Source organism: Balaenoptera borealis (genome assembly GCF_965194805.1).
Source record: "Balaenoptera borealis genome assembly, chromosome: 6".
NCBI classification, from domain to species: Eukaryota; Metazoa; Chordata; class Mammalia; order Artiodactyla; family Balaenopteridae; genus Balaenoptera; species Balaenoptera borealis.
Window position 1 is genome coordinate 50,893,450 of NC_138863.1, and position 72,089 is coordinate 50,965,538.

At 38.2% G+C, this 72,089-nt stretch overlaps 1 protein-coding gene across 2 annotated transcripts; it reads left to right on the plus strand.

Moving 5' to 3' along the window:
* The first annotated feature begins 22,518 nt into the window (after positions 1-22,518).
* On the plus strand, positions 22,519-56,381 carry FRZB (frizzled related protein). 2 transcript variants are annotated; one of them, XM_082397610.1, is made up of 7 exons: positions 22,519-22,909; positions 23,661-24,433; positions 31,406-31,453; positions 47,242-47,307; positions 51,408-51,612; positions 51,961-52,024; positions 55,096-56,381. In XM_082397610.1, exons 2-7 carry the CDS (start codon positions 23,956-23,958, stop codon positions 55,210-55,212), a joined length of 978 nt encoding a protein of 325 aa, XP_082253736.1. In that variant the 5' UTR covers positions 22,519-22,909; positions 23,661-23,955; the 3' UTR covers positions 55,213-56,381. The 2 variants fall into 2 exon arrangements, with proteins under 2 accessions (XP_082253736.1, XP_082253735.1); XM_082397609.1 differs by lacking the exon at positions 22,519-22,909 and having other exon boundaries at positions 22,952-24,433.
* The last annotated feature ends 15,708 nt before the right edge of the window (positions 56,382-72,089 follow it).

Genomic DNA, 72,089 nt, shown 5'->3' on the forward strand with positions numbered 1-72,089 from the left:
AGTGTCCAAATAGTCTGTCACCCCACCACCACCACGCCCTGCACCATCATCACTTCCATGACCACGTAACTGTTATATGATGTCGATTATGTGAACTGGATCTGCCATAGCAGTGCTATGCAGAGCAAGTCTACATCTCACCTCTTTGCATATCCAGGAGAGTGGTAAATTTGCTGGGTAGAGAAATTCCTTAACTGTCATTCACATAACGAGGGACACCTCTTATTGTACTACTATCATGTGTTGGTCCAGAAAGGGCTTTGCTCTGGATTAACATGCCTCAAATAAAGAAGCTAATAGAAAAAGAATCTATTCTCAATTAGATTACAAATTCTAATCATCTACTATGGGACCAGCATACTACAAGGGATAGTGGGGCACACAAGAGTTACGATATGGCCCTCAACCTTGAGGCATCACAAGTTGTAACATGCCTCTATAACAAGGGGTATTCTGATTAAGCGATATAGTGGTGAATAAGTGTAGTCACTGCAGCCTGCCAAGATTGGGTAAGAGGTCATAAAGGTCATGCTTATCCAAGAGCCTGCCTGGAGCAGAGAGTATATATTGAGAAACAGCTGTGTGTTGGCTTGGATGGAGGAGTGGGATAAGGTCTATGTAAGGGACATGAAGAGGCCAGGATCAAGGGAGCCTTGGGGTGGTGGTGGTTGGTGATGGGAGTGCAGCCTGAGTTGGGGGAGAATGTCAAGGGTCTGGCTATCCTAGGCCAGGTTCCAAAAGTAAGTTTTGACAAAAACTTCCAAGGGTAAACCTCAGCTCCAGCTCTCTTCTTATGCCACTCTAAAGAGGCATGAGTTTGGGGAAGGCTGGACAGCAGGACTCTGGGAAGCTTCTCATGCTGAACATGGAGGCTGAGTAGGCCCACTGACCTCCTGGGTCCTCCCTAAAGCTCAGCGTGAGGGGCACAGAGGGTGATGTCCAAGGACTGCTTTATTTCATCCCTTCACCCCCACTTGTGTTAGATTTAACCTCGCTAGGAAAATGTGTCCTTAAATGTAAAAAAACATGATTTTTTATATCAAAACATTTTTGAAGGATAAAAGATTGCTATACTAGACAAAATGACACATATTCTTTTGTTTACTTATTTATTTTTATTTACTCACTCTCAAAACCTACATTTATTGAACATCTACTATGCAAGATACCGTGCTGAGCACACACGCGATGGATGGAGCACAATTCCCTGCCTTCTCTGGAGGTCCCTGACTTAGGCTCACATCATGTTATGTTATGGTTGGAATACTTTCTGGTAGAAAAAAACTCATTTGCATATGTGCCCCATCACATCCACTCTTCATAACCTTAAACAGGGGTTCAGTTTAATTCACCTACTCCCTGCACCTGTGTGCCTCAAAGGAAAAAGTAATGACCAAACATTCTGTTGAATAAAGCCAAACTGTTCTTTTTGATGCAGTCAGTCACAGGGCTGAGATTGCCCATGTGCTCACTCTGAAAGTTAATGGCCTACAGAAAAACCTAGTGCTAAACTGATTTAGTTTTATAATTTTATTCCAATAACAAGGGATGTTTTCCACTGAGTGGGAAAGATGCATAAGGCATTTATTTGGTGGGATAGGTGGTTTCAAGACTTTTCTAGTCAGAGTATTTTTGTTCCATGATTAACAACATCAGATTTTCTTCTGAAAGCCTTCTTTTGGAAAGACCACGTTGAACTTCAGAATGTATTTTAAGTGCTGTATTTGCTCTAATGAAAAAAAGATAAACACTGTGACCATTTCATAAATTTCAATGTTCACTTCATGTCTTTGCCACCCAACAAAGACAAAAGGGAATAAATGAGCTCCAGAACTTTTGGCATAGTTCATCTAAAATGTTTTTTGTTTGCTTTCTTAAAACTCAGGGCCATAACTCCTATATTGTCCATTTAGGAGTGGGTAAATGCAGTGACCCTGACTTTGGCAAAAGCTCATTCTTTTTTTTTTTTTAAATTGAGATTTCTGAAACATTTTCAAAACGTTACACTAAGGAAACTTTAAATGGTTAGCAATAAGGTTTTGTTTAAGCTTGGCCATTTGACAGTTCCTGTTTGTCTGAAAAAGACTCCCTAACATACGTCTACCATCAAATACACAAAGTAAGTTAAATTTGTAGTTCAATATGCCGTCTTGAAACAAAACGGCAGTCTAGGAGAATTTTCAAGTCAATGTAACATTTTATGGGTTTCTAGAAAATGTTTAATGTAAATAAGTTAGTATAGAGGCTTCAATTTTAGATTGGCATATTAATCAAACTGTAATGGAAAGTCTAACTAATTTAAAGTTTTTCTAATTAGTTTACTTTAAATCAAATGGATTTAAAATTTGTTGCTGGTTTGAAGAGCTGTATAAATTACACATTGAAAATTCTATTCTTTAAAATAGAATAGAATGCCTTTCTAAAGAGTTATATTTTGTTCATGTTTAATCCAATTTCAAGGCCTCCTGTCTTGCTGCAGAGATCAAGGCTCTGGGCAGCTCTTAGCTATAGTTGGTGGCATTATTCACAAGTAGACACTGTCTTGTCTTTTCTAGAGGCCACAGTAATGAGACACTGAATCTAATTCTAACCTTATGGTGCTTCACTTGACAAATCAGAGCCATCTCATCAGAGCTGGAAAGAGGGAAAGAGCTGGTATTGATAAATGGCTGATGAAATTGGCCGGGAAGTTTCTTACCCTCTATCTGCTAGTGCAACTGATTCCCAACCCTGGATGGTTTCTCTGCGTGTCTCAATGACCTGTTTTTTCCCCCTTCCTCCTTCTCCCCTAAATTATCATTATCATTGAAACAATTAATATATACTTTGGAGCAAATGGAACAATTTAAGCTATATAAATTTAATTGAGAGCTGGTTTATCATTGAAAAATAGGTTCAAAAAGCCCTACCACCACCACCAAACAACCAGATAAGTCAAAATTCAATTATATTCAACCTGGCTCTTTGTTCTTAATTAGTCAAATTTCTTTATTAATATGTAGGTTCAATCTAAGGGCTTAAAACTTAGACATAAGATTGATCTAAAAATAAATAGAGAACATAAGAATTAAGTATACAAATATAAGTATACAAATATAAGTATGTGTATGTACAATGAGAGAAAGAAAGGGAAAGGGAGGGAGAGAGAGGGAGAAAGAGGGAGAAAGAAGAGAGAAGAACCTTGGGTTTGGTGAGAAAGCGGGGTTTGAAGGTTGCAAGGTGGAGAAGTTATGTATCCTCTGGAATATTTGCAAATGTAAACAATTTCAGACCATGTCTGGTCTCAGGTACAGCGATCCATTTTGAGGTTTTTAGTTTCATTTTCATCTCTGCTTCTCTTGTATACACAAGAGAAGTGTGTCATTAGTTTGAAAGTTTGAAAGCCCTATTGCTATTTTTGTAGTGGTTACCTGAGATGCTTTAAAGGACACATTTAACCTAACACAGTCTAATATTAATAATTAGACAATCAAAGTATCCTTCCAAATGATAAAAGATTTTGGAATATCTTAGCACTACTTACCACTCCCTTTGGAATTACATGCTATTGTTATCTAGTAAATAAGTATCTATTGGTGGACATTCTTTAAAAAAAAAGAAAGAAATTGGGGGAGATTAGTTAAGGATTCAACAGATGTGCATTTTTTATAAGCAATTTATAAACTAATTAATAGTGAAACTGTATAGGAACTGTTACCTCTCAGGCATAAATATTTTGAAACCATTATGTCTTCAGTTGAATCTTAGTTCACAGACCCATGTGAACATGCTTGGAATTCATTACTTTTATCAGTGGGGAGTTGCAAATAAAAGGAGCAGGAGAGTCTTGGTGACAGTAAATGATAAACTTGGTGGGATATATGTTGAATTACAAGCAGATTTACACAGAAGCTCAGCGGTTTTCATGGATCTTACCCCAGAATGTTATAATATTTTATGGCTTTAGCCACAGTACAGATCAGATTCCCGAACACTACTCTTATCGTAAAAAGATGTAACACAGTTTTGGCCTTATAAAAACATACAGTATGTCAAAAGCACCTTTAGTCCTGGGTTTTCTCGAAGGGGCAGGGAAAGGGTTATTCAGCACAACATCTGTTCCATCTTATATTTCTGTAGCACTTAATCTCCAGGGCATTTTTGTTTATAGATAGGCAAAGAACAGGCAATATGAGAGGAAAATTGGGTGGGGGTCGTGGCACACATGAGAAAAGTTAAAATGGTGAGAGTTGAAGTCCTGGTAAATATTACTTTATACTTATCATCTGTGACCTATTTGTTCTTTGTAATTGTTTTTATAAAAATAAACAATATTATTAATAAGAGTAGTACTTTGGCATCGAATTGTCTTTTTGAAATTGTATCCTTTGTGGTGATGTAGTGCTGAGGCACTGCACAGAGGTCTCATTACTATCCTTATTATAAGGGAACTAGACCCCAGGGACATAGTCATCCCCGAGGCCAGTGGGATGAAATTAGACTCCTGGTAAACCTTGAAGGGGTTTAGTAAACAAAGACCTCTCTTACCAATCCAAATTAGGATTCCAGTTAGAAAAAAAGTTATAGCAGACCAACTGATGGATACGATTACTTTGTTAGTAATCTAACAAAGTTGATTGGAGAAAGTGGCTTTAGATATATGGCTAACAGGACTTGCTAACTTTTGACCCCAGGACTGAGAATTAAGTACCCAGTCACAGGAGTGCTGGGCCATCATAGGCCTTCCTTGCAGTGGCTGCACTACCTCTAGAAGTGACCACAGTGGGCACCAAAGAGGGCTTGAAGATCTCCAAAGGAGAGGGAAAAGCCCAGTAGCTTTCTGTGCTCAAGTTCACAGGCCGGAAAAGTGGCTCTTCCAGTCAGGTTCCTCCCATGTATTTAGTCCTGGGGAGGAGTGGACATCTCCTCCTCCCTGTGGAATTATCTCTTGTTTCCCCACTAACATTAAGTTCATCCCTAGCATCCTTCCAACCTGTTTTTGCTGCACCTCTTTTCATTTCCTTTGTTCTCTCCTTTGTTCTCCTTCCCTTCCTGGGGTGGGGGAGGGGGACTTCATGGGCAGCCATCAAACATTTTTTTGTCCTAATAATTTATTTCAATCATATATCATGGCCTCAGGGATATATACTATTTGTTATACCTATTTATAAATGCAACAATGGAAACATATACTTTGTATATTTTGAGATCTATATATGAAATGACGCAAATATTAATTCTCTATAGTCAGGAAAGAAAATGTAAATTTTTACTGAGGTTGAAAACATGGAATGCGTGAATACCTTACATTTGTTAAAATATAGAATAAGTTCATTCATAAGAAGAACCTACTAATTTGTGTTTCCCTGGAGGCAGCAATAGCTAGATAGAAACAATGGAATGGCTGTCTATTTGGATACTTTTTTCTTTTCTAAATGTGATTGAACTCTTTTCTAGTAAAGTAGTTTCTTGATTGCCTTAGTCGAAGTCTTACTATGAATCAAGTGTTACAACTTTATGGTTTTCTATTTGGTTGTTCTTAAATACTTTAGGGAAAATCTTAGCATGTTGTTGGCTTGACCACATTCTTCAGAGAAAAGTGAGCTCTGAAACAAAATGCATAGCAGATGTAAAGCACTGCAAAGTTCCCCAACTAACCTTCACCATAAATGATATTTTTAACACTAGGCAGCACCCACTGAGTGGCTGATGTGGTGCAGTGTGACAGGGTTCCTTGAGGGCTGCACCACCCTGGCTATTGTGGTCTTACAGATACTTCTAGTTAAAATTTTTTCATACCTAGAAAAGGAAATGCAATCTTCTGCAAAAAGCATGTCCATGGGTGATGTGGGGAAGAAGCAAAAATAAAAGGAAAATATGGACCTATAATTTGGTGAAATGAAACATGTCACCTGCATGACAAAGAATCATTTCAAATGTACACACTTAGGCTCTTATTATATGAAAAGTGACTAAATAAATATATACCGAGGTGAAAATATGTTAGGGAAATGTAAGCAGTTTTTCAAGAGCAGTTTAGAGGTACTATCAAAAATGCCAGCTTAACCATTTTCCACCTGCCAATTCTTTCAAAGCCTCACCTCCCAGGGCCTCCTCCTTCCACTTTAAGTTTGGGGCCCATCTGAAGAAAACAGTGATGTCTGTGACCGTGCTTGTAGGGTGGTGTCATCTAAACCCTTGGAAGAAAAAGGTGTTCTCTCTTTCTACACTAATTTAGTTTTTAAGGGACCAATTTCAGGAATTTATCAACCTCAACGGAGAACATCCTTCAGATCTAGTGTAAATCTTCTTTGCTGTAACATAATGTTGTAACTTAGTCTTTTCTCAGTTAAGATATAGGACCAACCATTATACAGTTCTTTCCATTTTGTAGAGAAAACTTATAAAAATGTAAGTTTTATGATGGCTCAGACTTTTTGTTGTGTCATCTCCACAACCTAAAACTGGCACTTAGAAGGTAGCAATATGTGTTCAATGAATGAATGCATGAATGATCTTTTCCAGGATAACAGTATTCTTTTAAACTCTCTTCAGAGATTATATTCCACCACCTCACCTCCACCAAAGAGAAGTTTCATTGTTTCCTCTGTATCCTCTTCACTTTGGTCCTATTAGACATAATATTCTAGACCTTGATAGCTATGTTGTCATTGTGTTAATCACCATCACTATCATCATAATCAAAAACATTAATATTGTTTATAAAACTGTATAAATGGACTCAATGGGCACTCTACTAAAAGGTCCTCTTTAAAGACTTACTTGTTTTCATTCCAATCTTACAAATTTAAATGGTTTTCGTTTCAAAATTGGGAAGAAAGGAAATCTAAGAAAAGGGATGCTATTTCTCACTCTTGCAAAATATTTAAAGAATTCAAATTGTTTTTGTTTGGCAATTACTAGTAAGAAGTCAAAATCTGAATGTCTATCAAGACAGGAGATGAAGGATTTATAAAAAGTCTATGCTTAAAAGTATCTAAATGACCTGAACTGATCTTCATGTGTGTTGTTTTCATAACTTTGTCAGGTTTTTATCTTTATCGGCCAAGGGAAAGAATGGCTGATTTTCTGTTCCTATCTCTCTTTCCACTTCCCATGGAATAATTCAGTGATGTCACTCTATATAACATCTTTCCCTAATTCTCTCTCTGGGAATCCTTCCCATGCAATGTGTTACCTTTGACATGACGTGTAACTAGGGGGGAGGGCGTGGTTTTCCCAGATGATCTATGTGCAAAGTCCTATCAAATTTTGAACCTCATTAGGTCAAGCAAGGAACTGGAGAGACTCACTTCTTTTTCCTTTTAATAATATACTTTAATAACAATCCCTTAATAATGATCAGACTGGCAGCTAATAAACAGAATCAAAACAAATATTATTTTTTGTAAATTATAATATTTCTGAATAGTCTTGGAATTTATTTCTTATGAAAAAAATAAATAAAACCAAGGTTTTATTTGGAGATAGAAGATATAATTCTCCACTAGAATTATTCCAGAGACTGTCATGTATCATAATGTCATTGTAATTAACAGGTTTGACCAGATGTTTTTCCTTTGGGTTCAAGAAATTATTTACTCTTGAGGAGGAACCAAGATGGCAGAATAGAAGGACGTGCTCTCACTCCTTCTTGCGAGAACACCAGAATCACAACTAGCTGCTGGACAATCATCGACAGGAAGACACTGGAACTCACCAAAAAAGATACCCCACATCCAAACACAAAGGAGAAGCCACAATGAGACGGTAGGAGGGGCGCAATCACAGTAAAATCAAATCCCATAACTGGTGGGTGGGTGACTCAAGACTGGCGAACACTTATACCACAGAAGTCCACCCACTGGAGTGAAGGTTCTGAAACCCACGTCAGGCTTCCCAACCTGGGGGTCTGGCAACGGGAGGAGGAATTCCTAGAGAATCAGACTTTGAAGCCTAGTGGGAATTGATTGCAGGACTTTGACAGGACTGGGGGAAACAGAGACTCCACTCTTGGAGGGCACACACAAAGTAGTGTGCGCATTGGGACCCAGGGGAAAGAGCAGTGACCCCAGGGGAGACTGAACCAGACCTACCTGTTAGGGTTGGAGGATCTCCTGCAGAGGTGGGGGGTGGCTCTTTCACCGTGGGGACAAGGGCACTGGCAGCAGAAGTTCCGGGAAGTACTCCTTGGCGTGAGCCCTCCCAGAGTCTGTCATTAGCCCCACCAAAGAACCCAGGTAGGCTCCAGTGTTGGGTTGCCTCAGGCCAAACAACCAACAAGGAGGGAACCCAGCCCCACCCATCAACAGTCAAGTGGATTAAAGTTTTACTTAGCTCTGCCCACCAGAGCAACAGGCAGCTCTACACATCATGAGTCCCTCCCATCAAGCCTCTTAGATAGCCTCATCCACCAGAGGGCAGACAACAGAAGCAAGAAGAACTACAATCCTGCAGCCTGTGGAGCAAAAACCACATTCACAGAAAGATAGACAAGATGAAAAGGCAGAGGGCTATATACCAGATGAAGGAACAAGATAAAACCCCAGAAAAACAACTAAATGAAGTGGAGATAGGCAACCTTCCAGAAAAAGAATTCAGAATAACGATAGTGAAACAAAGACCTAGAAGAATTAAAGAGCAAACAAACAGAGATGAACAATACAATAACTGAAATGAAAACGTCACTAGAAGGAATCAATAGCAGAATAACTGAGGCAAAAGAACGGATAAGTGACCTGGAAGACAGAATGGTGGAATTCCCTGCTGTGGAACAGAATAAAGAAAAAAGAATGAAAAGAAATGAAGACAGCCTAAGAGACCTCTGGGACAACATTAAATGCAACAACATTCGCATTACAGGTGTCCCAGAAGGAGAAGAGAGAGAGAAAGGACCAGAGAAAATATTTGAAGAGATTATAGTCGAAAATTTCTCTAACATGGGAAAGGAAATAGCCACCCAAGTCCAGGAAGCGCAGAGAGTCCCATATAGGATAAACCCAAGGAGAAACACACTGAGACACATAGTAATCAAATTGGCAAAAATTAAAGACAAAGAAAAGTTATTGAAAGCAGCAAGGGAAAAATGACAAATAACATACAAGGGAACTCCCATAATGTTAACAGCTGATTTCTCAGCAGAAACTCTACATGCCAGAAGGGAGTGGCATGATATACTTCAAGTGATGAAAGGGAAGAACCTACAACCAAGATTACTCTACCCCGCAAGGATCTCATTCAGATTTGATGGAGAAATCAAAAGCTTTACAGACAAGCAAAAACTAAGAGAATTCAGCACCACCAAACCAGCTCTACAACAAATGCTAAAGGAACTTCTCTAAGTGGGAAACACAAGAGAAGAAAAGGACCTACAAAAACAAACCCAAAAAAATTAAGAAAATGGTCATAGGAACATACATATTGATAATTACCTTAAACGTGAATGGATTAAATGCTCCAACCAAAACACACAGGCTTGCTGAATGGATACGAAAACAAGACCCATCTATATGCTGTCTACAAGAGACCCACTTCAGACCTAGGGACACATACAGACTGAAAGTGAGGGGATGGAAAAAGATATTCCATGCAAATGGAAATCAAAAGAAAGCTGGAGTAGCTATACTCATATCAGATAAAATAGACTTTAAAATAAAGAATGTTACAAGAGACAAGGAAGGACACTACATAATGATCAAGGGATCAATCCAAGAAGAAGATATAACAATTATAAATATATATACACCCAACATAGGAGCACCTCAATACATAAGGCAACTGCTAACAGCTATAAAAGAGGAAATCGAGAGTAACACAATATTAGTGGGGGATTTTAACACCTCACACCAATGGACAGATCATCCAAAATGAAAATAAATAAGGAAACAGAAGCTTTAAATGACACAATAGACCAGATAGATTTAATTGATATTTATAGGACATTCCATCCAAAAACAGCAGATTACACTTTCTTCTCAAGTGCGCACGGAACATCCTCCAGTATAGATCACATCATGGGTCACAGATCAAGCCTCAGTTAAGTTAAGAAAATTGAAATCATATCAAGCATCTTTTCTGACCACAATGCTATGAGATTAGAAATGAATTACAGGGAAAAAAATGTAAAAAACACAAACACATGGAGGCTAAACAATACGATACTAAATAACCAACAGATCACTGAAGATATCAAAGAGGAAATCAAAAAATACCTAGAGACAAATGACAATGAAAACACAACAATCCAAAACATATGGGATGCAGCAAAAGCAATTCTAAGAGGGAAGTTTATAGCTATACAAGCCTACCTCAAGAAACAAGAAAAATCTCAAGTAAACAATCTAACCTTACACCTAAAGGAACTAGAGAAAGAAGAACAAACAAAACCCAAAATTAGCAGAAGGAAAGAAATCATAAAGATCAGAGCAGAAATAAATGAAATAGAAACAAAGAAAACAATAGCAAAGATCAATAAAACTAAAAGCTGGTTCTTTGAGAAGATAAACAAAATTGATAAGCCATTAGCCAGACTCATCAAGAAAAAGAGGGAGAGGACTCAAATCAGTAAAATCAGAAATGAAAAAGGAGAAGTTACAACAGACACTGCAGAAATACAAAGCATCCTAAAAGACTACTACAAGCAACTCTATGCCTCTAAAATGGACGACCTGGAAGAAATGGACAAATTCTTAGAAAGGTATAACCTTCCAAGACTGAACCAGGAATAAACAGAAAATATGAACAGGCAAAACACAAGTAATGAAATTGAAACTGTGATTAAAAATCTTCCAGCAAACAAAAGTCCAGGACCCAATGGCTTCACAGGTGAATTCTATCAAACATTTAGAGAAGCGCTGACACCCATCCTTCTCAAACTCTTCCAAAACATTGCAGAGGAAGGAACACTCCCAAACTCATTCTATGAGGCCACCATCACCCTGATACCAAAACCAGACAAAGATACTACAAAAAAAGAAAATTACAGACCAATATCACTGATGAATATAGATGAAAAAATCCTCAACCAAATACTAGCAAACAGAATCCAACAACACATTAAAAGGATCATACACCAGGATCAAGTGGGATTTATCCCAGGGATGCAAGGATTCTTCAATATAAGCAAATCAATCAATGTGATACATCATATTAACAAATTGAAGAATGAAAACCATGTGATCATCTCAATAGATGCAGAAAAAGCTTTTGACAAAATTCAACACCCACTTATGATAAAAACTCTCCAGAAAATGGGCATAGGGGGAACCTACCTCAACATAATAAAGGCCATATACGACAAACCCACAGCAAACATCATTCTCAATGGTGAAAAACTGAAAGCATTTCCTCTACAATCAGGAACAAGACAAGGATGTCCACTCTCACCACTATTATTCAACATAGTTTTGGAAGTCCTAGCCACGGCAATCAGAGAAGAAAAAGAAATAAAAGGAATCCAAATTGGAAAAGAAGAAGTAAAACTGTCGCTGTTTGCAGATGATATGATACTATACATAGAGAATCCTAAAAATGCCACCAGAAAACTACTAGAGCTAATCAATGAATTTGGTAAAGTTGCAGGATACAAAATTAATGCACAGAAATCTCTTGCATTCCTACACACTAATGATGAAAAATCTGAAAGAGAAATTGTGGAAACAGTCCCATTTACCATTGCAACAAAAAGAATAAAATACCTAGGAATAAACCTACCTAAGGAGACAAAAGACCTGTATGCAGAAAACTATAAGCACTGATGAAAGAAATTAAAGATGATACCGACAGATGGAGAGATATACCATGCTCTTGGATTGGAAGAATCAATATTGTGAAAATGACTATACTACCCAAAGCAATCTACAGATTCAATGCAATCCCTATCAAATTACCAATGGTATTTTTTACGGAACTAGAACAAATCATCTTAAAATTTGTATGAAGACACAAAAGACCCCGAATAGCCAAAGCAGTCTTGAGGGAAAAAAACGGAGCTGGAGGAATCAGACTCCCTGACTTCAGACTATACTACAAAGCTACAGTAATCAAGACACTATGGTACTGGCACAAAAACAGAAACATAGATCAATGGAACAAGATAGAAAGCCCAGAGATAAACCCACGCAGCCATGGTCAACTACTCTATGACAAAGGGGCAAGATATACAATGGAGAAAAGACAGTCTCTTCAATAAGTGGTGCTGGGAAAACTGGACAGCTACATGTAAAAGAATGAAATTAGAATACTCCCTAACACCATACACAAAAATAAACTCAAAATGGATTAAATACCTAAATGTAAGACTGGACACTATAAAACTCTTAGAGGAAAACATAGGAAGAACACTCTTTGACATAAATCACAGCAAGATATTTTTTGATCCACCTCCTAGAGTAATGGCAATAAAAACAAAAATAAACAAATGGGACCTAATGAAACTTAAAAGCTTTTTCACAGCAAAGGACACCATAAACAAGAGAAAAAGACAACCTTCAGAATGGGAGAAAATATTTGCAAATGAATCAACGGACAAAGGATTAATCTCCAAAATATATAAACTGCTCATGCAGCTCAATATTAAAGAAACAAACAACCCAATCCAAAAATGGGCAGAAGACCTAAATAGACATTTCTCCAAAGAAGACATACAGATGGCCAAGAAGCACATGAAAAGCTGCTCAACATCACTAATTATTAGAGAAATGCAAATCAAAACTACAATGAGGTATCATCTGACAGCAGTTAGAATGGGCATCATCAGAAAATCTACAAACAACAAATGCTGGAGAGGGTGTGGAGAAAAGGGAACCCTCTTGCACTGTTGGTGGGAATGGAAATTGATACAGCCACTATGGAGAACAGTATGGAGGTTCCTTAAAAAACTAAAAATAGTATTACCATATGATCCAGCAATCCCACTACTGGGCATATACCCTGAGAAAACCATAATTCAAAAAGACACATGCACCTCAATGTTCATTGCAGCACTATTTACAATAGCCAGGTCATGGAAGCAACCTAAATGCCCATCAACAGACGAATGGATAAAGAAGATGTGGTACATATATAGAAAGGAATATTACTCAGCCATAAAAAGGAACGAAATTGAGTCATTTGTTGAGACATGGATGGATCTAGAGACTGTCATACAGAGTGAAGTAAGTCAGAAAGAGAAAAACAAATATCGTATATTAATGCATGTATGTGGAACCTAGAAAAATGGTACAGATGAACCGGCTTGCAGGGCAGAAGTTGAGACACAGATGTAGAGAACAAACGTATGGACACCAGGGGGAGAAAACCGCGGTGGGGTGGGGATGGTGGTGTGCTGAATTGGGCGATTGGGATTGACATGTATACACTGCTGTGTATAAAATTGATGACTAATAAGAAACTGCAGTATAAACAAACAAACAAACAAACAAACAAAAACTAACACTAAACTTTCTTTGGGTTATTTGTATGGAAATATGTTAACATAAATGTTTCAGACATTACATGAAATTTCTAAAAATCTTATATGTTCTGGTATAATGTTATAAGTCATAATTGTAGTTATTACTTTAAAATGTATATCTCAGAAATAACTAAATTTCCTTGTCAATTGCATTATTATGAACTTTCATCAAATCTTTAACCGTGGTCATTTTTAAGTCTTTTGTCATTTACAGACAGTTCTGGGTGTACTCTGATGCTTTTGCAAAAATGTTCCTATAAAAGGATTTCATCTTCAAGGAATTAATGGAAAAGAGTCTGACAAGTACAGGTTTCTGGTAACTGACTATACTGCTGAACTGAATGAATAAGCATTTTCAGAACTCTAATGGAAAACTGATGAATTCATAAAACTGCTAACAAAAGATCAAGATGAAAAAAAAAATTAATTACATGGGACTGAGTGAACTGATGAGGATGATTATAATTTTTGTGACTCTGAATAAAAAAAAAAAGAAATTATTTACTCTTGTGTTCAGTTAATAATATTGTATCGATCAGTCATACATTCAGGGTAGGATTTGGAAATTATAATCTTCCTGTCTTTCTTTATCATTTCTGAGAGATTCCTCAAAGGAGACAGGTTTTACAAGACAAATTTCCTAAGATAAAACCAATCTTGGTGTTAAGATCTTCACTAATTATCATCAGAATGAATCAAGATATCAAGGGAATCAATGGAGTAGAATTGAGAGTCCAGAACAAACCTTTACATTTATGTTTGATATTCGACAAGCATGCCAAGACAATTAAATGGGGCAAGAATAATCTTTTCAATAAATAGTGCTGAGACAACTAGATAGCCACATGCAAAAGAATGAAGTTGGACCTCTTCCTTACACCATGCATAAAAACTAACTCAAAATAGACCATAGACCAAAATACAAGAGCTAAAAGTTCTTAGAAGAAAACAGGAGTAAATCTTTGTGACCTTGGGTTACTCCAGTCCTTCTTAGATTTGACGCTAAAAGCACAAAAGACAAAAGAAATATTGAACTTCAACATTACAAAATTTTCTGCTTCAAAGAACACAATTAAGAAAATAAGAAGACAAACCATAGAATGAGAAAAGGTATTTGCAAATTATATATCTGATAAGGAACTTGTACCTAGATTGTATTAAAAACCCTTACAAATCAAAACAACATAAAACAAAGCAAACAAACCAAACCAACAATGACAAACAACCCAATTAAAAAGTGCAAAGGATCCAAAGAGAGATTTCTCCACAGAAGATATACAAATACACAGCCAATAAGCACTTGAAGATATGCTCAACATCATTGGTCATTAAAAAAATACACATCAAAACCACAATGAGATGCCACTTCACAGCCACTAGGATGGCTGTAATAAAAAAGACAGATGATATTAAGTGTTGGGAAGGATGTAGAGGAACTGGAAACACTTATATGTTGCTGGTAAGAATGCAAGATGGTGCAGCCACTTTGAACACAGTTTGGCAGTTCCTCAAAGGTTAAACATAGAGTTACCATGTGATCCAGCAAGTGCACTCCTAGGTATATAGCCAAGAGAAATGAAAACCTATGTTCATGTAAAAACTTGTACAGAAACGTCATAGCAGCATTATTTATAATAGCCAAACAGTGGAAACTTCTGAAATGTTCATCAACTGGTAAATGGATAAGCAAAATGTGGTATATCCATAAAACGGAATATTATTCAGCAACAAAAAGAAGTGAAGTACTGACATATACTACAACATAGATGAACCCAAAAACATTATGAAAGGTGAAAGAAGCCAGTCACAGTGACCATATATTGTATGATTGCATTTATATGAAAAGGTATATGTAAGTCCAGAATAGGCAAACTATAGAGACAGAAGATAGATTAGTGGTTGTCTAGGGCTAGAAGGCTTGGGGGAAATGGGGAGTGACTGCTAATTGGAATGGGTTTCTTTTTGGGGATGATGAAAATGTTCTAAAATTGGTTGTGATGGTGGTTGCTCAACTCTGAATAATCTAAGACCCACTGGATAATATACTTTAGAAGAACGAAGTTTATATCATTTATGCAAATTATATGTCAATATAGATGTTATAAAAAAAATCTGGGGGATTGGCATGATACTTAGTAGGTAAGGTATTTATATTAAAGCACACCCCACTGTCCTAATGAGTACTGTGCCCAGACTGCAGGAGTAAGTTTTCATGTGGAGGCAATGCAGGGCCAAGAGGAAGAACACAGGTCTTACAGCTGGATTGTCTGGATTTGAATCCTGACGTGACCTCTTATTAAGTCGTGGGGTCTTGGGAAATTATTTATTTACTCTGTGGCTCAGCTTCCTCATTCCTAAGTGAGAATAATGTTATCAAGTTGTTGTGATGACTGAATGAATTAGATGTTTTTATGGTGCCTGGCACATAGTAAATCATAGTAAATGCTATATAAATATTTATTATTATTATATATAGTCCACAAACTTCAAAACATAACTTTTTGGTGCTGACTGAATTCCAACTCTTTCTGCTTCCAACTTAGTGAGTAAACGTATGAACAAAGGAGCCGAAGTTGGAGTAAGGAAAAATGGATTTCTAAGGGACAGATTTCAGAAAGATAATAACAACAACAACAACAAAAACACAGAGGAAAAGGAAAACAACATCGGCATTTGCCTCCTCATGTTGCTACATTCTAAGAAATAATACCTTGTTTCTGTGAAATGTGATTAAATATATCTCAAGAAAGAGGCAAGATGTCTGCATTTACCTTTTGAGAGCTGCAATTAGGAAATTCTCTAACTACTAACTCAACTACTGAGTTACTAAAGTTGTTAGCACTGGGTGGTTCCCACGATTCTGACCTGAGCTGCACTATAATGATCCAGTTCTTTATGATGGAAGAATGGAGAGAAAGATTGAAAGAGTATTAGTCAGAGGTGGAGTTATTAACAGGTGATGGGAAGAGTAAGATAGATGAGGGCCAACCTGAGGGTCAAGGGCCTCAATTAGAAAGGATCATGGAGGAAAATGGCACCGAGTAATTAATGGTCTTGGATTAGCGAGAAGTTCAGCAGGTCAGGATTCTCACATGGGGCAAATTAGTTGATCAGTGATATAAGGGTAATAAGCCTAGTCCCAGGAAAGGTCCTGTTAGCACTAAGAGGATCCATGTTAAGATTTAGGTTCTTTACACTGGGTAATTTATTTTGAAGTCTCTCACTTTTTTTTTTTTTTTTTTTAGTGTTTACAGTAATCATATTGCTGGTTGTGCTGTTATTTTTATTCTAAGAGCGTTATATGTATGCTGTGGGATAAAGCAGATGAGTATTTATTTATTCATTTATTTGGCTGTGCTGTGTGGCATGCAGGATCCTAGTTCCCCAACCAGGGATTGAGCCCATGTCCCCTGCACTGGGAGCACAGAGTCTTAACCACTGGACCGCCAGGTAGGTCCCTGAAGTCTCTCACTTTGAATGTAGAAATCTTTCAATACCTACTTCTGATATTCTGATGAGCATTATTACTCTTCAAAACTGAAAAAAGTTTTAAAAAATTCATTGGCTTTAGTAATTGATATAGTTGCCAAGTTGGCAGATTCATGTTCTCATTATTTATATAACTATGGAAGAGACCGAATCATCTTCCAGGTTAAATATGATATGTGCGACACACATTTAACAAATCACAGATGACAGAAAACTAGCTGGGTTATCTTACCACGAATTGAACCCGCGCCCTTGGCAGTGAAAGCAAGGAGTCCTAACCACTGGACTGCCAGGGAATTCCCGGGTTATTGCTTCTTATTGATTTTTTTTTGCAGGATTTCTAATCTTGTGGGGATCATTTTAATGCCATTTTCTAATGTGGCCTTGATGGCCACCGTCAGTTGCTCAGTTGTTTACATCATAACTCAGGTTGGGATGACCTGTGTGTTGCTTGACTTCTCCTCTGGCACCATAAGAGGCGGAACTGTAAATCAAGACTTCCACACATATGATAAGATGAAAGATGTAGCAAAACATGGAGGTCTATTCTAGAGTAAGATGATAGAAAGGGTATTCCAGAAATCATCTGCAGTTAAATCTTCTCAAAGGGAGATTAGAAAGAAATCCAAGATCATCTAGGTTTCAATTGACATTAGACACAGGAAGTGCCACAGGGGGAGGTTTCCTTGGATGTGTCCCATACCTTCTCTTCTGGATTCCCAAATCCTTTTAAGCTGTTTGGAAGGTTTGCAAGATTTTAAGGGATTGTGTAAACTGAATACCATTATGTTTAATTATCATATAAACGTTATATAGGCACTTGGTGTTTCCAAATGGATGAAAAACACACACCTTCGACAGAGAAGGATGGTGTAAATAGAAAGAATATTGAACCGGGAACCTTTAGCTACCATTAACTGACTTCATGACTTTACATAAGTGATTTTAACTCTGAGTTTTCTCTTCAAATTAAGATATGGAAGGCTGGGGGCTGAGGGAGGGGGAACAAGTGGGTGGGCTATATTGCTGAGGTTCATGTCTTTACTAAGATACTATGGTTCCTTCTGGAACTTCTTTGAAGCTGGCTCTATTGTTCTTTTGTTGCAATGGGGGTGGAGTGGTGCTATTTTCCTTTAGAAAAGTACATTAGGGTCAGAGAGCAAGCTGATTTTATTGTCATGCCTCAATGGGGCTCTGAGGATGACCTTTGAATAACTAACAGAGGCATCTAGTCCTCTCTTCTTTCCTACCCCTTTCAGAGTGTCATTTAGCTGTTAGACTGCTTTATTGAAATTTTGTTTCAAGTAAGAGAAGATAACCAGGAGATAAAATCATGAAATCTTTATAGCATGTAAAGAGTTTACTAAAGGTAAATCAGAGCTTAATATCTAGTTCAAAACGGTGATACTCAAAGTGTCCCTGGACAGCAGTATCAGTGTCACTTGGGAACTCATTAGAAATGCAAATTCTCATGCCCTACCCCAGACCCATTACATTAGAAATTCTGGATGAGGCCCAGCAATCTGTGTTTTCAGAAGCCCCGCAGGGGATTCTGCTGCACATTACATTACAGTTTGAGAGTCACTGCCCTAATGCTGATGTAGCTAACAGGTGGGAAGCTTTTGTTGGATTGCTTGGAGACTGGAAACGTGAGATCTTCCTAAAGAGGAATTACTAGGTCTGCAGAATAGCTTGGGCAGGGGCCATGAAGCTGGAAGGTGTCCCTGTTTGGAGGGCAAAGCTTTGCATTCTATTCCTGGGTAACAGAGCCAGAGGCTGACCGCCAGTGTGGCCGTGTTCAGAGACCCAGTCTCACAGAAAGCCCTGTTTCTCCCATTTCCCAGCTCCCTTCTGCCCAGGAAGAAGTGTGATTGTTGTAACTGTGAAAAGAGCATGGATTCAAGTCCCACTTCTGACAGGCCCTTAGCCAGCTGTGAGAGCTTTGGGAAATGACTTCATTTCTCTGAGCCTCAGTTTCTTCATCTTTGTAACCAATACCTCTGGCAAAGCGTGGTGTGGTTTATGTGCCTCACACATAGTAGGTATTGAATAAACACTAGTCCCCTTGCTCCCCGGGTACTTAGGGCTGATGCTCAGTTGGTGCAGAATGAGATTGGCTGCAGTCACTCTGACTGGTCAATATCTGAGCCGCCCTAGTTGTTAGTTACTTCACACGTCAGCCCCGCACATTTCCTTATAGGACAGATGTGGACAGTCTTACAAACCACAGCTGGGGTAAGTTTAAAGTGTATTTAACAGATGAAAATTATGTTAATGTTTAAATTATTGACAAAACAAGACATTGCAAAATTCTTTTTAATTGGTCAAACTTAAATTTTGGAAATATGGCTATTTCACAGTGATAACCTCTAGCAAGATCTTTTTTTTGATGTCTCCACAGGAACGCTTATTGGGTACTTAAATGGAATGGTACTTACCATGGTGCCATGAGGCATTATAAGAAGACTGATTGGCCATGACTGGGTCTGGGTGTAGTTCCTAAGCAGCCGTCGAGCCCAGAATTGACCCACAGTCCCAACTAAGTTCAAGGGGGCTGCTAGGCTGCAGCTCTTGCAGAGCCAGGTGCCATGTGGTTACTCTGAAGTGCCTTCATCCCTGGAAGAAACTCACCGGATGAGCCTTGAGGAGCCCTTCAAAGTCCTGGAAACTGGTTTTCATAAAATGTTTTTCAGTAAGGTACTGGTACATCAATAAGTTGCATTTGCTGCCTTGATAACTTTCTCAAATATAAAATCCACTGCATAAAACTCTTTGATTTTCATCCTTAGTTCCAAAATGTGAGTTCTAAAAGATCACTATAGCTATGCCCATCAAAATATCATTTAAAAGCTCCAATTCTCCAGCCCCTTCTGTGTGGCCTACAGATTATCTACTCTGAAATTTCTTCACCAGATAGGGAGAAATGTCTAAAGCAATCAGCTGTCTTTCATGTAGCCCAGGGGCAGTTTTACAAAAAGATCAGTGTTCTGTCAGTTAAACGCTGGTTAAATAAAGTGGTGTAAAATAGAACATAAGAGAAACAAATTACCAATGACCTATTTCCTCTGGGGCACCCGGTTTCAGCCTTCCCTTAATTTTCTCTAGTGTGGGCCTGTTTGAAGGCCCGCAGTTTTGAGGGTACATCTCATCTACTAGTGGAAACTATGCCATATCTCATTTGTGTTTCCTTCATGATTGTATAGCCTACTTTTCAAACTTGGCTATCATAATTTACTCAGTTTGTATTTTACTTCTCTTTAAGATATGTATATTTTAATGTTTAAAATATTGCATTCCAAGTTCCATCAGCCAACATTTCTCAAATGACTATTTCAAAAGAAATAGAAGATGAAATCTCTGCTTTAAAAAAAAAAAATCATACATGCTATTTAGGAAGGCACAGCCCACCCAGATGAAATAATGAAGAAATTTTTTTGAAGCAGTAAGTTGGCAAGTGCTAAAGAATAATTTGCAAAAATGAATGATGTCCAAGGGGAACTAACTAGAAAAATGATCAGAACCAGGCAGGGTACTCAAAAAGGCTTCTGGTGGCCAATAGGCACATGAAAAGATGCTCAACATCATTAGTTATTAGAGAAACACTAATCAAAACTACAATGAGGTACCACCTCACACAGGTCAGAATAGCCATTATTAAAAGGTCTACAAATAACAAATGCTGGAGAGGGTGTGGAGAAAAGGGAACCCTCCTACACTATTGGTGGGAATGTAAACTGGTGCAGCCACTAGGAAAACAGTATGGAGGTTACTTAAAAAACTAAAATTAGAGTTACCATATGATCCAGCAATCCCACTCCTGGTCATATATATATCTGGAAAAAAACCTATAATTTGAAAAGATACACAAACCCCTATGTTTATAGTAGCACTATTTACAATAGCCAAGACATGGAAGCAACCTAAATGTTCATCGACAGATGAGTGAATAAAGAAGATGTGGTACATATATACAATGGAATACTACTCAGCCATACAAAAGAATGAAATAATGCCATTTGCAGCAACATGGATAGACCTAGATATTATCATACTAAGTGAAGTAAGTCAGAAAGAGAAGGAAAAATACCATATGATATCACTTATATGTGGAATCTAAAATATGACCCAAATGAACTTATTTACAAAACAGAAACAGACTCACAGACATGGTGAACAGACTTGTTGCCAAGGGGAGGGGGCTTGCGGGAGGTATGGACTGGGAGTTTGGGATTAGCAGATGCAAACTATTATATATAGCATGGATAAATAACAAGGTCCTACTGTATAGCACTGGCAACTATATTCAGTATCCTGTAATAAATCATAATGGAAAAGAATATGAAAAATAATATATATATATATGACGGTATCACTTTGCTGTATACCAGAAACTAACACAACATTGTAAATCAACTATAGTTCAATAAAGAAATAAATTTTAAAAACCCCAAAACCCAAAAAGGCTTCTGGGAGGCAGTGAAATTTATTTTGGGTTTTGATAAAGAGAAATTTGGATTAGAGAAAAGTTGTGAGGGTACATGTTAGACAAAGGGGGTATTTGACTTATGTGCAGGGGAAGGCAAACACACTTTATTTCAGATAATTGTAGAACCATTAAAACAACTGGCTCATTTTTTTCCCCTCATGCTGTTAAGATTTAAGATGAACAGGAAAATATATTTATCAAACAATCTATTATATCTACTCCTCACTTCTTCCTTCTAGTTTATTGAAAATTCCACCTACATTTTCTTTACAGAGCCCCCCAAAGGCTCTATTATTAACTGTTTTTATATTTGTTTTTTCCCCTAAATTTTACTTCCTAAATCATTTTTCATCTAATTCATTTATATAATTTTTGGCTTTCTTTTGTTAAATGACACTAAATAATTGTAGACCAGGCAAAGTTGGTATACTCACTTAAATGACTCCCTATCTGCCATCTGTTGTTTTTTCTTTTCTCCTAAGTGGAAGAAACTTCCTTCTGAAATAATTTACTGCAGTCCCAAATGGCTGTTTATGGTCATTTTAGAGATAAAATTCCATAAACTCAGGTTAGCACTGACATTTTATAAGTGCTGTCGAGTCAATGCTGGGGAATGGAAACCATCTCACTTGGTTCTCTAAAGTGGAAGCATCTTTTGTCTGCTTATTATTGACTGTGAGAAATGGCTGGATTAAAGCAGCGAAATGTTTCAGTGATGCAGAGCAAAGGTGACTTCCTGTTTTGTTTTAGGGTTTGTTTCCTTCTCTTCTCAATGAAGGCTGTGTTTTCTGACATTCTGCAATCCTTTTGCTCAGTGATTTCCCATTGAAAGGGCAGGGTAGGAGTGCCTCTGCAGGTCATTCATTTACAATTTGCCCTGAAAAGGGAGGAAGGGGGAGAGGGAGGAAAAGGCGCGGCTCATTAGTGGAAGGAGCAGACCAGGAGGGGATCTGTTTTCCATTTTCTTTTCTAGATTGAGCTCATTTGGATGAAAAGGGTTTTATTGTTGTCATTATCATCATTATCATTACCAGTGTGGTGTAATTTTCCTACACATCTCTCAAGTGTTAGGTGAAATTATTGGTGAGAAGAGTTAATAAATGCCATTTTATTTTAGTGGGTAAAATCGAGAAAAAAAAATGCCCAAGTACTTTAAAGCAGTTTTCAGTTTGAAACTTAAAAAGCAAAACTCAAAAGTTTTAATTCTGCAGGGCAAAGGAAAAACAAAATAACAACAACAACAACAACAACAACAAAACCCACCCGTATCTTGCTTCTGGTGGCCTATTTGTAATTATATAGTGTTTCTTCTCCTTTTATGAAAGGCGATTTCCCTCCACCTAGCTATTCAAAATGCAGACCTCTGTAGTCAGGAGCTCTGGGTTGATAAGGCTCCAACACCGCTGCAGGGGTCCCTGCTTCCTGCGACTTGGACATTGAGTGACGTTGCTTAAGTCTTTCCCCCTCAGGTCTGACTTTCTGCAGAGCCGGTGATCACAGAGGTGAGGCTATAATTTGCTTAAAGGAAATATCTCCAGGGAGCGTAGGACTCGGGTGGGTTCCCAAGTGGGGAACTGGGGGCGCTCCTTCGTGGGGATTTGGGGTGGGCTCTTCAGTGAGAGGCCGGGGGCTCTCCTTTGGAGCCGGGGGTTGGGGGCGCTGAGGGGGTGCTCCCCCGTGTGTGGGTGGGGAAGACGTGGTCGTCTCAAGTCCGCTCTGTCTTGGGTTCTCGCATCCTCACTGCTTCGTCAGGCTTCCCTTTCCTTCGCCTCCAACCCACAGACCTCTCTCCGGACCCCTCACTCCCTTCCCGGGAAGGGGAGCGAGGGCTGGAGGGCTGGGACTGCACCGGGGCGGAGCTGCCTGTCGGGTCGGTAGGTAGGAAAGCGAAGAGCAGAGGGTCGCAGCCATAGACCTCCCGTCGAGGCTCCTCCTGCTGGTCCCCTCCTGCCTGCGGCTGGCTGGCCGCAGCTCACACCAAAAATTGGATCTTCTGCTCAGCCTGCAAGACTTGCAAACTCTTCCTGCACCCTCCTCCCGCATTAGGAGTCTTTGCCCTCTGGTTGCCCCCTTCCCCAACCCCCCTCCGGTCCTCCTCCTCACTTGGGAGAATTTCATGCTTCTTTTAGCACCTTTTTGTAATCCAGGGGAGGTGACACCCCAGAGCTCCAACTACCTCAGCTGAATTCTACTTTTGTTTTCATTTCTCCCTCGCTTCCTCTTGTTTTCCTCTCATCTGATTCATCTGCGAAGTCCGATGCTTCTGCCAGAGGGAGCGAGGAATAAATAGATGCTGCGGCCCCAGAAGGCTTAGACGTCGGGAAAGAGCAGCCAGAGCTGCAGGAGCGGCAGGGGCGGCGGCGGCTGGAGCTCGGCGAAGCTCGTGGTACCCCATTGGGGGAATTTGATCCAAGGAAGCTGTGAGATTGCCGGGGGAGGAGAAGTTCCCAGATCATTGTGTCCACTTCCAGGGGGGGAGGAGGAGACGGCGGAGCGGGCCTCTTGGCGTCCTCGGCACTGCTGCACCCTGCCCCGTCCCGCCGGGATCATGGTCTGCGGCAGCCCGGGAGGGATGCTGCTGCTGCGGGCCGGGCTGCTCGCCCTGGCTGCGCTCTGCCTGCTCCGCGTGCCCGGAGCTCGGGCGGCAGCCTGTGAGCCCGTCCGCATCCCGCTGTGCAAGTCCCTGCCCTGGAACATGACCAAGATGCCCAACCACCTGCACCACAGCACCCAGGCCAACGCCATCCTGGCCATCGAGCAGTTCGAAGGTCTACTGGGCACCCACTGCAGCCCGGATCTGCTCTTCTTCCTCTGCGCCATGTACGCGCCCATCTGCACCATTGACTTCCAGCACGAGCCCATCAAGCCCTGCAAGTCTGTGTGCGAGCGGGCCCGGCAGGGCTGCGAGCCCATCCTCATCAAGTACCGCCACTCGTGGCCGGAAAGCCTGGCCTGTGAGGAGCTGCCGGTTTATGACCGCGGCGTGTGCATCTCTCCCGAGGCCATCGTCACTGCAGACGGAGCCGGTGAGTCCTGACACTGCACAACCTGCGCACCCCCCCCCCCAACCCCCGGCCCAAGCGTGTCCTCCAGCCGCTCACTTCCTGGAGTCCTTGTTACTCGCCTTTACTCTCTGATTTGTGTCTCTTCTCTGTGGATCACTTCTCTTAATGTCTCTCTCAATTACTGCTCTATCGAGCACCATGCCTTTTTCTCTCTCACCTCATCACCCTTCCAAACGGATGCACTCTATTCCAATAGGCGATCTGTCTTTCTAAAACACTCAGTTCCTTCCACTCCCATTACACTTCTACTCAACACTGCCCCTTCACTTCTTCTTTCCATGTCCAAGTAACCACATCTCCTAGAGTGATGCTTTTTTCTTACTTTCTTAATTTGTTTAGAATCACTTAACTTTCTTGCCTGATTCTCTTGCATTCTCAGTCATCAGTTTTCTATATTCCTCGTGTTTAGCTACTTGTCAAGATTGTCTGGTGAAAACAGAGAGCTGAAGAACTGTTTTCTTCTAATCGTTAAAAATGCCAAGATAATTCCAGTAACCTTACTCCAACCCACAGATGTTAGTGGTATGTGTTTGCTCAACATCCAGTTTGAGCAATTACCTTCACCTTAAATTTCCCCTTCCTTTCAATGAGATAAATTGTTCTTCCATTCCAGACTGACATAGCTGGGAAACATTGCCATGCACTGCTAATTAGCTCCTGAGACTGCCTGCAGCCACAGAGCTGGCGGAGTGAAATTGCTGGGCTCCTTTCACATTCCCACATGCCTTCAAGTCATTTTGTAAATGACATATGGATGAACGGAGTTATATTTAAGGCGTGTTATCATCATACACTCATGTAATGTTATTTTTAATCTCACCCCTTATCCCACTCTTAAGCTCTGCAAATAATTTGTCTTCGATACTTTATTTTATGCTCTTTCTCTGTGTGCATCAAGCACCGGTTCATTTCAATCTTTCCCTACTGTAAAACTTTATTGCAGTTCTACAGTAAATGGAATCGATCACAAGTTGTTTTCTCACTAGTGTTTGGTCTAATTAGGGCAGTCATAACTCTTAAGACCCCAGCTAAACCTAGTTCATTATGGTCCATTTAATTCTAACTCAAAATCATTCCTCCCAACTACCCAAAACTCGAAAATTTCACCCTTCATATACTTTAAATATAAACCCAATCTTTTATGATTGGTCCTCTTTCACACCCTCCCCGGATCAACTCTGCCCTTAGATGTGATGTCTTTATACCTCCTTCTCTGTTCATTTTTGGGGCATCAACTTTTTCTTCTGCCTCTCAAGTTGCTCAGCCTAAGCTCATGTCCTTAGTCCGTTTCTAGGTAAAATAGTTCTTGGTGGTCCGGGAATTGATTTGGAAAAATTGCTTTCTGTGCACATTGCGTTGACCCACTTAACATACAGTGAGTGGGGAGGGGAAAAGTACTTGTACAAATAGCTGCAAAACCAAACTAAACAGAAAGATTTCAAGAGCTTTTTGATGGTCACCTCAGTTTATCACCTTTGACTACCCCTATTGTCGTTTTGATTTTAATGACGAACCAACGACTGGTTGTTTAAATTAATCAAAAAGAAATGTATTTCTTATTAATCTTTGGTCTAAAAGAGCACCCTTGAGATTTTGTACGCATTAACGTTACAAGCTGTGCAGACACTGGGAGAGCTCAGTTGCTGCCCTGGCCTGCCAGGTACTTAGATTAGTTAAATGCTGGTGCTCTTCTCAGGCCAAGGGCTAGGAACGAGGTGGCCACGGTTCACACTGAAATACATTCCTCTTCTTGCTCTGAAACCTCTCTTAAGAGATGCACCTCAAATGAGAGAGGTTTGGCAAGGTTAATGGCTCTCAAAAGCCATGGTCAATATGAATGGAAAACAGTTTTCTTAAGTGTCCCTTAAGTTACCTATCATCGTGGACCAAATGTAGAACAATTGCCTCATTGAAGCCCTCAAATAGGACATGCATGGAAACAATTTGTCAGTCCATGGAACCTGATTGCTAAGCTGCTTTAAAATGCCATAATGTGCTTTGCTGACAGCATCCTTGCTAGAAAAAGAAGTAGGGGTAGGTGGCAGTTGGAACTGTATTTTAGTGATGGTCTCCCTTCCCCTTCCCTTTACCATAACCCTCAGTGTGAATCAGAGACTGTGGTGGCAGGAGGGAGCTGAAGGGGAGGTGGGGAAGGGGAATGGAATGGTGGATTCCAAGGCCAGCTTGCTGAAAATTACATTCCCTATCCTGGGTCAAACTGTCAGGCACCTGGAATTACTTAGGAACTACCACATGTGGCCAGTTTAATTTACGATGCAATATGCTCCTTGGTTCAGTGGGATATGGTAGTTCACAAAGCAGGGTTTTTTTTTTCCTTCCTCTAGGTATAAACAGAGTTCCTATGTCTTATGCCTAGAATCTAGCAGAATATAAAAATGAGGTCTCCCTGAACAAAATGGAACCACCTTTTACGTTCCTTCAATGTCAAGAGGATTTTCAAATCCTACCATTCACACAGATCTGTTCCCTTGTAGTACATTATGACTCCACCAACAAGTTTAAGGACATTTTACAAAGCAAAATCTTATTGAAATGAAATATTGCTTCAAACTACTTTTTGTTTTGAAATATTAGGGGCAAACATATTTTTATAAAGAAAAGATCATATCTTCCTGATTATTACCAAGAAATTCACATGAAATTTATTCTTTTTCCACATTTTATATTTACTAGAGAGTTGAGACTGCATGTACACCTGCTTTATCTGAGAATTCAGTTCAATTTAGTCATTCAGCCAGTTAATTAAGACATTAGTCAAATCTTTAATATCGTATAGTGAGTAAAGGGTATGTGCTTGGAATGGGGCAGACTGGGTAGGTATTGAATCTTGACTCTGGCCTCATACCAACTGTTACTATAGGGAAATGATATAACCACTCCAATTCAAAGTTTTCTAATATGTAACATGGGGACATACTGCCTACACCCCATGGACGTCTGGTACATAGTAGGTCCTCAACAAATTGCTGCTGTTGCTATTGCTATTTTACCATTATTATCATTGTTATTCAAATTGATTTTTTGTTTGTTTTTTTGGACAAACATGGTCTGTTGGTAAATGTAGGTACGGCCTAGAACTTTTATCAGTTCAACTCTGGGAAACAAGCTTCACACTGAGAACTAACTGGGAAAGCGGATCTTATTTCTCCTGAATATAAACTTAGTATTTCATTGTACACAAATGGACCTGGACCTCAGGCTCAAGAACAAATCCCTTTGGGAGCAATAGGTATAAAGAATGAGTCTGATGGATGTCTGTTAGTTACAAATAGTTTATCTGAGAAATGTAGACGTTGAGTGTTTAAGAAAATTTATGGTCTGATAGTTAACTGGTGTTTATACAGCCTCCTGGTTTGCCATGCCAAGGGCTTTATAATCGCTCCTCAGTCATTGCTGCTTTTTGTTGTCACCCCAGCTCTTGCCCAGCACATTTCTCCCAGCCCTCTCTCGCCTGGCAGAGCTGTGCCAACTTTCACATGCATGCACTGCTGTTTAATCATTTCTCCACTTTCTGGGGAACAGGCAGCCTTTTCTTTAGCCCTGTTCTACAAATATTTGAGGGGCCAAATACCAAGAAGGGAGAATTATTTAGTGTGATATGAGGAGAAAAATGGAATGGAAAGGAGAAATGGACATTTTCGATTAAGACTAGAGAGAAAACATGATTCTAAAGCTTCTTCATCATGTAAAATATTGAAAGGCACTCTGGATGGGGTAGGGAAGAGTATTTTAGAATGCGGTGATATTAAATTCTACTTATAGCTAACACAATTATTAGTGGTAATGGAATCTCATGTAGTTTCCAAATTGTATTTCAGTAACTCACTTTTATCTTATTCCCACAAAATTCTAAATAGTTGTTTGCTATAAATAGCAAAAATGACTAAGTTATATTTGTCCTTTCTCCTCCTACTAGGTGTATCAAAAGAGGAGACCAAGAACCACCATATAGAGTTTTAAATGATGAAGAATTGGCTATATATCCTCAGTTTAAAGAACACCAGTTTAAAAGTTATGGGCCCTTAGTTGGAATCCCAGATTTGCCATTAATGTTGTACCTTGAGCAAGTCATCTGACCTTAACATTGGGATTGTGAAGAACAGAAAGAAATATTCATGTGAAGTGAATGATAAATGGTAAATCAACATTAATGTGATTGGGAAGAGGAACAGGAATCATTAGCGGCCACAGAATAAGAACTAACAACACTTAGTATGTTCCAGGTGCTGTTCTAAGTGGGCAATGCATATTAATTTATTTAATTCTCATAATAACTGCACAGTAGGTATAATACTATTACTCTTATCTGCAGAAAGGGAAGCTGAAGCATCTAGAGAAGTTAAGTGCACCAAGTCCATAAAGCTATTAATAGAAAGAAGATTCAAACCAGGACCTGTTCTAAGCTATAAGTCCTCTCTTATGAAGAAATAGGTGATACTAACTGTACAGAGAATCTGTGTCTTTCGACCATCAGATTTCAGTTAAAGGAACAAGTTTTCGTCATTGCATTTCAAAAGCCCATTTATATATGGCTTAAGAGAATAGAAGACAGTCCTGGACAATGGATTCCAAGAGATAAGAGATAAGTACTTCTCTGAACTTCTGAGACAGCAGGAGACATACATTGCAGACTCTCCTGTCTAACCCTGAGCCCCTCAGTCTCTGCAGGCCCCAGAGTGAACTCATCATCTCCTTACCTTCATACGCCTATTCTCTTCTAGTATTTTCTATATTGTTAAGAGACACCACCACACCCATACTCCAGGCCTGGGAGTCAGCTTTGCTTCCACCCTTTTCTTTATCCCCCACATTCAATAGGTATCAAGTGCTATGAGATCTACTCTGAATCCAGTTCCCTCCCCTTCTTCCCTAATGGTACTTTCTTTGTTTTGGCCTCACCATTTCTTCCATGGATTATGGAACTAGAATGATAATTGGCTTGCTGACCTCCAGTATGATGCCTCCCTATTCCAACAGGGTGATCTTTCTGAAGTACAAATCTGTTGTTTAAAATCCTTTGATATCTGCCTCTAGTCTTCATGATCTCATGCCTTCTTACCTCTCTAGTTTCCTTTCTCTCTGCTTACACCACTCTATTAGCCCCACTGGAAGACTTGCAGGTCCTTTGATGAGTCCTGTGGTTTCTCATCCCAGACGTTTGCATGTGCTAGTCTCTATTTGGAAAACCCTCCTTTCCTCCTCCAGCTCTTGTTTAGAACTCTTCTCCTGGAAACCTCTATGACCCCTACCTGAAATCCTTGGGGCATTAAAACCTACTAATAATACCCGCTATTTTAATTTAGGATAATTTTGTTAGAATTCCTAAGTTTAACTTTCTGAAAACATTTTTTTGGATTATTTCTGATCAGAAAACTTTGGTTTTCTCTCTTATAATTCTAACAACTGATGTCTAAGCACTTTAAAAAGTGTAGAAACATTTTCCTATGAACAAGAGTAAAAGAAGAAAACCAAGCTCCGAGGTTCAGCTGCTTCAAAGGGGTTTTCTTTTTCCAAGAGAAGAATTTTATCTTTCAGTTTTATTTCAATCTTTTGACATTAAACAATTATTTTAAATGTGGATCAATATATTTTTTTTAATTTATGGAGAGATCATCTTTGTATAAATCATATGCATATTATCACATGATTATTAGACTTATTCAAGAATAGAATTCATAGAATCTGACCTGAGTGGAACCAAACATTTTAGAATCAAGTATTTGTTGCCTAATTATCTATATTTTTATTTGGTGACTGCCATCTTTCCTAGGATATAGCTTTTTTTCTTATTTTTTATTAATTTTTTTGGCCACACCTCAGGCTTGCGGGATCTCAGTTCCCCGACCAGGGATTGAACCCTGGCCACAGCAGTGAAAGTCCAGAATCCTAACCGCTAGGCCACCAGGAAACTCCCTAGGATATAACTTTTAAAATACCAGCTAATGATTACTAAGCCTGGGAAAGTAATTCATTAGTTGTAATTTTGGGTATTATTGTTCTAAAATGGTATTATCCCTTCTTGTTTAATTTATTCATGATATGACCTGTGAAGAAAAAGGACAGAGGAAGAACATTATTTTCTATTAGGATAAACAGAGGCATTAAACTCATTTAACATAAAGTGTTAATACAAGTGGAAAATGCTCGTGTAAGTGTACTGAGTTGAAGTGTCAGTAAGAACATATAATTAGGTACAGCATAGTGCTTTGCTGGGGCACTCAGTGTTATTCATTAGAGGCTGATTTCTAAACTAGAACAAAGAAGAATTTTACATAATTACCATTTTCATTACCATTTATCATTTTATCATTTTCCGGGATCTGGGGATCATGAAAAGAGTCGATGGCACTTTCCAATTATTACTGTGTCTGTTAATTGCATTGGCTTGAGTAGTCCCTGGATGGTAGGCTTCCTTTCAGCTAACGAACTGTTTAGTCTGCAGTTAACACGAAGCACAAGAATGCTTTCTGCATGCTTTCCTTAAGCACTAAGAATTAAAATGTATGCCAGTGAAGTGTGATACATCTATTTATCGAAGAGGTGTATTTAGTTCTTTTAGCCATCAAGAAATGTGTTGGGTGAATACCTAATATATTCATGGGCTTTAAAGTTACAGGAAGTTTTTGTGAAACTCAGAAACTTTGTTTATTACATACTGAAATAGTATGCACAGTTGATGAAGATTCAAAAGAGTATATCAACTTTCAATCACATGAAAGGATACATCATGTCCTTATTTGACCTACAAATGATAGTGTGTCAACCTCACAACACTAACAAGAATCAATTTCCTTGAGACACCTGGGTTCTTACCCAAATCAACTTGTGACTGAATTAGATTTTAATATGGGAATTCTTGAAATAATAATGAATATGTTATGATTCTTACTTTATTCTATCACCTCCTTTCAGATTTTCCTATGGATTCTAGTAATGGAAACTGTAGAGGGGCAAGCAGTGGTGAGTATATCACTATCTTCCTGGTTTTCTTTTGTGGTCAGATTAGTCTTCATGTTACCTAGATATTCAAAACTTATTTGGGGAAGTTTGTGTCTTATATTTTCAAAGTAAACTTATAAAAATATTTATTTGTATTAATTTTAGTTTTTAAATTAACATGGTAAAATTTGATCTTTTGTTTTTGTGTATAGGTCTATGAATTTTAATGCATGTTTAGATTTGTGTAACTACCACCACAGTCAGTATACGTAACAGTTCCATAACCTCAAAACAAACAAACAAGAAAACCCCAGTTCCCTTGAGCTTCTCCCACCCTAACCACTGGCAATCCCTGATCTGTTCTTCATTGCTATACTTTTGTCTTTTTGAGATTGCCGTATGTGGGATGATAAGAGTATGTAACCTTTGGACATTGGCTTCTCTCACACACAAAATGCCTTTGAGATTCATCTAAGTTTTTGCATGTATCAATAGTCCATTCCATTTTGCTGCTGAATATTTTATTACTTGGATGTATTACCATTTGTTTATCCATTTATGTCTTGAAGGATATTTGGGGTGTTTCCACTTTTTGGCTATCATAGACAGAGCTATTATAAACATTTGTGTATAGGTTTTTGCGTAAATGTAAGCTTTCATTTCTCTAGGGTAAATATCTAGGAATATGATTACTGGGCTAAATGATAAAGGTATGTTTAACTTCATAAAACAACTGCCAAACTGTTTCCAAAATGACTGTTCAATTTTGCACTAGCAATACTTAAGAGTTCTAGGTGCTCTGCATCTAAGAATGGCTTTAGTTGCATCCTGCAAATTTTGATAGGTTTTATTTTGATTTTTCTTCAGTTCAGAATGTTTTATAATTTCCCTTGAGATTACCTCTGTGACTCATGCCTTACTTAGGATTGTGTTGTTAAATTTGGTGCTGTTTGGAGGTTTTTCTGTTCTTCTTATGCTATTAATTTTTTATTCTAATTCCATTATGGTGAAAGAATATAATTTGTATGATTTTAATCTTTTAAATTTGTTAAGATTTATTACATGACCCAGGATATGGTCTATCCTGGTGAATGTTTCATGTGTACTTTGGAAATATATATTCTGGTGTTACTGGGTGGAATGTTCTTTAAATGTCAATTAGATTTATTGATTGATACTTTTTTTTAGTTCTTTTATATTCTTGCTGGTTTTCTATCTACTACATCTATCAATCACTGTGAGAGAAATGTTTAAGTCTCCAAATATTGTGGATTTTTCTGTTTCTTTTTTCAGTTCTGTCAGTTTTGTTCCATGAAGTCAAAGGTGATATTATTTGGTGTGTACACGTTTAATATTTTTATGTCTTATTGGTGAATTGACCCTTTTCATGATGTAATGTTCCTCTTTATCTCTGGTAATTTTCTTTTCTCTGAAGTCTATTTTGTTTTATGTTAATGTAGCTCCTCCAGTTTTCTTTTGATTAGTGTTTGCAATGTGTATCTTTTTCTATCCTTTTACTTTTAACTTACCTACATCATTATGTTTTAAATAAATTTCTTCTAGACATCATATAGTTGGTTTTTTTTGTTGGTGTTGGTTTTCTATCCATTCTGTCAACCTTTGTCTTTTGATTAGTATATTTAGATCATTTACATCTGTTGTAATTATTAATATCTTTGTATTTAGAGCCACTATTTTATTTGTTTTATGTTTGTTCCCTCTCTTTTTCATTCCTGTTTCCAATTTCCTAGCTTTCTTTTGGATTATTTGAATGAATCTCTCTCTCATTCTCTCTCTCTCTCTGTTTCATGTGCATGTGTGTGTACACACACACACAGACACACCCATGTATGTGTCTGTGTGATATATATATATCTATCTTTCCATGAGACAATGTAGTATTTTCTCTTTGAACCATTCATGTTTCTTTCAAACATTAAATATGTTTTAAACAGCTCAAGAGGAGAAAAATAGCCTACTGTATTTCTACAGATGTTTATAATTTCTATTGTTCTTCCTTCTTCCCTGATGTTCTAGTATCATTTCCCTTGTGTCTGAAGAACTTCCTTTATGCTTCTTTTAGAGCAGTTCTGGTGGCAACAGATTCTATCAGTTTTCCTTCATCTAAAAATTCATCTCATATTCATTCCTGAAGGATATTTTCATTGGATATAGAATTCTGGGTTGGCAGTTCATTCAATCCTTAAGAAATGCTATTTCATTTACTTCTGTCCTCAGTGTTTCTCATGGGACATTGGTTGTCATTCAGATCGTTGTTCTCCTGTAAGTAATGCATCAGATTTCTCTGGTTGCTTTCAATAATGTTTTCTTTGTTTTTACTTTTTAGCAGTTTGATTACAGTATGTCTGGACATTGATTTCTTTGGGTTTATCCTGTTTAGGGTTAATTGAGTTTCTTGTATCTATAAGTTTATACCTTTTCTCAGATTTGGGAAGCTTTCAGCAATTATTTCTTCAAAAAATATTTTATACCACATTCTCTTCTACTTGAGAGTTGATGATAGTATGAATTTTAGACCTTTTGATATTTCCCACAGGTCCCAGAGGCTCTGTTCATTCCCTCCCAGCCTTCCTCTGTTCTTTACATTGGATAATTTCTATCGGCCTGTCTTCAAGTTTACTGACTCCTGCCTTAGTCCTCTCCATTCTGCTGTTGAGCCCATCCACTGAACCTTTAAATTTCCATTATTGTAATTTTCAAAATTAAGATTTCCTCTTGATTCTTTATTATATCCTGAATTTCATTGTTGAGAATTTCTATCTTTCCCTTCATTTCAAGGGTGTTCACCATGACTTTCTGGGGAATTTTTATAAAACTGCCTTAAAATCATGGTTGGATAATTTCAACATTTGTGTCATCTGATTGTTTTTTCCCATACAGATTGAGATTTTCCTGGTTCTCATGGGCGGAGTAATTTTTTATTAGATTCTGGACATTTTGAATATTATGTTCTAAGACTTTGGGTCTTTAAAATCATATGGAGAATGGTGATATTTTTGCTCTAGCAGCAGTCTACCTAACTGGGTTAGGCTGCAAATTCTGACTAGTCTTCTGTGGGTTGTGATTTCAATATCAGTTCCACTTCCAAAGGCATTTGTGGTGCCTTTCAGATCTATCCCATGTGTACACTACTCAGTGGCCAGTGTGAGATCAAGGCTGTGATTTATACCATAGTCGAGTTTTCAAAGTCTATAGTATACTGTTTAGTGTCAGATTCACATATACCCGGGGTGAGCCCAGCAGTTCATAAATATTTTTATGGGATCATTTCCCAAGCTCCTCCCTCTCTGTGATTGCCTTAGTACTTTTCTGTTCCTTGGGGGCTCCCCCTTTTTGTCCTTTGGCCAGAAAGCTGGAGCTTTATTTATCCCACTCTGTGATATACTTCCTGTGACTTCTTCTGTATCAGGGGCCAAGTGGTGGAGGACAAAGCAATGGGGGTTTGTCCCAGTCTCTTGACACCACATGTCATCCAATCAGAAAGGAAGGTTCCCCTCCATCGTCATTTTAGGCTTCCAAGGACCTCCCTTGCAGCAGCTGTTGCTGCCACCACTGTCCCAGGATTCCTTCAGAGATGGGGATAGAAGAGAATGGAGTGTTAGGAGACCCTTTCTGACTTCCTGAGTCAGAACCAGGGGGCTTTTCCTGGAGGACTCTCTGCATGATGATTACTTCCTGGCTGTGTTGAAACCAGGCTGGGAGGTACCAGAGGTGGAAAGAATGATGAACCCACTATCAGTCTGATGGTACTGAGCTTCTCCTCAAACTTCCTGCTACTGTTTACTTTTCAGAGTCCTTAAGTAGCAACATCTTGCGTTCTGTTTTATAACTGTGTTCAGTGGGAGATACATGATGGAGTCTACTTACTCCATCTTTCCATAAAATAAACCCTTAAGTGAAGTATGGCATACGTGCAGAAAAGGCACAAATCATAAGCATGCAGCCCAGTGCCTTTTCACAAAGTAAACACTCGTATGTAACCACTGCACAGATCAAGATGTATACCATTACCAGCACTCCAGAAACACTTCCTTGTGCCTCTTCCAAACCACTACTTCCACCTTTCTTCCCAGAGGTAACCACTAGCAGAAATTCTAACAGCATAGATTAATTTTGCCTGATTTTCAACTTTTATGAATGGAATCCTAATATATATATAGTGTGTGTGCATATGTGTGTGCATGTGTGGGGCTTCCTTTGTTCTTCATTATGCTGTGTATAGCAGAACTTCTAAATTTTCATTGCTATATAGTATTCTATCATATGAGTATACCGCACTTCATTTATTCATTCTAATGTTCCTGGACGTTTGCTCTGTTTCTAGTTTTGTTTTGTTTTTTTACTATGACTAATGCTGCATTTGTTTCTGCAGGAACATTACAACTACAATTAGTTACTGTATACTTCTTTTTTACTTTCTGGAAATAGTAATGTGCACTGATTTGGGTCTGTATGTACTGCCTTGTAAGGTGTCTTATATGTGGAAGTGGAATCTTTATTAAGTTGTAAATAAGTTTGAAACATCAATTTTCATTAGATTGGAAGAGTTTTCACTGTTGATTTCCACTGAATCTTATCAGAGTGACAAGTATTTGACATGAGGCAGTGTGTACCAAACAAACATTTATCTTTTAAAAAACACAAGTGAATTAAAATGATTTATTTAGAATTATGTTGTTACCTTTTTAATGTAATTGAGTGTTCTTATAGTGTCATAAAATTAGCTGGAAATCACTGGTGCCCAGTAGTGGTGCTATTTTAAGGATCACTCCTGCTATGTTCATGTTTGCTGAAAACAAACCGAAAAACTCATTAGTATATAGTACAATTAGTGAGTCAAAATTTCAGGCCAAGCGCATGCATGTGCTATCAATTTGTCTAGAATTTATGGTTAGAATAATATAGCACTTCAGTGTGTGAAAGAGAGAAGACATTAATGACACTATAAATTCATACACAAAGATAGTTCAATGTGTAAAACTACCTCGAATGAATACAGTGTCCCAGGGTTCAGTGTTTACTGTTTCTCTTTTATAAATGTTTTCCTGTCCCCTGGTATAATGGGAGCGATGAAAACAAATTAACAGGGAGGCAAAACCAAGCTCATTTGCTTGTGAAGAAACACACTGACATAGTCACATGTTCCAAAAGAAAAGAAAATTTGTTCACACTCAGAATTTTGTGCGTTGGAGTAATGTAACAGCTGAGGTTGATTATGACAAAGCAGGAAATGAGGAGGACACAAAAACATTGTAACCCTCATAACCCCTCTTTCAAAAGTGTCAAGCTGTTTCTGTCTGGAATTTGGAAATGAAATTCTTTCTCTCTGGTTAACTTATCCTTTGCCTCAAAGCCTAACAGTCTTCTTTTTTGGGAGACAGTGACTGTCTGAGTAGCTTCCAGTTTGTGAGTGTGTTTTGCTGTTGTAAATCCACTATCATAATAAGGGGTACATTCTCTCTAGTTTCCATAACATGGAATATGGAGAAAAACAATTTTAGTTCTATTCTGCTGAGTCACTTCGTCTGTCAAATCAACACAGAAAATTAAGACAGGTATTCAAATGGTGCAATGAAAAGATATGTTGTTTATTAAAACAATTCTGAAAAAGAATCTCCCCCCCGACTCCAGTTTTCTACTTGGTGATGGTGACCAATTTATGAGCTTTTGTATTTGAAAAATACAAATTTCCCCAAAGAGGTGATATAGTTAGTAAATTCTGACACTAATTAACTGTATAAGCATGACCAAATTACTTAACCTGTTATTCTGGGTCTGTTTTTTTAAGATAAAATCAGATCATATTGACTGCTGAATTCTGATATATATCTGATATATTTTCTTTCTAAAAAAAATTTTTTTTAAGATTTTTTTTTTGATGTGGACCATTTTTAAACTCTTTATTGAATTTGTTACAATATTGCTTCTGTTTTACGTTTTGGTTTTCTGGCCGCGAGGCACATAGGATCCTAGCTCCCCGACCAGGGATCGAACCTGCACCCCCTGCGTTGGAAGGCGAAGTCTTAACCACTGGACCGCCAGGGAAGTCCCATATCTGATATATTTTCAAATTAGGGAAACATGAGTAATATCTGCTGGTGTTAAGTTGGGTAGTCTCCCAGTTTTCACTAACACCTTCCTGACCCTTTTTCAAAGTTGCTTCTGAGAAACTCCTCTGAGCAGCTGAGTAACTGGTGATTCTTGATTGCCTGCACCTGCCAGGCCTGCCCTGGCAACACCCCCCCACCCCCCTTTATTGGGATGACCAATGCCTAGCTTGGGTAGTACAGACCCATTCTCTCTCTTTCCTTCTCCAAATTTATTTCCTCCCCTTTGGCTTCTACTAATTTTGGGAAGGAGTCCAATGTTTTTTTTTCCTTTGGTGCAAATGTATACTGACTATAGAGGCTGACTTAACTTGTGGCAACTTCTACCTTTTATTTGAAAATAAAATTAGGATAGATAAAAATCGTATTTTGTAATTATATAGTAGCTTACAAATATATGCTTTTTTCACTGCTTTCCAGTATTGGACACTTTTTTTTTGGCTGTGTTGGGTCTTTGTTGCTGCAAGCAGGCTTTCTCTAGTTGCGCTGGGGCTACTCTTCATTGCGGTACACAGGCTTCTCATTGCGGTGGCTTCTCTTGTTGCGGAACACGGGCTCTAGGTAACGAAGGCTTCAGTAGTTGCAGCACATGGGCTCAGTAGTTGTGGCATGCAGGCCCTAGAGGGTGTGGGCTTCAGCAGTTGCAGTGCGTGGGCTCAGTAGTTGCCGCGCATAGGATCTAGGGCACGTGGGCTTCAGTAGTTGTGGCTCACGGGCTCTAGAGCGCAGGCTCAGTAGTTGTGGCATATGGGCTCAGTTGCTCCATGGCATGTGGGATCTTCCTGGACCAGGGATCGAACCCATGTCCCATGCATTGGCAGGCAGATTCTTAACCACTGCGCCACCAAGGAAGTCCCTGGACACTTTTGATTAATACTTATTCCTAAGTATTCTTCTCCCTGAGCTACTACCCAAATTGTCCTAGCTCTTTTCCTCCTGTCCACAGCTATGGGCATTCCCCAAGTTTCTGTGCTTGGCCTCTGCTCCTCCTTGCAATGAGTTCTTCCTGCTGGAAGTCATTCAGCCACATAGGCCTAATGATCACTCTTGTGACAGCTCTGATCACTCTTGCAGGTAGAGTTCCGCATTTCTCCTCCAGTGAACACTTCTACCTGGGCAGCCTATTTGTACTTCAAATACTACATGATTTAATAATTTTCTTTTCATTAAAAGTTTACTCCTTGCAACTTTTGTTTTAGTATGTGGCACTATTGTTCTCCCAGATCCCCGGTACTGAAACTTCATAGTCCATCTACCGATAAACTTATTAGTCCATCCACCCACCGTTCATCAAAAATGTAATGACCACCCCTTGCACCAGGCATACTTGATGCCAAGAACAGGGAGGGAGTGAAGGAGTGAACAGTTGACTGCACTACCCTTTTCTCCCACCTCTTTTCTGTGTGGTTGACATTGAGTGGATGCATGATGTTCTGAAAGACCCACTTTGCTTTTCTCTTAATTGACCTTTTTTTTTTTTTTTTTAGCCACACCGAGTGGCTTGTGGGGATCTTATTTCCCCAACTAGGGATTGAACCAGGGCCCTCGGCAGTGAAAGTGCAGTGTCCTAACCACTGGACTGCCAGGGAATTCCCTCTTAATTGACCTCTTTTATATATCACAAAACTAACACTTCAGATCTCACAGGAGAAAACAGGCATATCACATTGGTTCTCTACATTTTGTATATCCTGAATGACTTGTGGATCCAGAAACCTTCTGAAAGACAGTTCATTTTAAAATTTCCAGTGACATAAATCCTAAAGGAATAAAACTAAATTTCTTTTTCATATTAATATAGTGTTAGTTCCCTCAATCTTAAGCAATTCCCTTTTACAAAGTGCAAATTACTATGAATTGAGACCTTTATTACAATGTTCGAGGTTTGTTTTTTGAGCTAGATTAAGCAAATGTTAGTTTTGCTTTTTAAAGCCTGATTATATTACCTGAGTTCACCAATCAACTTCATTGCATTTTCCACATACTGCTCTAATCCAAAATAGAATCTAATATGATATTCTTTGCCCAATGTATATGTTTAGGAAATAAATATTATTTTAAACACGTAATGAATAGCTGCTAAGTCATGACACTTTAATTTATGGAAAAATGAAAGGAATTCATATAAGTATGAATTTTTATGTCAATGGTACTTATAGTAAAATGCACAATTCTTAAGTCTATGGCACATTGACTTTGGACAAATGTATATACCCATGTAGCTGTCACCCAGATCAAGATAAAGAACATTTCCATCACCCCTGAGAATTCCCTTGTGCCGAGTCAATCACCTACCCCACCATGAGGTGAGCATAGGTCTGATTTTTATTACCATAAATTAATGTTTGTTCTTCGGCTTCATGGAAGTGGAATCATACAGTACATACTCTTTTGTGACTGGCTGCTTTTGTTTTTGTATAATGCTTTTGAGATTTACCCATTTAGTTCTGTGTATCATTTTATTGTGAAATAGTATGCCTTTGTGTGAGCATAATACCAATATGATTTCTAAATTCTATTCTTTTTATACAGTTCCCCCAAAACAAAATGTAATAATCTAAATTAAGTTTCTATCTCTAGGAAAAAAATTAGCAAATTTTTATCCTCAAACATATAGATCATTTTTTTGTTAGAAAATTATCTCTTCTGTTTCATAAACTGCTCTTGAATTTGCATAAGTATCTTCCTTCCAATCTTTTTGGTTTGCTTATATATTACTACTACTACTAGTTAACATCCAATGAGTGATTAAGTACCAGGCTCTGTGCCAAATTCTTTATGTGAATTACTCTTTAAATTCTTACAATAACCCTATGAGGTAGCCAGCTTTAGTTTAGAAATGGGTTTTGTAACTTGCCCAAGGCCACATAAGTAGGAAGGGACAGAGATGGGATTTAAACTCATGTGCCCTTAATTTTGCCATACTCTTTAGCACTAATGTTTATTAGAATGGCCACATATATGATCACTTTGGCTCGCTAAGTTTGATCCTTCAAATTTTGGATGTGTACATAATAGTTCAAATGGAGTTCCTACATCAGGAAAGAAATGAGCTTGGTGTACCTGAATCAAAATAGCAGAGTCAGGCACTACTGAAAAAAATCTGATCGCTTTGCTTACTTTTGGTAGGCACCACAGTTCTGTAGGTGGCAAGGAGCCTTGGGAAAATATTGCTTATCTTACTCATTAAATGGTCTTTACAAATGAGGGATTAGGATTCCCAGTGAATCTTGCACAAAAATAAATCTGACATTTATGGGCCGTGGTGTGCTAGGTACTGTGAAAGGTGTTTTATGTGTATTATCTCATTTAATTCTCTCAGTTATTCTGCAAGATACCACCTTTTAGATATTAAAAGTTACAAAAATAGTAAGAGATGGGGCCTACATTCAAACCCAGCTGTGTCTCACAATAAAAGTCCATCCTTTTAACCATGGTGTTTCCTGGACTCTGCCTGAGTGGTATAGATCTTCTTAGTGGTATAGATCAACATGGTTCCTGATTCTGTAAGAGATGCATTGCTGTTCTTTTTAAAATTTTTCCTTCATTATTGAGATCAGGACATTAGGGTTCTGTTTTTTTGTTTGTTTTGGTTTTTTTTTTTTACTGCACCAGGAATAATAATATCCTCTAGATTTTCAATACAGTGTCCATTTCATGACTTGTAATTTTGGGAAGAGGGAAGGTGGTCCTAGGGGTGGCATCTAGGGATGTTTCACCATCTCTTTTTTTCTAGAAGGGTAGTGAAACTGACTTCCAGAAGGCCAAATGATACATTGCCCACCCTGCACTAAGCTCTATCTGTACATGTTCCATAATGGCACCCATCCCTGTTGCCATTTTGATGACTTTGATGATAAAGTAGATCATCCATCTAGTGCATTGACTCCTTCACTTCACTAACCTGTTTGTTCTACCCCAGCCATCCACTTCCATGGGTGCATTCTGTACCTTGCCATTTAGCAGTGGTGCCAGCTCTGTAATCTTAATTTCAAGTATCCACTTCTTTGCCTACCATCTCTTTTCATTCCAGCAGATTTGCTTTAGTATCATCACTGCTAAAATGTTACTCCACTGGGACGACCTATTCATCATATACCACTTACTATTATTGTTCAACCTTAACCTCCTTGTCTACCTGAGATTTCATGGTCTATTGTAATAATCATTCCCTTGAAAATACCCTCAATTCCCTTGCCTATCTTTTCTTCTGCCTTAGTCACCTGGCAAACTCTCAACTCCTGACGCTGGAGGAGATTACTTAGGTAGGGTGACTGGTTTTACTTTAAGTTCAAGACAAAATTCAAATACATGATCAACATTGCCTAGCAATCCTATCTTGTTTCTCTAGAAAGTTTGCCTTTCCACTCAATAAAATAACTGTTTTATACTTTCTCTTCTCTCCTTACTCTTCCATACCCTGCTTCTCTTAGCCTCTCCTTCCCCACAGCTGATGACTTCATCCTTCAATGAGAAAGTAAAAGCCATCAGAATGAACTCTCATCATCCCAGCAACAGATTTAGAAGCTGTCAACATCAGTACCCCTCTCTCCTTTTTCTTCTTGTGCAGTCCTAGAGTATCCCTCTGGCTTTCACCCATCTTTTCCTTGCCAACTAAATTTTTTTTTTTTTGGCCCCCCAGCATGCGCAATCTTAGTTCCCCAAGATCAAACCCATGCCCCCTGCAGTGGAAGTGCGGAGTCTTAACCACTGGACTGCCAGGGAAGTCCCCTTGCCAACTGAATTTAATGGACCCCTTTCTCTCTTAAGTCATCTGAGCTTTGAGGGTGCTCTCCTCAAAGAGAGCTCTCCTTTTCTCTTGAAACACCATCTTCTTTCAGCTTTTTGACTCTATACTCTCCTGTATTTCTTCCCCATCTTTGGATGCTCCTTCTCAGTCTCCTTTATGGTCTTCTTCATCACTATCTTATGTATGAAGATGTAGTTCCTGCCTAGATAGCTACAGCTGATCTTTCAGGTTTCAAGCTTTAATGTCATTTCCTCAGAGGACTTTGAAGACCAGACTAGTTTAGGTCATCAATTTGTATGTTCTCACTGCACGTTGTACTTTTCTTTCATAGGATGTATTACATATGAAAATAAATTATTTCGTGTGTAATTATTTGTTCAATGTCTGTATCCTATTCTGAATTGTCTGTATTGCTCATCAGGTGTCCTACATGCCTGGCACAGAGTTTGGCATGTAATAGACACCCGATAAATATTTGTAGAATGAATGAATTAATATGTAAGTGACTCAAAGGGTTCAACAAATGTTAGTTCTCTTTTCCTTTTCCATCTTATATTTAGAGAAGCATAGTTAATCCCAGGGTTGTAGAGTCAGAAAACGCTATTTCTATAGAAGAAAGACAAGTTTATGGTGTGATGGACATTGACATATGTTTAAAATTACTCAAGACTTGCCCATGGACACCATTTATAGGCAATTGAAAATATAGATCTGGATCTCAGTAAAGAAGTCATAGTTAAGGATCATAACATTTTATATTTTACATCTGTTTTAAAAATTGTTGTGGTCTTCTATGTGTCTTAAAATGGAGCGAAGGTGGACAAGAGGGCTTCCAGGGTCAAATATAAAACATACAGTTCATTTGGTACAAATTAAAATTATTTAAACTCTGATCTGATTAGAGTCAGTCTTGAAAGAGTTATAATAGAAATTGTAATGCAAATAGAATTGTATTTTCTTTTTTCCCCCTACTTTTTGAAAATAAATCTTGAGCACAGATCTAAGGCCTTTTCCTAAAAAAAAAAGCAGAAAAGTACTCACTCACAGATGGTAGTATTCCAAAGTCATGGTACATGAAAGGTTATAGGGGTTTTGGAATCTGCCAAAGTTAATTATAGTCTTACAGCTCTGGAGAAGACCCAAGAGAAGTCAATTTCAAACAAAGGTCAGGGTTAGTTAGAAAGTCATATCACACTTAAGCTTGAACTCAAACAAGGTTGCCTTAAATAGTTAAGGTCTGGTGAGTATCAAATTTCATAATTGTCAGGTACTTATAAATTTTAGACTTGTAAAATCATGGAACCCTTTAAAAAAGACTCTTGTCTTTATGTATTTTCAATAAATGAGCTGATTCTTATTTTTATGTGTAAAAAAATGAATAAAGAAGGATGTGATGACTTCCCACCCGGAGCTATGTTTCTAAGAAGCCCCAGTGTTGAGACAGTGAAGCTGTTCCCGGCTCAGGCACTGCAGTGCACCGTACGGCAGCTCCCCTGAATTGCAGACCAGGTTCTGTGCAGCACTGGGCATGTTAATCTTACAAACTCCTATCTGTTCTAGGGTGGTAAACTCATGTTCATACTAGGATAATAAACAGTTTTCACTTTCATTAGCAGAGGAGTAGGAGATCTTGGATTCTAGAAGAGTAGCTGAGAGAATCTAGCTAGAGAATATGAGGGAAAGCTGCCCAAGACAGTTTCCTGGTTGTGCTCCACGGATGCTTGTGAGATATAGGACTGCATGTTGTTCTGTGATTCAGGTTGTACTTAATTCTAGACTTCGAGGTGAATGAATTGCTAATATTAAAACTTTCCCCACACTTGAAGAACTCCTTGTCACTTCTTTTACTGTGTCACAACCAACTCCTTTAAATTTTGCCGTATTTTTTCCTTAGATAAGAGCACCAAGGCAGTTCCTTTACACGTTTTTCTTCTCAACAGTGGAATGCAAGCAAATCAATATTTAGTGGTCTTTTGTGCAAAGCTCAGTAAAATAATAGATTTTACTTTGCCACTTAGGGAAAAAAATAAGACCTTGTGCCATTGGGAAGCTGGGGGAGGGAGACTAGTGGCAAAATTATTGGTGAATTAAAGTAGATATGATGATAATGCAACTGGCCCAATAAAAAGTCTGAGAAATCAACTATTGGTAGTAAAATAGAAAGAAGCTGTTACAGTCTGATTTAGGGTGGCTGGTACAAAAAAATATAGTGAATAATGCATGCAGTGTATTCCTCTATGATTTTTTTTTGTGGCCATTTCCCAGTTCTTGGGCTTTTGGAGACATATATGTAGATGTGGGTAGAAATACTTTAGAAAAGGGATAATCTTCCAGATATGTTGATCTAAGATACACTTTTCATGAAAACCTTCAGATATGAATGTTTGAGTTGAGTTAGCATAAATAAGTGAAAGTTCTTCTGTATTTGAACCTTGTGGATATGAAATTCCACTCCTCCTTATTACTCTGTTATTTTTTGAGCTACTAGTTACTTCAACCAGACAGATATTTGCTGATAGCAAGAGCTAAGGTTTGGAGCATAGGAAAGTTTTCAAACATATAGTATGGCATTGCCACCTCTGAGGCCAGCAGGAGAAACAAGTGCATTGAGGAGGAACAAAATTTAGTCCCAAGAAAATAATTGCTTAGGTTAGGAAAGAGACTAGCTAATACATGTAGTTGTACAATTGGTTGTGGAAACACCTACTTAAAAATCTTCCTAAATTGTTTTATGATATAATTTTTTTGAAAAATCTCTGCCTGGAAAGGGTTTTGGAATCCATTTTTTATGCTTCAAGCAAAGTTATACGGTAACAACATCATATTAGATGCAATCCAGTAACAGCTGGTGTATTTTTGCCAAGAATTTTTTATTAGAACATGTGCAATTTTCTGAAGAATTACAAACATGTAGATAATTTATCTACATTCATTATTTTTAATGAATAAATATCTATTTTTAAAGAGATAGAAAAGCATAAGTGAATTGGGAGATTGGGATTGACATATATACACTAATATGTATAAAATAGATAACTAATAAGAACCTGCTGTATAGCACAGGGAACTCCACTTCGCTGTATAGTAGAAACTAACGCAACATTGTAAAACAACTATACCCCAATAAAAAAATTCTTTTTAATTAAAAAAAATATAAAGAGATAGAAAAGCATAAATCCATATCTATATATGGGTGAGGATAATTTGTAAGTCAAAGACCATAACGTATATTTCTTCAGAAATAATGTCAATCTCAAGAATATCTCTCTTTTAAAAATGTGTAATATTTTGGTACAAAATAAAACAGTAGAACTAGATCACTTTCTATTCTGTTTTAAATGGGAATACAAATGTCTTGCTAATAAGAAAGTTATTTTTTGAAGAGTCTTCTTCAAACTAGCAACCAGCACTGATGTTACGTATGGTGTATTGGGCTGAGGTTGTTCTTCCACAAAAATAGTGTTAAAAATGACCTGCAGAACAAGAGAATTGCTGTGTGTAGCACTGAGGACACCCTCACTTCTCTCCTGGGTGAGAACAATAGCACTGCTGCTCCTGCTTTGGAGACCAGCACCTGCCCCCAGTAGAGACGCTTATTTCTAGAACTGAAAAGCGGGTAGTGAGGTGTTACATCCCTTGGGACTACTACTTCAAAGCATGTTATCTGTGAGTTCAACCGGAAATAATATTTATTTTGATTAGAAAACACAATGTCAAATGGTCAAGGAAAGCTTCTGCCTTTTATTAGTCTCCATGCTAACATAAAACACTTTTTAAACAAAAATTTTTTGTTGGCTTCTTTTCTGTGTTTCCTGTGTTCGTTTTTCCTTTTTCTGTGTGAAAATAAAAGAAACACATACCATTTCATCTTAAATGAAGCTTTCTCAGGGGTACTATTTTAAATAAATCTTTACATAAACTAAAATGCTTTCTAAGGTAATTGTGTATTATTTCCTATTTTTATATTGACTTTAATGACTAAGAATTTACTATGATGTATACATATTATGATGTATGATGTATACATGTTGTATATTTCTTAGCTAAGTCATCTATAAACAGTATAGTAATCTACTCTCCAAGATGTTAAATGATTTATCCAATACATGAAACATTTTGAGATAATTACGTTTATTACATACACCTGTATTATGTCACATAGAATATGTGTTCTGGTCACCACTCACCAGATATTTAAAAAGCACAGAACTTCTCATTTTGAAATATGTATCTAGTAATTTCTGCCAATACACATAAAAATACCATTGAGTTTAACAGCAGTTATTCTGCCTGTAGAAGGTAGTCATGATAATCACTATGGTGTACACCTGAAACAAGTATAATATTGTAACTCATTTATACTTCAGTTAAAAATTTAAACAGTAAAAATTTTAAAAATTAAATAAAAAAGAAGGAACTCATGCCTCTTCAATAAGTTCACTGGGTTATAACAATACCTACTTATCTCACTGAGTTGCTTTTAGATCTGGAAACTAATATTTGGAGGGGTGCTGTGTAATCTGTAAAATGTCTATGAATGCAAGTGGTCTTGCACAGGGGTAAACCAGTTACCTGAGCATAAGCATAAATTGCCTCTCAGTTGGCATTGATTCTTCTGCCACAAGCACTAAGCGTGTCTCTTTCAGGACTCTGGAGTCATGCTCTCCTCCTGCATGGTGGTGAAGTGTTTCCTCAGGATCTGGGTGGTTTGTTGGAGAGTGGGATCTTATGAGCGTTTGACATTGAATAAGAGGCTATGTAGCTAGAATAAACGTGAATGTAGTTCCAGGAGAAAGAGACCAGACACGTAGAATTGCTAAGAGCCTCCTTGCTGCCGAACTTGGATCTAATATTACCAAAAAATGTGCATAAACAAAAGAAAGCTGATGTTGAAGTTTTGCTTATAATAGATAAAATGTTATATTTTTTAGAACGCTGCAAATGTAAACCTATCAGAGCTACACAGAAGACCTATTTCCGAAACAATTACAACTATGGTAAGGATAACTCATGATTGATTTATAAACTGCTGAGTTAAGAAAGGATGTGTATGTGTGTGTAAATAAGAATGAGGCTTAAAAACAAACAAGGACAACTTTTTTTTTGATTGATTGATTTTATTGATTTATTTTTGGCTGCGTTGGGTCTTCATTGCTGTGCGTGGGCTTTCTCTGGTTGCCCCGAGTAGGGGCTCGGGTGGGGTGCGCAGGCTTCTCGTTGCCGTGGCTTCTCTTGTCATGAAGCACAGGCTCTAGGCACATGGGCTTAGTAGTTGTGGTGCACTGGCTTAGTTACTCCGCGGCATGTGGGAATCTTCCCGGACCAGGGCTCAAACCCGTGTCCCCTGCATTGGCAGGTGGGTTCTTAACCACCGCACCACTAGGGAAGCCCCAACAGGGACAACTTTTAAGAGCAAACTCTCCCTGTTCCAAACAACTAAACGGTCTCATAAGGGGACCATTCTCAACAAATGCTTGATTTTTTTGAAGCATATCAGGCAACATTGCTGGCATCTTAGAACCATGCAATTAAGTACACAGAGATACATTTCAAAACAGATGGGAGGGACTCTTCCCTTTCTGACAGGCCAGGGAGGATTTGGAGCTGCAGTGGGTCATCAGTTGTGATTTACGGGGGTGAACAGTAAATGAGGTAAACAGAGGAGCACTTCAATGCATATGAGTGGTTAAAAGAATCAAACTGGGTTTCTTCAGTCTAACTCATGGAAAACATTGACAGAGTTGAAAAGTAACACAAAAGTTGTTAGTATTCAATTAAGGAAATGTTTTGTTATCTAGCCTGACCTAGACATCTGGTATTCTGATAAACAAAATATTAATTGAAGAGCTACCATTCTAAATGTAGCTGACAAATTTAACTGGAAGAGGAAAAAGTCTGCTGCCTCTGTGCCAAGTACTGTGATAGGTGGTTTCCATACACTGTCTTATGTGATTTTCTCAACTGCGCCATGAGACGTTCTATTATCCTTATTTTATCAATGATTATTGAACCTAAGTTGTCTTTCCTTTGATTATTCAGAATTACTTTTGGGTACTGGGATGCTTCAGAGTCACAAATATCAATTACCATTATATTTCAAAGAGTCAATTAATAGAGTTTTCCAGTTGATAAAATAAGGAACAAATCAGTATTTGCTGTATTCCATAGGCATTTTATTATAATTCCCCCCCCCCCGGCATTTATGAGATTAATAAAGTTCATGTTACTGTCTCTGTCGATGCTGAGTAAATGAATAAACATGGCAATTAAATAGATTTTTAAAGGCACCTACATTATTAAAATGAGGGCTTTATTATTGAGTTTACATGCCCTACTTTAGAGAATATAGGACATACACAGCAGACTTATCCTACTTTTATAATTTTGGGAATTGTATGGAGAGAAATGGGTAAATCTCTGTAAGAGTAATATTTGATATCTTTGAGAATACTGTGTATTGAAAGGTATCAAGTAAAAGATTCAGTGTAGTTAAATCTCTTTAAAATAAATACACCTAGTTTCTCAAGTTTTTCTTCAATGGAATCAATTTTTATTTTTTGTTTACTAACATCTTTAGAGGAATCTATAGTTTCTCTTAGCCAATGGTAGACACACTTTCCAAGGTTGAAATGTTTACCTAAGATGAGCCTGGCTGCTCACCTGAGGACCCTCTCCTCTACAAAGTGATATGAAATATCACAAGAAAAGGGAAGTCTTAATTTTTAGGAGGTTAGCTTTGTAAGACTGAAAAATGCTATATGAACTTTTAAGTACGGTTATATTAAAAACAAAAGCATGATAGAAATTTTATATTGGGGAATTTTAGTTGAATTTATATTTATTTTACTTATTAATTTTTACTATACCCAACCTTCTTAGTGCTGCAGTGGTTAGTGCTGCTATTTTTGTTAAAAGATAAAATACTACTGGTTACAAGTCATGGGAAGAGAAAATCAGCAACGAGGTAGCTGAGTGAAAATTACAACCGAAAATGGGATACAGAGCACAGTTAATGGAAAAAAGATAATATCTTTCTCATAGCCAAACAATAACTAGATTGCTCATAGTTTAAGGATTTTCACTTGTCTGAGGCTTACTCAGAGCTTCTTTGGGGAAGGCAGGCACTGAAATGATTAAATAGAAGGAAAAACCCTGCAAAGAAAATACATTTTAAATTCCAAAATATGTTGATTTTTGTCTTTCTTAAATATCTACATGTGTCTACTGAGAAAACAAAGTGGGGGTGGGAGCATTTGATAATTCAGATAAAACCTCTGCTTCATTCAGATTAATTCAGTTAAAAGCTCTTGAGCTTTAACAAAATTGTTTGAATAATAAAGTAAGTCTTGTAGAGAGATATTTATTTTGGAGTGGGTACATGTGCTAAAAATTTCTAATAAAAATAGTAGACACACTGGGTAAATAAATCATTAGTTTGAGAAGGTTTGCACAGTTCACTAATCTGTGATAGTTGGTGAATGCTATGAAGCACATTCACATAAGCCAGGACGCACAAAAATGTCTGCTAGCTGGGGTTGTGAATCTATCATCTGATTCTCCCAAATGACATTTCAACAAGGGCAATCTTATCTTTTGTTAAAATAAGAGTAGAACACTAATAAAAAGGGACTCCTTCACTCACAAATTACACCAAGCAGGGACAGCTGGGCAGTTACATTTTGCTTAGTATAAGCTCTCATACTTGAGACAACTAATTCTCTGAAGATTGAAATACCTGTGAAGCAAAAATGAGGTTTTGTCCTAAAGTTTTTAGAATTAGTAGCTTAATTTTTATTGTATGTGTCTTGTACTGGTGGAATGTTATTGAATAAGTTTCTGTATGGAATTGGGGCATTGACGGGAGGCAATGGCTTATTAGCTGGCTTTATATTTTCACGGATTACTTTTTTCTTTGTAGTTCTAAACACCTAAAATATGTGGGAAGGGACTCAGATGAAAGTAGTTTACAGATATATGCCTAAGAGGCTTTCAAATAGTACATTCATTTAGATATGTTGTGTTTTCCTCTGTATAACATCCATGGATATTGAACTAGAGCAATGAGGCTGCCTGGTCAAAAGCCACTGGCTTCTTACTAATTGACATTTTTGCTTCTTCTTAGGCTTTTTCAAACTCCCCCTTTAGGAAAAAAAAAAGTAAAAAGCTCATTTACCAGAAGTAGGAATCTAAAGAATTTGGCTCTTCCAAAGGAGAGAAATACAGAAAAGAAGGAGAACTGTACTTTCTAGATTCTGAGTCAAATACTTTGACTTTGCAACTGAATTATTTTTAAGGCAGTTTGTCTTTATATTGAGAAGTCAAGCCGAGTCTTATAAGTTGGGTGCTAGAATATCCCTTGAGAGAGGTAAATTAATGCAATTGACATAGTAGACCACATTCCATAGCACATGAGTGGTGACAGTTTTTATTCAAAAAGAAAATGCAGTATACCTTAAGGAGGGTATGAAAGATAATCTATACTGAAACAAAGGAAGAAAGGAGCCGACGTCTGAACAGTGAGCTAAGATGAGGAAGGTGGAAAGATCGAAGAACAAGCTTGGGAACACCGTAGAACAGAACAACTTTACGACACTAAAGAAAACCCCAACTCTTTAGAAAATCTATTAATAGACCCTATAGAAGAATGCTGACAAAGCAACAAAGAATATTTAAGTACTAGGTCTTTACATATAGTGAAATTAATATAGTTTAAATTCTTCTTGGCACAATTGAAACTGCACATATACATATACACACAACCAAAAAGAAATTTTGAAGGAAAATTACATCCAGATTCAATCTTTGCTTATCTAAATGGTTTCTCACCATGAAATACATGCACACATGTATGCTTATATACACACAAATATAAACTTACATGCAAAGGGGATCAGGGCTGAACATTAAGGGGGCAGGTGTGTTGTGTAGTGTGTCACTCACTACTGTCTAAGGTGAAAATATAGGGTTGACTTTTCCTCTCTATTCTTTGAGCATTAAGTGGATATGAATTGACTAGAAAGAAGCCTATGTATCTTTTTTGAATGCAGTGCCTATTATGTATCATATTACCACATCAGCTTTATTGTCTTTTATCCAGTCATTCGGGCTAAAGTTAAAGAAGTAAAGATCAAGTGCCATGATGTGACTGCAGTAGTGGAGGTGAAGGAGATTTTAAAGGCTTCTCTGGTAAACATTCCAAGGGACACTGTTAACCTTTACACCAGCTCCGGTTGCCTGTGTCCTCCACTTAACGTCAATGAGGAGTATCTCATCATGGGCTATGAAGATGAGGAACGCTCCAGGTAATTCACTCCTTAAGGATTCAGAATAATGACTCCTGGGTTCTTACTTTGGGATCTGTCTACCTTCTGGGGGAATAAAGATCAGTTTTAGTTGGATCCTTCAATTTCATGTATTGGATACAAAAGTATATGTGGGAAATTTGTGGGTGTGCATTTTTCTGGGGAGAGGGATCATAACTTCATTTGTTCTTAAAGGGGTCCATGACTCCCGATTAGTTAGAATTACTGTTCTAAAACTTGGCTGTCCTAGTCTAGTATAAAGAGTTAAGTCTTTCTGACAATGATTCCTTGTACTTTTCAGTAATATATTTTAATGTTTCAAAAATGGTTGCTTCTTTAAAAATATAGATTACTGTTGGTGGAAGGTTCTATTGCTGAGAAATGGAAGGATCGACTTGGTAAAAAAGTTAAGGTAAGCCTAAATTTTATGTTCAAAATGATAAACAGAAAATAAAAGTAGAAAGACAGTCATTTGTCATTTAAACAAAATAGCTGCCCTCAACTTCATGAGAAATATTAAAACCTGATACATATATATTTAATATTCCAAGAACTGAGTTTGTCTGTAAGGTCTGTTTCATTTAAGGAGAAAATTCTCTGTGTGTGTATCAGAGATCTAACTACAGCTGCCTAACTTCTCACCATGGGAAGTCTAGCTGTAGTTAGTCCAGCCCTGCTCTGGTGGCTCCCCATTATCATTAGGGCTCCAGGCTCCATCTAGCTTACGGATCTGTCATTTTTAAAGATATTGCTTCCATATTCAAGGTTAGCTGGACGTCACAGGATGGCTGCCCTACCTCCACATCACACCTACATTTCAGGGAGAAAGAAAAGGGAGGTAAAAATAGATTCCAAGCATCCTACCTAGCAATTTTACTTAGGACTGGGTCTCCTGTCCATCCCTAGCTGCAAGAGAAGCTGGAAAATGTAGTTTTTTTAGCTGAATATGTTGGTTCCTTGAACAATTGCAGTTCTGTGAGTCAGAGAAGAAGGGGAGAATAAAGCTTGGGTACAAAACTGCCAATATTGTCCCAATGCATAGACACCAGTTCCTATGTACAAGGTGCAGCCGCATTCATCTGTATGTAAGAGATCTGACCAGATTAGGTCCTTAGAGCAGAAACATAGCTTGATTTTTAAGCCAATGACTCTTAGATTCTGTAAGTGATGCATTTAAAAAAAAAATCACAGTAAATCACTTTATTATAGAAGTTTCCATTTCCCCTTACTAAGCAAATCTGTTTCAACAAAAGGAATGTGGGGAGTATGCACAGAAGGGCAAAGAATCAAAAACCGTGTGTGTGTGTGTGTGTGTGTGTGTGTGTGTAGTGGGCAGAAAGGGGGGGAGGGGAGAGTGGGAATTGTACCAAACATAATACATCCTCTTCCCTCTTTGAGTCTGAAGGCTGGGAAACATTTACAAGGGTAAGTTAAACAACCCCAGGCAGTTTATCTTATACACCTGGCACTTGACACAGCAGACACATTTCAGTTTAAGTGACCTACAAGAAACGTAGAGGGCATTATTTTGCAGGGAGAAAATACCCTCCAGAAAGCTCCCCGCCCCCCACCCCAGTATTTTGTCAAAAGTGAGATGTATTTCAAGTTCAGACTCATGAGAATCTTCTATTTGTATCTCTCTTCAATTTGTTTGGTGTCTGTTAAAAAGTAGCTCTTCTTCAGTGTGTTGGAATCTCTTACTGTCCTTTTAATTCCGTTTTCTGCTTGCTAATGCAGAACAGGAATTTGTCCTAAATTCCTGTACCAGTTGGAAGAGCTTTCAACATCATTGCTGCAAAGCATATAACATGGCTTGCTGCTTCTCTTTTGGTACCAAAACAATTATCATCGTGTAAAGACCCAGGACACATGGCGTGTTTGTCCTTTTTCCTAGTAAGGCAAAGATATTTTCCATTGCTTTCTACAGGGAACTCACAGTTATTATTGTGAACTCATTTATATTTTCAGTCTGGATTTAAACATGCTGAAGGGAAGAAATAACTTGAACAATTTTTAATTCATACGCAGAACTCAGGGTTAAAGACCATAAATGGGAAACCTCTTTTGGCTAGAATCACTGAGATTCTTACTGTAGTTTTCCAGTCAGTTCTGAAGATGTAAAAAAGAGTTTTAGGGAGGATACTGGTTTTTTTTTTTAAATAAGAGTTGTCCTTTTCAGCTGATTTTTTTTGCTCTCAGGGATAGATCAAGAATTAAATAAAGACTTTTTTATGGTTTTGCAATGCAAATTTTTTTTTTAAACCTAAGTCTCTGTAATAGCAGGTTGTTCAAATCAAGATATTTGGCCTGCCTTGGGGAGCTGAAATTCAGACTTTTTTTTTAATGTGAAAATCCAGTAAGATTGTGGAGTTAAGTGTGCTAAAATGAAGAATTACTTTCAGTAATTTCAGTAATTGAAAATAGAGAATTTGTTATCTACTAAGAATTTTATACATTTTTCATCTGTGAATCTTCAGAACACTAAGCAGATGCTAGAATTAATTCTAATATGTAAATGATAAGGTCTAGTAAGTCCAAGAATCTTCTAATGGTAACTGAATTAGAATTTGAACTTGGGCCATCTGACATTAGCTCCTTGCTGCTCAAAGTGTGGTCCCTGGGCCAGCAACATTGGCATCACCTGGGAGCTTGTTAGGTATGAAAATCTTGGGCCCCGTCCCAGACCCACTGAATGAGGATCTGCAATTTTAACAAGATCTCCAATTTATTTCTATATTCATTGAAGTTTAAGAAGTACTGCTATAGCCCTTATTCTTATTGACTACCTGTAATACCATAATATAACTTCTTTTTAAATTATTATATTCAATAATGTAAACATTATTGAAATTGTTAATATGAAATATTAATAAACTTGATTGTAGTTATTAGAAACATTGGTGATGTCTGCTTTGTAAAACGTAGAATGAGGGCAGAACTTTGTTCTGTTTTGTTGCACTTGGTAGATATTATTTAGGAAATATTTTTAAGGGACTCTACCCCCTCCCCCCATTTTCATTTTTTTCACTGCTCAAATCACACAGGTTTAAAAGGCTGTGTTTTTACGAGTCATAAGAGAGGAAAATAAAAAGTAGCCCTTTCTTCAAATTCTCTATGTAAATCTTCCATTGGTTGGTCACCCATGAAGTAAGTACTAGACTTGTATATGTTACCTCAGGAAATACCCACAGATATCAATGTATATTTGTGTCGCCGTTTATTGGAGATTTTAAGTTTAAGATTTGATATGAAAGCATTACTGATACATTACAAGTGGCCAATTTTGTGCTTTTTCAAATCAAAGAATTATGTTTCTATAGCGTCCATCTCATTGTTACCCTGGGATATAGATTTTATACTTTTGGAAAAGTAGTAAAATGCTTTTGAGATCTGATTTTGCAGTCTTACTCAGTTGTTAGAATAATAGAAGTGATGACCCTGGTAATATGTGCTTGTGACCATTTTCTGTTTTAAATTTCACAGCGCTGGGATCTGAAGCTCCGTCATCTTGGACTGAATAAAAGCGATTCTAGCCATAGTGATTCCACTCAGAGTCAGAAGTCTGGTAGGAACGCTAACCCCCGGCAAGCACGCAACTAAATCCTGAAATGCAGAAAATCCTCAGTGGACTTCCTATTAAGACTTGCGTTGCTGGACTAGCAGAGGAAAATTGCACTATTGCACGTCATATTCTATTTTTTAACCACAAAAATCAGGTGGTAACTGATATTACTTCTATTTTTTCTTTTGTTTTCTGCTTTTCTCCTTCCCTCCATCCCTACCCCCCTTTTTTGTGGTCTGGGTGCAGATCCTTAAATATATTATATGTATTCTATTTCACTAATCATGGGAAAACTGTTCTTTGCAATAATAATAAATTAAACATGTTGATACCAGGGCCTCTTTGCTGGAGTAAATGTTAATTTACTGTTCTGCACCCAGATTGGGAATGCAATATTGGATGCAAAGAGAGATTTCTGGTATACACAGAAAGCTAGATAGGCTGTAAAGCATACTTTGCTGATCTAATTACAGCCTCATTTTTGCATGCCTTTTGGGCATTCTCCTCACGCTTAGAAAGTTCTAAATGTTTATAAAGGTATACTGGCAGTTTGAAATCAAATGCCACACAGGCAAAGCGATCAAGCACCAGGAAGCATTTATGAGGAAATGACACGCAAGACGAATTATTTGCAAGATTGGCAGGAAGCAAAATAAACAGTGTTAGGAGCTGGGGAAAGAGCATTTTGCCTGATCGAGAAGCACAACTGAAACCAGTAGCTGGTTGGGGTGTTAACAGCAGCGTTTCTGTTTTGGCAACACATTCGATTTGTTTGTGAATATATTAATCAGCATTAGGGAAGTGAATTATAACCAGACATCAGCTGTTATCAGCATGGCTCTGTTTAATTTGCTTCCTTTTAGATAAACCCATTGGTGTAAGTCTTTTTTTTCTTCTTCTTTTAAAATAAATCTCACTTGCTGCATTTGACCAGGAAAAGAAAGTGTGTAAGCATATGCACCAGGGTGTTATTTTTTTAAAGATATGGGGCTCTCTAAAATGCTGTAGTTGCAAGATGGTAAAACGTGCAAGATTCTGGGTGTGGGTGTGTCTGTGTGTGTTAGCGTGGGGTGTGTGTCCGTACACTCACACCCAAGCTGAACTGAATTACAGGCCTGTGCAGTGGCCTGCACTTTATCATTTGGATCTGTGCTGTTTAATGCTCAGTAAAATATGCTTAATAAAAGGAATTACGGTTGTCAGGAGAGAGGTGACTCTGACTTTTGAAACAAATGCTCATTCTCATTACCCAAGCTGCAGTGGGGTCCCTCCGGGGACCATGGGGAACAAATCACTTCTTCCTCCAGCAGGGGTTCTTTAGAGCCTGTGCCCATCACTTGACAGTCTCATTCTCTTAAATTTACATTTTTGATATTAGTATTAATAGAACCAAATTTCTAAGCTGTGGCATGCTGAAAAGAAAACACCTATGAAGCAAATGGTGCTGTTTCCTTCTACAAGGACAAACATGCAAGAAAGAAATTCATTCCTGAACAAAAGTTCCCTAAAATGGTAAATAACAATTCATCTAAATTCCCTCTTTTGGAAGTAAGAGAACATCCCTGCCTCCTGACTGACCCCCAAACCCTAACCATTTCCACAATCCCAGAAGAAGGAGTTCTCACCTTTGCCTACATCAGGACCACATAGTCTTTGAGCTGCCATATGGTTGCTTTCAGGTATTTTCACCATCTGCCCTTTGGGCTTTACTCTCAGATGGCTAAGACAGGGTCATTTCTTTCCAGATGCTGCTGTTGTAGCCCACAAAGGGGAGTTTGGGTGTCACGGGGTAGTAGTGAAGTCCCACAGTGGATGAACTGCACCTCAGTATCTCTCGTCCTGACCTCAACTTGAGCTTTAAGGACTGAGGACTGGAAACTAGCACTTCTGCCTCTTCCTGTTTCTCTCATGCCTTTTTCATGTTCATGAGGGAAGAAGGGCAAGAACCGGCTGCAGGAGATTTAAAGGAATTGGTTTCTCAAATCCACAAAATATCATCAACTCTTCCAAACCATAGTAAGAGGAATTTTAAGTAGCAAAATCTTTTGAGGTACAATGAAAGCCACAACTGTTTGCAGCTCCTGCAGGTTTCTTTTTTTGGGGGGAGGGCAATACTATTTGTGTAGAGATTTGACACAATTTATGTTCAATACATATACAATTGTGATATTTATAAGCAAAAGAGGACCAGAGTTTTAGATTCAGCTGTGTTTTTTTCCACCCTCCATTCTGCTCATCAGTACGAGCCTCTGTCAGCTACAGTTTCTAATGGTATAAGGTCCCTGAATAAAGTACATTTGCTTTTTCAGTTTGATAGTTGCAATATCTCCATTAATAAATTATGTATAGGCCTATTTTGGAGGATGACATGATTTTTTTTATCTTAATGGTCACGTTTCTAACCAGACTGCAAAATCATTTCTACTCTGTAATTGCCATAATGTAAATACGTCTAATTAATGCCCCTCTACAGGCTTTTCTGACAAGTATTAACTTTCAAAGCCACTAAAAATTTAATATATATGCCTCCTTGTCAGTAAGCTTGAGATCTACAAAATTAATTTAACATTTCTTTGGAAAATTTTGTTCACTTTCAGGATTTTAATTTTCCTAGCCAAATAACAACACTAAAAATGTTAGATGCATGTTGAATAAACTAGCAAAAAGTACAATAACAGCAAACTTGGATTCTCCTCATGGATACGTGAGTATTTTACTGTGTCACGTCCAGAGTGTAATCTGATTCGGTGCCATATGTTGCACTGAGCATTGGAGGTGGGGTGAGACAAAGCCATGTCATTCCACATCTGTTATAGATTAAGAAGGCAAATACAAAAATTGTAATCACTGTGAGTAAATAGCACTATTTATTGTCTTCTGCAAGAAATTATTTGCTATTATCTTTCAACAAGTAAAATGAAAAATTAAATGTTTCAAGAGTGATGTTTATTTAGACTGAATTTTAATATTTTAATAATACAAGCTTTCAAGAACATGGGTAAAAGTGAGGTAAAGTGGAGATTTCTAATACTGTTATTGAAATCCAACCGATAGAATTTTAAAATATGGTTGCCAGCTGTACTAATATTACCAAAAACAGTATAATTACGCCTTTGATAATTTACCTCTTTGGGATAATAATGTCTAACAGTGGCTCGAGTGCTCTGCAAAACATTTGGCATGTGTATTACCTCATGTAATCCTTGGAAGTCTGTGAAGGAGGAATTGTTATTTCCATTTTACAGATGAAGAAATCAAGAATTTAGAACTTCAGAGTTATGTAAGTAGCAGAGCTGGGCCTCAGACCATCTTATTCCCCAAGTTATATGTTTTTCACCATTGAAATTACTGATAAAAAGTTAAGTGCTTCCTGACATAAACACCCAGCAGTGCCATCAACCTGGAACTACAGCTGCCCTCACTCCTTTTTCCTTAGAGACATTCAGTCATTCAAAATGGTCCCCTTATCACATCTCGAAAAGAGCTTTGTTAAGGCACCTGGATTCAAATTCTCACTTTGCAACTTACTGGCTGTTTAGTCTACACTCCAAGTTTTAAGATCAGGTGAGCTGAGCTGGGTGGAGCCTGTTGGCCAGTGCCTAGAGCATGGGAGGTGCTTAATAAGTGTCAGAATCATTCCACCTTTTACTCCTGAATACTTTTATGAGGTACTCAGTTCTCTAACAGTTCTCTCGCAAGTGCTTAATGCAAGAAGAAAAGCAGCTTCCAAGAGATCCTACCCCCTGCCCTGTTCTCTTTCCTCCATCTTTACGATGCCAGACTCAAAAAAAGTCCCCCCAACTCATCCTCAAGTTGAAGATAATTGAAATCATCTTCCTTTACCTCCTCCAGCCAGGTAGATGTGCTTAGAAAGCAACATGATCAGGAGACTAGATGAATACTTAATCAATTTTGAAAAAGATAAGATTTTGTAAAAACAACATAGTAGTCAATTCTACAAATACTTACATCACTGATACAAAGTTATTTCAAATGTGATTTATTTTGGAAATCAACCAGAATACTTCTCCAATCACTTTTAAATATAGAGGATGATAAAACTATAGAAAGCTTCATATCTTTATGCTGTTCATCTCGATGGAGATGTCAACTTCCAGATTAATTCACTTATTAATCTTTCAACTTTTAAGTGGAATTGGACTTCTATACTTTACTGTTATCTATTATAAGTAATAAATTATTTCACATCAAGGAGCGAAGCAGGTCAAACAATTTTCTCTTAATGTTATTGGTAAAAGTTTGGCTCTCCAAAAAAGGTTTTTGCTCCTGGTTTAGGTGAGCAAGGAGAGACCTCTTGCAAAGATACACGTTCTCAATATGAGTTGAATTTTGTCAGAGGAGCTTCTTGGTGTTTTTCATTTCCTAGGGAGTTCCAGAAGTACTAAAATTATATCGAGACAAAGTGTTTATGTTTCAAAAGTGCAGGCTCTGCATTCCAGGCTACACACTGAGGGTTCTCAAAACAGAGGCAGCTTTTACTGAAACTTGGAAATAAGAATAACTCACAAGGGCTTGGACTAGTACATACTGGAAAAATAGAAGATAACCTAAGAGCCAGCTGAAAAAGGGAACAACCTAACCCAGGGATTGCAGGGTAAATACTTAAGGCTTTGTGGGTCACACAGTCTCTGTTGCAAGCTCTGCCACTGAGGCTCAGAAGCAAACTCGACAATGCATACATGAGTGAGCATGGTAGTGTTCCAATAAAACTGTATTTACAAAAACAGGAGGTAGGCTGGATTTAGCCCTTGGGTTGTAGTTTGTCTATCTTTGTGGATCTAGTCAAATGCTCCCTGACTAGTTTGAATTATTTTATCATTTGATGGACTTAATGAAATAGGTGATTTTGGTAGCATAGAGAAATTAACTACTAAGAAAAGTTAGATTTGTGCTTAAAAAGGACTTTGCCTAAAATTTTACCATTAGAAATTCAGTTTATGGGTTGAACATTGTTCTCTTTAGGAACCTGCTTAAAATGCAAGTGCTTGGGAAACATATCAAGTCAGCATTTCTTTAGTATTAATTAAGTAGCTAGGACCAAAAGAGGCCCTAGAAGCTGCACGAGAGCACATAGTGCCTAGAGTAAAGAAAAGGGGATTGAAAGGGGAGAGCTATGAAAGGCAGGTGTTTGTCTCCCTGCTTTAAACAATTATTCATAGGATCCATTTGACCACCCAATAATATTTTTGTTGTTGTTGTTCCTGCAAAGGCACATTCTTTAGGAATAATGTCCTGCATGAATGAGTGCTTAGATATCCAGACAGAGACTGCCACTTCGGTTACTACACACCCATTCAACAAACACCTATTTTGTTGCAAGGCTCAGGGCTAGGAAATGAAGGTAAGACGTGGAATAGGATAATCCAGCAAGGAAAATCCACATATAATACAAAATGGTAGAATCTACAAAAGAAGCAAGAACAAAGGGTAATTCTTTTTAAAAGCCCTTCGCACTACCGGTCTCATTTCTCTCTTGCCCTCCCTCCCATTCATTCTAGTTTGGTATATTGAAATGTGTTCCTAGTGCTAGTTATTCCTTAGTTTTAAAGCTGGCATGACAGGAACAGTGGAAAACTACAAATATGGTTGGTAGTTGTCATTTGTAAAAACCTTACTTACTCCTTGCTATTTCCTTAACATTTCCATTTAAGTTGCTAAAAGTAGAAAAAGATACTAGGAAGTGTTGCTCATGCACTAAAACCCCCTTGTGTGTTTAACCCATTCACCATAAGCTTGATTTACAGGGCTTTCCTTGCTTGATGAACCCCACATGCCCCATAATTTAAACATCTTAGTGTGCCTCTCACTGGAGTGCCTTTTTATTTGAATGTAAATTGATTCTGAAACTGCTTCCAATCAGAAGTTTGTGTTTGATACACTGTAGCTTAGAGTGGAATATGGTCTCACCAAGGTCCAGTCTGCAAGGTACAGGATTGAGGTTCAATTGCCACCATAATTAACCTAGTTCAGGTTAATTTAACCATAAAATATACACTCCAGCTGACTATTTAACCTGCCACAAATAAATGAATAGCATAGATCCTGAGTCACTCAACAAATGAAATGCAGGTTGTTCATATAAATACAGAAGAACCTCAAGTTCATTTCTGGATTTGTGCAGCTTATTCTTTTTTGAGGACTTTGAGGGATTTTTAGTGGAAGGCAGACAAGATTTTTGCAGCATTCTAAACCTGAGAGCAACCCCACTCACCCTTGTCTAGTTCAGGTAAAACCAAATTTAAACCATTTAAGAAAGTGATTTATTTATATCTCTCCCATTCAAAAAGAGTATGCTGGAAGTCATTTAATGATTTCTATTGGTAGATAATTCTAAGGTTTAATAATTATTCCTGCTATTGGCAGGTTACATTGCAGGTTTTAGTGCAAGAAAATGTCAAGATACATGAAATATTTAGCTACAATTATAAAAACTATGCTTTTTTTTTTCAAGTACTTGTTTAATACTTTACACTAAATAGCCAAATTGGAAAGTATTTCCGACTTGTTGACTATCATCTTAGTAAATCAGGAAAATTTCAAGTTCTACTTTTCTCCTTCAGATTCAGGAAGGAGTGTGTGAGCTCCAGCTACACCTGGGTTCAGGTGTTAGCTCTCCTTGGAGACAAACTCCAGCCCCTTTCCATGATGCCATTCTCAAAGCCACAGCCTGGAGACTGGGGAAACGTCTTGCGGTGATGAGGACAGGCCAACAGACAAAAATGTGAATATAACGAGGCAACGGGTACACAAACATATCCAAAGAGGAGAGGCCTGAGCCTGGGAAGAGGATGCCAGAGGATGCTGGCCCCTGGCCCCTGACTAGTGTCGCCACAGCCAGAGTCATGTTGATGCAGAACTCTCTCCCCAAAACACAGAGGATGGTGATCCTGACCCAAACCAGGCCCACCCTCTTGGACAACTGATTTTTTGTCTCTGGAAATTAGGTGGGCTTAAAAATTCCTGAGGCTTGGAGTAGATAGAGAGGACATAGCAAGTGTTTCCTCCATACCAGGCATTATGTCATACTGTAAGGTTCTTTTTTTTTTGGCCACACCATACAGCATGTGGGATCTTAGTTCCCCAACCAGGGATCAAACCTGTACCCACTGCAGTGGAAGTGCGGAGTCCTAACCGCTGGACTGCCAGGTTCTTCTCATGGGACAGAGGAACAGAAAACCAGCCTGCTTTAATGACATGCAAATTTAAATCGTAAAATAGTTCTTTACACTTATCTAGCATTGTTCATCTCAAAGGACACTTTGTCACCCACTCATTCAGTGGCACTTTGATGTGATGTTTGGTGGTGGGTGTTATTGCATGGTACCTGCCCTGCTGGAAGGTACAGTCTGATGCAGGGGGCAGACGAGACAAGTGACAAATTGTGAGAAGTGCTAAGAAGGGTAAAGGGGATGCACTGATAGAGGCCATGGGGTGGAGGTGGGGGTGGGGATGGAGAGGACCTGCTCGACAACGGTAGTCATTGAGTGAGAGTCACTGTGAAGGGTATGATGCTAAGCTTTAGGGCCCTTCACTTGTCCCAGCCACAGGGGTCCCATGATGGTGTGTGTTTATAAGATTTACAAATTTAAGATTTAAAATTTTTCCATAAAAAAAGTTTCTCCCAAATTGTGTAAGCTTCAGGGCTCACAAAATCTGAATTCATTCTTAGTGGTTAGGGAAGGTTTCTCTAAGAAGAGACATTTTGGTTGATTCCAATAGGCTAAGAAGGAGCCTGCCATGCTTGATGCGGGGGTAGTAGTCCAGTTGGGTTGAAGGGCCATTTGAAAATCCCGAAGCTGGAAATTGCCCAGCCACTTGGAGGACCTGTGGAGGGAGTAGAATGGGGAATAGAGAGAGAGGGTAGGAGGGAAAGTTGGGGAAGGTAACAGGGGCAAACATGGAGGGCCACGGTGGCCGTATGAAGGAGTTTGGTTTGTGTCAAAGTGATATGGAAAACCATTGGAGTGTTCTAAGCAGGCAAATGACATGATCAGATTTATGTTTTTTAAGATTGCTCAGACGATAAGAATTGATATGAGGTTGGGAGCATGATTAGAGAAAGGAGACTGTGGCAATATTCCAGGCGAGAGATGGTGCTGGGATTACAGCAGTGGTCGTAGTGGTTATGGAGGGAACTGGACAGATTTAAGATACATGTTAGATTCTGAAATCCTAGCTGATGGGTTGGATGTAGGGAGCTGGGAAGAGAAAAGAGTCAAAGATGACCTAATAAAAAGATATTGGAGGTGGGCAGAATTACTGCCAGAAGGTTGCAATCATCACAACAAGTTGTATTAGGAATATCTAGGAAGGCATTTATTAATATAATGGATAGGGCTTTACATGTGTGAATATGTCAACGCTGACATTTCTTTGAAGGTGATGTAAGAGCAGGATTACAGAGTTAGACATGATTCTGCATTATTTAATCCCACTTGAGTGTGCAGGAATGAATTAGGTATGTGAAACATGTGTACCATCTTCATAAATCAGACTTTAACCTTGTTATCTGAGTTAGTTTACATTTCTTAGTAGCCTGTGGGAAACAATTCTATGACTGCCACTGAATCATTCCAATCAATGAACAGACCAGGCTTTGAAAGCATACATGAAATGTAGCCAACATTGTGTTTGCCTGTGGATTAAGACCTTGACTTTAGGAGGTTTCAGTTAGGAGATGTTTTCCTAGAGTTAAAGACACATTTTTGCAAATAAGCAGGGAAGAGAAACATTGGCTAATCTGGTTCTCTAATTTCTTCCAAGTGTAATTGAAAGTTCTAAACTGTCAACTATAATTAAACACAATCTGAGCATTTAGGATCCTGACAAATCCATATTTGTGTGTGATGGTGTCTGTAGCATTAGAGACAATTTCAAAGAACTATAAGTGAAGATACTGGAAGGAGAAAGTAACTGCTATGCTGGTCTTACAAAAAATTCTTACCTTTGCCTTAGGGAATATAGACCAGTAAACATAAGTAGTTGCAAAAGCAATAAAAGTTATATTGTTCTTAAACAATTATATTCATTCATTAGGCTTTTAGAAAATAACACAGGCACTGAAATAACCATGGAATGCAAGGAGGAGATCATTAGGCTGCAAAGTAAGGTTCTTAGGGACTGACATCTCTAACTGTGCAATGTGAAGAATGTCAGTCAACTCAGCATTCAACTCTATACGAAATCTTCCAAGAGTGGATTTTATATGAATGAGTTTCCATCTTATTTCAGAACCCCTTTCTTCAGATTCTTCTCTGTTTTTTGCTGAGAGTTGGTGATCTAGGTGTTTTTATATCTTATCTTTGTGAGACTTCTGCCCTCTACTACCCTCACACACACACAATTCCTGAAATGCTTATTTTGAAGCCTAGTAGTATTTGATGAGAAGTCTAATCTCAGGGGAAAAAAAGGTAGGCATGGGGAAGGTAGCAGAAGATGATGAACACCACAGGAAAGCCAACATAAGAACATTTGGGGTGAAATTAATACTTCTGTGGTTGCTTACATTAGGGTGTTAAGCCTAAAGAAGTACAAAGAAATGGCATGATAAAAACATTTTAGAGAAAGGTAGGAAAAGAGGCTAAACTATGACAGGATTAGAATGGAATGATTCAGGAGACCTTGCTGATAGTGCTGGAAAGAAAAGTAATGCAGTTTCAAATTCTGCCCATTGCAGAATTTTTGGTATATACATCAAACAGCAGGAAGAACAGTCACCCTAAGCTGTTTCCTTGTGAGGTCTCTGCCTCCAGCTCAGACTCTCTGTAGCCATCAGCCAAGAGTGATGTCCAAAGTCAAACTAAGGCATTAGAAGTAAGTGTTAGCGAGAATACCCTGGCAGTCCAGTGGTTAGGACTCCACGCTTCCATCGCAGGGGGCATGGGTTCGATCCTTGGTCAGGGAACTAAGATCCCGCAAGCTGCGTGCTGTGGCCAAAAAATAAAATAAAAGATAAAAAGTGTCAGCTTATAAAAAAAAAAATAAGTGTTAGCGTCGGGGACGCCATTGCCACCAAGTGTGAACTCTGAAAAGTGACCCTTCCCTCCTTCTGGCTGTGACATGCCAAGGGTCTGACGGTCAACCCTGCTGCTGTAGCCAATCTCAGCGCCAAACTCCTGGAGATGCAGCCGTCACCTCCGAGCTCTACCAGGCACCCCAGGGAACCAGTGCCACGTGGCTTCCAGAGAGTGGCTGCGGCAGCAGAATGTGGAGCATCTGTCTGGAAACTGCCCCCAGATCCACGTACAGAGACAGATTCCACCCCAGGAGCTTCCCCCATTCTGCCCCTGGAGTCCCCTCAGCTTACCTACCTACATGTAGCTGTTGGCACTGTTTGGGTAGTCTCACCAGTTATACTGGAACTACTATGAGCAACTAAACAATTCAGTATGCTTGTGGCTACCCAAAATATCATTGTTGAATGCATTGTCCGTGAAATAACCTTATATGATACTTATCTTGTTTGCCTGCCTTTAGTTAAAAAAAAATCACTTTTTATTAAAAGAACACCCTGAATGAGTATGAGGTCTTTTATCTCATTGTTGCCAAGTATGGTGTTTGTTAAAGCTTGAAGAGTGAGAAAATGGATAACTTTCATCAGCCACTAATGGGGGGGAAAATAAGCTTAAATTTGTGACTTTCCATAAGATTAATCTAAATCTGGGAAAACTGGCTAGACTTTCCCCTGTCTGTTGTGTTCTTCAGTAAGTACAGGACATAAATACATCGCAGCCAATTTTGCCCCTCTGCTTTGCATATTAATAAAATTAGTTGTTGTGCAACTCCGTTGACCCCGCCTTCTGCAGCCCACAGCTGCTTTGGCATGCTAATTGAATTGTCAATAATAAACACAGGAAAGGAGGCCCTTCAAGCTACCATTTCGGGGCCACAAAACCTTCACTTACAGGCTGCCTGCTGTTTCTCCCAACTGTGCATGAAAAGCAATTAAGAAAAGTCTTGTGTAACTGTAGTCTGCTAAATCAAGGATAAACTGTATGTCGGAACTAACAAAAGACACACAGAACGCTTGCAAATCTTCTCACAACCAAACTGTGTGCAATGGTGCTTGTAAGAATGTGTGGCCCAATTAATGGAAAAACACTTAACTAAAAGTTAAATTGTCCCTTTGCCTTCTGCCCTATAAACTGGTGCCTAGCCTCAAGCATGAGAACCCTAGCTCAACGCATATTTTACCAAGGGGGAAACACAGTGAACCAGATATGAAACAGTCTAATAACTTTGCCAGTCCTGGGCCAGCTGCTAATGCTCAGAATTTATACTGAATGAATACTTACCTCTTTGTTATTTCTAATTGCGGTGGTGAAAAGGTTACTAAATTCCCACACGTGATGGTACAAAAGACACTGTACGAACACAACAGCTCCATTTGACACTCATGGAAGCAGGGACTGCAGGTTTATAGGCTGAGTTAAAAAATAAATTAATAAAATACAGTTTGCATTTGCTGGCAAGTAGATGTGCCACGGTAACATAAATTTAAGTTACCGGTTTTTAAAATTGTGTGAAGTCATTCTCTTGTTACTAATAGGTTACATTTTGGCATATATTTTATTACTTAAAGTTATTTATAAACTGTTCTAAACTCCTAAGACATCTCGGTTTGAAGTGTTATTGAAATAATCCCTGGAATAAAATTCCTATGAGACTTATTTTACCCCTAAAGCTGTTCCCGGGTGGTGTAGTGTGTGTAACAGCGAGGGGTACCTATTAACCTGGATAACCCAAGAGAGACCATGAAAAATGGCCTATAGGATCTGGAGGCATATTTAAAGTTGCCAGTCAACATTTTCTTAAATGTAAGATTTTGAAAATACTGAAAGTAAAACCTTGAAAGTTGCTAAAAATAGAACAGTTTAAAAATTTTTCCTCATTAAAAGACATTTTAACCACTACATTTAAAATTGAAAGTAAGTAATTTACAATCAATCATTCTTTTTTCTTTAACATCTTTATTGGAGTATAATTGTTTTACAATGGTGTGTTAGTTTCTGCTTTATAACAAAGTGAATCAGTTATACATATACATTTATCCCCATATCCCCTCCCTCTTGCGTCTCCCTCCCACCCTCCCTATCCCACCCCTCTAGGTGGTCACAAAGCACCGAGCTGATCTCCCTGTGCTATGCGGCTGCTTCCCACTAGCTATCTATTTTAAGTTTGGTGGTGTATATATGTCCATGCCACTCTCTCACTTTGTCACAGCTTACCCTCCCCCCTCCCCATATCCTCAAGTCCATTCTCTAGTAGGTCTGTGTCTTTATTCGCGTCTTGCCCCTAGGTTTTTCATGACTTTTTTTTTTCTTTCTTAAATTCCATATATATGTGTTAGCATATGGTATTTGTTTTTCTCTTTCTGACTTACTTCACTCTGTATGACAGACTCTAGGTCCATCCACCTCACTACAAATAACTCAATTTCGTTTCTTTTGATGGCTGAGTAATACTCCATTGTATATATGTGCCACATCTTCTTTATCCATTCATCTGTTGATGGACACTTAGGTTGCTTCCATGTCCTGGCTACTGTAAATAGAGCTGCAATGAACATTGTGGTACATGACTCTTTTTGAATTATGGTTTTCTCAGGGTATATGTCCAGTAGTGGGATTCCTGGGTCGTATGGTAGTTCTATTTTTAGTTTTTTAAGGAACCTCCATACTGTTCTCCATAGTGGCTGTATCAATTTACATTCCCACCAACAGTGCAAGAGGGTTCCCTTTTCTCCACACCCTCTCCAGCATTTATTGTTTGTAGATTTTTTGATGATGGCCATTCTGACCGGTGTGAGATGATATCTCATTGTAGTTTTGATTTGCTTTTCTCTAATGATTAATGATGTTGAGCATTCTTTCATGTGTTTGTTGGCAATCTGTAGGTCTTCTTTGGAGAAATGTCTATTTAGGTCTTCTGCCCATTTTTGGATTGGGTTGTTTGTTTTTTTGATATTGAGCTGCATGAGCTGCTTGTAAATTTTGGAGATTAATCCTTTGTCAGTTGCTTCATTGGCAAATATTTTCTCCCATTCTGAGGGTTGTCTTTTGGTCTTGTTTATGGTTTCCTTTGCTGTGCAAAAGCTTTGAAGTTTCATTAGGTCCCATTTGTTTATTTTTGTTTTTATTTCCATTTCTCTAGGAGCTGGGTCAAAAAGGATCTTGCTGTGATTTATGTCATAGAGTGTTCTGCCTATGTTTTCCTCTAAGAGTTTGATGGTGTCTGGCCTTACATTTAGGTCTTTAATCCATTTTGAGTTTATTTTTGTGTATAGTGTTAGGGAGTGTTCTAATTTCGTACTTTTACATGTACCTGTCCAGTTTTCCCAGCACCACTTATTGAAGAGGCTGTCTTTTCTCCACTGTATATTCTTGCCTCCTTTATCAAAGATAAGGTGACCATATGTGCATGGGTTTATCTCTGGGCTTTCTATCCTGTTCTATTGATCTGTATTTCTGTTTTTGTGCCAGTACCATACTGTCTTGATTACTGTAGCTTTGTAGTAGAGTCTGAAGTAAGGGAGCCTGATTCCTCCAGCTCCGTTTTTCTTTCTCAAGATTGTTTTGGCTATTCGGGGTCTTTTGTGTTTCCAGACAAATTGTGAAATTTTTTGTTCTAGTTCTGTGAAAAATGCCAGTGGTAGTTTGAAAGGGATTGCATTGAATCTGTAGATTGCTTTGGGTAGTAGAGTCATTTTCGCAATGTTGATTCTTCCAATCCAGGAACATGGTATATCTCTCCATCTATTTGTATCATCTTTAATTTCTTTCATCAGTGTCTTATAATTTTCTGCATACAGGTCTTTTGTCTCCTTAGGTAGGTTTATTCCTAGATATTTTATTCTTTTTGTTGCAATGGTAAATGGGAATGTTTTCTTAATTTCACTTTCAGATTTTTCATCATTAGTGTATAGGAATGCTAGAGATTTCTGTGCATTAATTTTGTATCCTGCTACGTTACCAAATTCATTGATTAGCTCTAGTAGTTTTCTGGTAGCCTCTTTAGGATTCTCTGTGTATAGTATCATGTCATCTGCAAACAGTGACAGCTTTACTTCTTCTTTTCCGATTTGGATTCTTTTTATTTCTTTTTCTTCTCTGATTGCTGTGGCTAAAACTTGCAAAACTATGTTGAATAATAGTGGTGAGAGTGGGCAACCTTGTCTTGTTCCTGATCTTAGTGGAAATGGTTTCAGTTTTTCACCATTGAGGACGATGTTGGCTGTGGGTTTGTCATATATGGCCTTTATTATGTTGAGGTAAGCTCTCTCTATGCCTACTTTCTGCAGGGTTTTTATCATAAATGGGTGTTGAATTTTGTCAAAAGCTTTCTCTGCATCGATTGAGATGATCATATGATTTTTCTCCTTCAATTTGTTAATATGGTGTATCACACTGATTGATTTGCATATACTGAAGAATCCTTGCATTCCTGGGATAAACCCCACTTGATCATGGTGTATGATCCTTTTAATGTGCTGTTGGATTCTGTTTGCTAGTATTTTGTTGAGGATTTTTGCATCTATGTTCATCAGTGATATTGGCCTGTAGTTTTCTTTCTTTGTGACATCTTTGTCTGGTTTTGGTATCAGGGTGATGGTGGCCTCGTAGAATGAGTTTGGGAGTATTCCTCCCTCTGCTATATTTGGGAACAGTTTGAGAAGGATAGGTGTTAGCTCTTCTCTCAATGTTTGATAGAATTCGCTTGTGAAGCCATCTGGTCCTGGGCTTTTGTTTGTTGGAAGGTTTTTAATCACAGTTTCAATTTCAGGGCTTGTGATTGGTCTGTTCATATTTTCTCTTTCTTCCTGGTTCAGTCTCGGAAGTTTGTGCATTTCTAAGAATTTGTCCATTTCTTCCAGGTTGCCCATTTTATTGGCATATAGTTGCTTGTAGTAATCTCTCATGATCCTTTGTATTTTTGCAGTGTCAGTTGTTACGTCTCCTTTTCATTTCTAATTAATTCTATTGATTTGAGTCTTCTCCCTTTTTTTCTTGATGAGTCTGGCTAACAGTTTATCAATTTTGTTTATCTTCTCAAAGAACCAGCTTTTAGTTTTATTGATCTTTCCTATTGTTTCCTTCATTTCTTTTTCATTTATTTCTGATCTTATCTTTATGTTTTCTTTCCTTCTGCTAACTTTGGGGTTGTTTTTATTCTTCTTTCTCTAATTGATTTAAGTGTAAGATTATGTTGTTTATTTGAGATGTTTCTTGTTTCTTAAGGTAGGATTGTATTGCTATAACCTTCCCTCTTAGAAATGCTTTTGCTGCATCCCATAGGTTTTGGGTCGTTGTGTTTTCATTGTCATTTGTTTCTAGGTATTTTTTGATTTCCTATTTGATTTCTTCAGTGATCTCTTGGTTATTTTATTTATTTATTTTTTATAAATTTATTTAATTTTTTTATTTTTGGCTGCGTTGGGTCTTCGTTGCTGCTTGCAGGCTTTCTCCAGTTGCTTTGAGCGGGGGACTACTCTTCATTGCGGTGCGGTGGCTTCTCTTATTGTGGAGCACAGGCTCTAGGCGCGCAGGTTTCAGTAGTTGTGGCACATGGGTTCTAGAGCGTAGGCTCAGTAGTCGTGGAGCACAGGCTTAGTTGCTCTGTGGCATGTGGGATCTTCCCAGACCAGGGCTCAAACCTGTGCCCCCCCGCACTGGCAGGTGGATTCCTAACCACTGCACTACCAGGGAAGCCCCTCTTGGTTATTCAGTAGTGTATTGTTTAGCCTCCATGTGCTTGTATTTTTTACAGATTTTTTCCTGTAATTGATATCTAGTCTCATAGCGTTGTTCTCGGAAAAGATACTTGATATGATTTCAATTTTCTTAAATTTACCAAGGTTTGATTTGTGACCCAAGATATGATCTATCCTGGAGAATGTTCCATGAGTACTTGAGAAGAATGTGTATTCTGTTGTTCTTGGATGGAATGTCCTATAAATATCAATTCAGTCCATCTTGTTTCATGTACCATTTGAAGCTTGTGTTTCCTTATTTATTTTCATTTTGGATGATCTGTCCATTGGTGAAAGTGGGGTGTTAAAGTCCCCTACTATGATTGTGTTACTGTCGATTTCCCCTTTTATGGCTGTTAGTATTTGCCTTATGTATTGAGGTGCTCCTATGTTGGGTGCAAAAATAGGTACAATTGTTATATCTTCTTCTTGGGCTGATCCCTTGATCATTATGTAGTGTCCTTCTTCGTCTCTTGTAATACTCTATTTTAAAGTCTATTTTGTCTGATATGAGAATTGCTACTCCAGCTTTCTTTTGATTTCCATTTGCATGGAATATATTTTTCCATCCCCTCACTTTCAATCTGTATGTGTCCCTAGGTCTGAAGTGGGTCTCTTGTAGACAGCATATATATGGGTCTTGTTTTTGTATCCATTCAGCCAGTCTATGTCTTTTGGTTGGAGCATTTAATCCACTTACATTTAAGGTAATTATCGATATGTATGTTCCTATTACCATTTTCTTAATTGTTTTGGGTTTGTTATTTAGGTCTTTTCCTTCTCTTGTGTTTCCTGCCTAGAGAAGTTCCTTTAGCATTTGTTGTAAATCTGGTTTGGTGGTGCTGAATTCTCTTAGCTTTTGCTTGTCTGTAAAGGTTTTAATTTCTCCATCAAATCTGAATGAGATCCTTGCTGGGTAGAGTAATCTTGGTTGTAGGTTTTTCTCCTTCATCACTTTAAATATGTCCTGCCACTCCCTTCTGGCTTGCAGAGTTTCTGCTGAAAGATCAGCTGTTTACCTTGTGGGGATTCCCTTGTGTTTTATTTGTTGTTTTTCCTTTGCTGCTTTTAATATTTTTTCTTTGTATTTAATTCTTGATAGTTTGATTAATATGTGTCTTGGTGTGTTTCTCCTTAGATTTATCC

Coding starts and splice junctions, on each gene's coding strand:
- FRZB (XM_082397610.1), top strand. CDS start 23,956: ATGGTCTGCGGCAGCCCGGGAGGGATGCTGCTGCTGCGGGCCGGGCTG. Junction 47,308..51,407: donor CCGAAACAATTACAACTATG/GTAAGGATAACT, acceptor TCTTTTATCCAG/TCATTCGGGCTAAAGTTAAA. Junction 51,613..51,960: donor GAAGATGAGGAACGCTCCAG/GTAATTCACTCC, acceptor TTAAAAATATAG/ATTACTGTTGGTGGAAGGTT.